Genomic DNA, 72,089 nt, shown 5'->3' with positions numbered 1-72,089 from the left:
AGCTCATATAAAAGTCAACTAAACCTAAAATTCACTTATTCTCTCATTTGTGCCATTGAAGAGTGCTCTTGCTCCATCTCCATCTTCTTCTTCTTCATCTCCTTGTGTGTGTGTGTGTGTATGCGTGAGAGAGAATAGATAGATAGATAGAGAGAGAGAGAGAGAGAGAGAGAGAGAGAGAGAGAGAGAGAGAGAGAGAGAGAGAGAGAGAGAGTGCGATCAAGCATTGCAGCGGCACAATGGCAGTGAGGCGGTTGAGCGTGGCGTAGTGGCATCTCCCTCTTCTTCGTGGCGAGGAATCCTCCACGACAGCAAGCGTAGAGCAGTGAGTGACACACCATCGCCGTCTTTGAGCTTACTAGTTTAGGGTTGTTGTGTGCTTGGAGCCATTTGTGACTCGCACAGAGTGTATCGGCAAGTTCCTTGCATTGACACATGCGACATACGCGCACATCGTTTGCCAAGTGAAGAATCCCGTGTAGAACACTTCCTCAAGCGCCAGCATATTGTGTGAAGTTAGAAACATGCATCTGGTGTAGAATCCATATAGGACTTCTTTGGAAGGTTGGCCACTGAGATCATAGCACAAACCTTTATGACCCTCTAGAAATGACATGCAAGGGGCGCCTGCTTACTCTGGCTCATTGAACACTTCGATGCATGTGAGCAGTATTCGATAGATCTTATATAGCATAGCACATGACAAATCAGGTAGACTTCTAAAGAATGACATGGTGCCCTTTAGGGTTTTCACCATGTATTCTTCAGCCGCTTGTCCCTTTTTTGGAGCAGGCAATCTAGGATAGTTTAGCCAAGTTGGCCGCTTCTTGAGTAGTGCCTCATGTGTTATCCAGGTCCTTACTCTTGGTACATAACAAAAAATCGGATCTTTTTGCAGGGTCGCAGGTGCTCTCATGAACAAAATCAAATATCATGGGTTTTTGTTCAGCCAGTTCAACCTCCACTTCGGGTGGTCTTTATCTGCTCCCTCAACTTGCATGTCTGCGTAAAGCCTTTCTTTCACCTGTAGTAACTCAACTTTTATCAGAGGGTAGGGTAGGGACTGTTGGTGCCATTGCGCATTGATTTGATTGGGAGTGAATTGTGTAACGTTGACCGAGTGAAGAAATCTCAACTCCCAATCCATCGCTGCCTTCCACTGCTCATCTACTTCTTGTGTAATATTTTCTTTCAGTGCATCTTCTTCAGCCTTTGAGAGTTGGACCATGGGCACCGTGTCTTCTTCTGTAATGGCTACCTAAAAATCTTCCTCACCACTCAGCTCTACTGTGGACTGTGTCTCCAGTTCAGCAAATGACACTGAGGGTATTTCTATTTGAGGCTGCTCCAAAGTGCCTGCCTCTTCTTGCGTTTCTGGCTTTCCATCTCTCAACAGCTGGTTAGATCTTTTAAGCTTGGCTATGTCTTTCAATAGCTCTTCTTCTCGTGTCACCCGCATCAAAGCCAGGTCTCTGCGTTGAGATAGCTCCAGCTCAAGGTCTTTCTTCTTTTTCTCTAGTGCTTTGTACATTTCATCTGTCCCTTTGATCAAGGCTACTGCGGGATTTTCTCGTATTTGCCGCAAGAAAATTGCGTGATCATTTATTCTATGCTCTGAGTATTATAGAGAAGTGTTGGCGACATCCAACTGTGGTTGGATTTTTTTAGCTGAAAGGGTGGTAGTTAAACACTCATTTGTACCTTCGATCAACTGATCATCCTTGGCTTTACATGCATCTGACAGTTTGGTAAGTGGGTCACCTAACTCCTCCATATCCTTCTGCTGTTTATCTCTTGCTAGTTGATGTTGTTGAGCTTCAGCTTTCATTTCCTGCACTTGCCTCTGAAGATCAGTGATGACATTTAATCTGTCTTCTAACTCTCCTTGGAAAGCGTCAATCACCATCTCTAACTCTTTGGCATTTGTGCTACAGCCAAGTGCTCCTGATCGGAGTCTTTCCGTCATATCCTGCATTTGCCTTGCATATTTGCTGACTTGCAGGATTACTTCGTCATTCAATTGCCAGTCTTCATGTTGTTCCAACTGGGTTGATGTTTTTGCAGCCTCTTGTGTGTCTTTTGGCTGTGTCAGGATGGCTGGTTGTTGTTGTTCTTGTAGCCGTGGCTGTTCTTTTTCAGCGGAGGTAGAGGGTTGTGCCTCGGCCTTCTCTTGCTATGCTGCAGTAGAGGGTGGTTCCTCTGTCTTTTGCTTCTTTGGCTGCTTAGACTCTGTGGTGTCCTCTTCTGCTATGCAGGACTTGCTGTCTTTTCAATCTGTGGCTCCTTCTCTATTGGCTGCTCTTGAGTACTTCTAGTTGCTTGTTGTGTAGATTCATCTGCCTTTTGCTGTTCAAGCTCTTGTGTAGCTTCGGCTACTTTCTTTTGTTCAGGCTCAGCTTCTTTCTCTTTTTGTTGATCTTGTGTAGTTGTAGCCTCTTGTGCATATTCTTCTGCTTCTTTTGATTCAGATTCTGTCTCTTTGGTGGGCTCAAGTTCTGTGGCTTTCGTTTTTTGTGATGGTGGTGGGCTTGGAATAGGGTTATCATATTGTTCCGTAGGCGGTGACGTGGGTCGGGGAGGCTCGTGATCTTGGTCGTGCTGTACCTCTTCCCTTGCCGTTTCCTCGGCTTGTCTCTGGTCCTCCACCTCTTTTGCTTTTCTTCCCTCTTCTCGGGCTTCTTTCAGCTTCAGGGCTTCTGCTTCTTGATACATTTTTTCCAAGAATTATGTTGGATCTTCAGCCTCTTTCCTGGTGTCATGCTTGGTCCTTGGTCCCTTAAGTCCACTAGGCACCCATTTTTCCGGGTCCTTTCCTTGTGCTTGTCGGTTGCATTGGTATGTATGTTTTTCTCTTTCAAATCGGGCTTGCTTTTGCACGGGCTCTTCTTGGTGTGCTGCCATGGCTTTTCTTTTCATTTCCTCTCTTCGCGCTCTCTTTTCCTCATTATCTGAGCTTTTACTGCTATGCCTTTCTGGCGAGCTTCAGCCGATTCTTCATCAGATTTGTAAGATCTCTTGGCTGATCTTGTAGCTCGAGGAGATGGTTGTGCTGACAGTATCCAAGTGTTTTGGTCTGGGGCAGGTGGTAGGTTGTCGGCCATGCCGATGGCATGGTATGCAATCCTTGTCAATACCTCTGGTACACCAAGGTAAGTAATCTTTCCTTCTTTCTTTGTGCCTTTTAGAGTGGTCAAGACATATTGTGCGTGGTCCACCGGTTGCCTGGTTGTTGACTTGAGGACTTGTGTGAAAGTGGTGGCAACCGCATGATTTGGCATGGTATACCTTGGTGGCCTTTTAGCCAGGAAGTGGAAGTGTTGGTGGTATAACCTGGCTGGCTCTTCCACCTGCTTGTGAATTAGGTCTGCAAAGGTGGCTGTGGTGGTTTCTTTGGTGAAAGTACCTGCCATTTTCCTGTCCCTTGCCCTCATCGTCATTCCTTCTGTGGGGCAGTTTGAGTGCTTCTGCCAGTATTTCCTTGGTTATTACCACTTCGACTTTATTCCCCTAAGGATAAAAAAATCTAGGCAATTCCATCTTCGTTAATTGTGGATAAAAGCTCGTAAGCTTTTTGGAAATCCACACGGCACGGCTCCTGTTCATAGAAATATCTGAGTCCTAGCCTGTGGTTGGCTTCTTTGGTCTCAGGCTTTGCGGCGACATCATACACTTATTTTGGTAGAAGTTGTAACTCTACCTGATGTCCCTCCTCACTCTTGAATCTGCTGGTGAATACTATGGTGTGATGCTCTTCTAGCTGTTCTTTTGAAAGGTAGGCTGCCTTGGAGGCTTGACTGAATCTAGATCTAGTTGGTATGCGAGCAGCTCTTGCAACTTTTCTTTCTGGTTGAGCTTCTTCTTGGCCCTCTCTGTTGCTTGCATGGCTCCTGTTCAGTGAATAAATTGTCAAAGTTAGCAGATTTGATGGATTTTTCTCTGAAATGTCTGTTTGATGACAGATCAAACGGGTGCCCAACTGGTCGAACACGAAGTCGGACACTACATTTGTACTCTATTAGTTTTCCAAGCTAGTGTAGTAATACTCTGTGTAAATCCCAATTCCAGAGTAACAGTCAATCCGTGAGTTGTAATTTTGTCATGTTATTTGTAAAGGTCCGTGTGAGCCAGCCACTGGCCATTTAGAATGCCCTAGGTATAAATGTCAATAACCTTAATGTGAAAGGAGGCTTATCTTTAGAAGAAGAGGGTGGAGCTCAAAAAACGTACGCTCAAGCTACGAGTTTCTCCGAACTTGTAATCATTGCAGCTAATGATTTGGTAGTCCGTTTTCAAATCCAAAACTTGCATTGTGTTCCTCTCTCTTTGCTCTTTAATTTAAGTGTAAGCATTGTCAGTTTTGCTGTGGTTCACGACTACGTGTCTGTGAGCTATAACTGTAGATTTGAGTTCTTAAATCATTGTTTATAGTCGTTTTGACCATAGGAGAGTGTTCTTAGACCATAGGGCAACCTTTCTGGACTGATCTCTTGCAGTTTTCAAGACCTTTTTCATGATGGATCGTGATGTTGGTACCTTGTTGGATTGCGACCATACTTGCTAGGATAGTGCCCCTAGGTGTCATAGACATCCTCCTAAAGTTTCGTTGCATTTCGAGTCTGTTGGAGTGCCGAAATGGCGTGATGACCTAGAGCTGTGAGAAAGGACATAGGTAGATTTCCCTGATCATTGAGTGTTGGTTTGCTTGTAGAGTTGTTGTGTTTGCTTATTAAGGTTCACTTTGTGAGATTGACGATCTCATAGAGTCTCCGTGCCCCATCCAAGTCACTTTCCCTGAGTATTGACATTATGTTAGTGCCAGAAAGCTATGCTGCAGACGTCCGTCGCGGTGACCCGCTAATATTGGCGCCGTTGCCGGGGATATGATCCTTAGATGGTGAGTGAACTAGTGTGTATTTAGAGCGTTCTTTTTCTAAAGATTTGTCCTTCCATTCCATTTACACTTTAGCAGTGAAACATCTAGACATGGGGTTTAGTGCTTGGTAGAGTCTAGAAGTCGAGGACTTGCTAGATCTATTCTTGAGAAGTAAAGAGGGTTGTGAGTGAGATAGCCAAAAGCATTTCATTCTCGATTTTCTCTATGCTTTCAGAATGTTGTACCGTTTTTCGTTTCGACTTTATTTTGTACCATTTTATTTGTTTTTGTTTCATGTTTCATTTCAGTACTTAGGAGTAGGGAAAATAGAAACTACCACTATCAATTTGGGCTAAAAGATTGAGGAAAAAAAGGGTGAAAACCATATTTTGGCAAAAATGACCATAACTCGAAAAATTTGAAGATTTGATGGTAGAGACCTCAAAAGTGATCCAAATTCAAAAATTTGTGGATCAAGGGCATCAACATACTCTCTAGAATCAATCTGGAAAGTCTGACAAGATTCTGTGGAGGAACATGGATCGCGATCCATGTACCCCAAAAAACCAATTTTGGTGAAAAGTAACCAGTTATAGTGAGCATCAGTGGGAAACTACTCTGATCAAGTTTGCTTGAAAGAAAAATTCAAAAATCACTTCAGAATTGGCTGTTAGGGTAAGACATTGCAAACACAAAATTGAGCAAATCTTGAGATTTTGGGATCCAAATTCAAAAAGGGGTGAGATTTGGCTTCTATAGGGCATAAAGAACCAACAGAACAAATTTCATGAAAATATGCTGCCAAACATGGATTGCGATCCATGTACCTTTTTGACATTTGGGGCTAATATTTAACAAGTACATTCATGATATCATTTGTTACAACTTTGCCTAAAAGGACCATGTCAAAAAATTGAAAAAAGTTGGTTAAAATAGCCAAATACAGAAACTATTCAAAAACCGCAGGGCAGACAAAAAAACTCACTTTTGATTAGAAAAAAGTTGTCCAAATTCAAAAAGATTTGGGGAAGAGTAGCACCATAACATGGACTACAAGCTGACCAAGTTTCATGTCAAAATGTGGTCAAACATGGATTGCGATCCATGTACCTCAATTAAAAAATTTTGACATTTTTTTGGCTGAGATTTGAGCAGTGGATAGCTGACACATAGACAAACAACTTTCCCAAAAGAACCGTATGCAAAAAAGTTGCAGACATTAGGAGAAATATGAACCTTGCATGGGCCTTGTAAGGAATCCTAATTTTTAGGGATTAAGGCTAATGGTGTGTAGGGTTAAGGGGACAAGGGCATTCAAGAAGCTAGTTTTGAGTAGGGTTTTCTAGCCTTTTTTTTAGACACATGTAGGATGTGGACCTAAGAGGTCACCTTCTTTCTCTAGCTTTTTGAAAGTGAAGGGAGTAAAGAGGTGTGGCCACATCATCAAAAACGTGGATCACTAAGAGCCAAAATTTGACTTTTAAAAAAAAAAGTTATTTTTACTTATTTTTGACTTAAAACTCCCTCCCAACATATATCCATATCAAAAAAGTATTTTTTGACATTTTTTTAAACTTACAAGCACTAAAAGTCCAATTTTTCAAAAAAAAAACTCCCCCCAAAAAAAAAAACCTTTCTTCTCTCTTCCTCCTCCCTCTCCTCTCCCTCCCTGCCCCTTCTCTCCTCCTCCTCCCCTCTCTCCCTCTCTCCCTCTCTCCCACTGTCCCCTTCTCTCCTCCCATGTTCCTCCCTCTCCCTCCCTGCCCCCTTCTCTCCTCCTTCTCCACTCTCTCTCCCCCACTACCCCCTTGTCTTCTCCCATGTTCCTCTCTCTCCCTCCCCCCTCTCTCTTTTCATCCTTTGCTTCCTCATGCAACAACTACCATGGTGCTCAAGGACATCACAAATCGTATGCATACATATTTGCTTGTTCGCAACGTTTGCATCGAAGGCCGCACGTGAGGGTGAGTAGAGGTCATCCCAAGAACGTCATAGCATCGGTGAGATGAATGTTGATGATTCTTCAATATCTTGCCAATACCATCACATATTTGAATAAAACACCCCTTTATGCAAGGTAACAATATACTTCTTACTTTTGATTGTGTTCTTCTTATCATAAACTTTGAAGTCTAAGGTGTTGCCTCTACTTGTTTTGTAGTGCTTGGCACAAAGGTTTCTTTTATGCACAAATAGTGAAAGGCTGCAGGTTAGAGAGGCCAAGTGTCACCACTTTTGTTACATCTTGCAGGTAGGTGCTTCAAATACATGCTTATTAGGGGTGGTAGTCTCATCCTAATGTATATTTTTATATTGTTTATTCCCAGCTAGATAGAAATACTTGCAAATTTGTACAACATATACTTAACAAGTGTCTTCATTATATAGCTTTCAAATGTTGAATTCATACATGTTTTTGTTACAAGGTGACCTCTTGCTATGCTAGTTGAGTGGCGTTGTTTGCAAGAACGGCTCAAGGAACTGGCATAACATGAAGCTTTTACGGTGGCACAAAGCTCTCCTCAGCGGCAATGTGGCTCCCACTACACCAAAAATCATTATGCTAACATGAAGAGATCCCTAGTAGGACAATGCAAAAACTTTTCATCAGCAGCAACACACTCTTTCCTAACATGAGGGCACTCCTACCAAAGATATTTTTATGTGATAGGTCACCCCAAGAGCATACCATGTCATGGAATGGATATAAGAACTATGACCACACTACTCCTTGTAAAGTGTTCACATATGTATGTTTATCAAAGTTAATGAGAAGAAATTTGGACTTTTTTGTTTGTTGATGTGTAAGAGCACTCTAGGTCTACCATATTTTAGATTGTTTGATAAGTTAAATAATTTTTTTTTTGTCATTTAAAGTGTAAGTTTGTTTTTGTTTGGTAAGATTGTACATGAGAAGACATAATAAAGTATAAGAGATCTTGACGGAATAAGCCTCGATTAGATTCCTACCATGCACTTGTGACACCAGACCTCTCCTTGAACCTTTTGATTTCTATCATTGTGGGACGTCTAAGGGTGGTCTATTTTCAAATTTTTAGCAATAACTTTTTTTAAAAGGAAATTTTGGTTATTTTAAAGTTTGTACACAGTCTAGGAGTTCATTCTGATTGTTTTCCTTCAGGAGTTCATTCTGATTGTTTTCCTTCAGTTTCAATTTTTGATCGAGGGCACTCCTTGGAAGCCACTTTTGAAGGTGTTAGGGTGAGATTTTGAGAAAGTTTTGTATGTAGGAAATGCAGTCCTTAACACAATAAAAAACATTGGTTCTCTGAGTATTTTCAGATTCCATGGTTTTAATGCCCGTCCGAGCCCGTAGATTAAGGAAAAAGTAAGAAATGTTTGTTTTACATCATTTTTAAAGAAATTGCCAACTTGCACGTTGATTTTTGGAAAATCCGAGTAGGATATGATTTTTTTGCATCACACGATAGTCGAAGAGCGCGACGAGATGAACAAATTTATGTGAGACAAGCCCAGACAGATTCAGAGCCAATTGAACACTAGAAGCTCTTGAAAACAGCCTAAAAGTCCAACACTTAAAAAAAAAAAAAAAAACTTACCACTTGAATTATGACCATGCATAAAAATAAATCCTGTACTTGTCATTTTAGGGCCCCAGGGACCCTCAACATGAGGGGCCACAAGGGCGCGCAAATTTTGGATGGCTGATTTGCGCGCCCTTGTGGCCCCTCATGTTGAGGGTCCCTGGGGCCCTAAAATGACAAGTACAGGCTTTTTTTGATGCATAGCCATGAGATAGAATTGGGCAAATTGATGTATTCATAGCAAACTCCCCCACCGCCCCCCCCCCCCCCCCCACAATGGCAAATAGCTAAACATTGTATCATGCCATGCATAAAAATAAATCTTGTACTTGTCATTTTAGGGCCCCAGGGACCCTCAACATGAGGGGCCACAAGGGCGCACAAATCAGCCATCCAAAATTTGGCCACAAGGGCGCGCAAATCAGCCATCCAAAAATTTTGATGCATAGCCATGAGATAGAGTTGGGCAAATTGATGTATTCATAGCAAACTCCCCCTCCCCCCCCCCCCCCCGCCCCCCCCCACAATGGCAAATAGCTAAACATTGTATCATGCCATGCATTAAAAAAAGCTTGTACTTGTCATTTTAGGGGCCCAGGGACCCTCAACAAGAGGGGCCACAAGGGCGCGCAAACTGGCCATCCAAAATTTTGGATGGCCAGTTTGCGCGCCCTTGTGGCCCCTCTTGTTGAGGGTCCCTGGGCCCCTAAAATGACAAGTACAAGCTTTTTTTAATGCATGGCCATGAGATAGAACTGGGCAGTTTAATGTGTTCATAGCAACCCCTCCCCCCCCCCCCCCCAAATGGCAGATACCTAAACCTTGTATCATGCTTATCAACCATTTTTTACTTCCTTGTGTCCATCCCCTGTTCTTGGAAATATCTTGGTCCCTATTTGTGCCTGGATGGGCATTCTACGCGCCGTTGTGGTCCCTCTTGTTGAGGGTCTCTGGGGCTTCAAAATGACAAATAGGGGCTTTGTTTTAATGTATGGCCATGAGATAGAGTTGTAGTGTTTGATGTCCGGAGTATTCACTATGTCAAATTTTCCTATATCATGTCCGTTCACCACAATGGATTGAAAGTAGCCCTTATAGGCCTTACCTACACATGTTTTTGTAACTTTACAAGAATATAAATTCCCTTCTGTTGAACACATGTGCTATGTTACATATACTTTAGTGAACTCGCAAGGTCAAAGGCCTCACAAATTTTGTGCACTCATAACATTTAGCACTAGAAATCAACCAAACAAGGAGCCAATTTTTACTTCCTTGTGTTCACCTCGTGTTCTTGGAAATGTTTTGGTTAAGCCATTTCTTTGGTATTTAAAACCACATGTGACCCCTATTGTTATAGTATCCGACCAAAGGTTTCTTGATTAGCAGTTATATAGGTTCGAGTGATACATATCTTCTATGTTAACAATGCATGTATCTATAATTTATGTTTACACTTTCTCTATCCAAATGAGCTACATAGTAAAAATCAAATCCGCAATTCAACAATTAAGTTCACAAGGTGATAGCTATTGGTATGATCTTTAACAATACCAAATAAATAGCTACCAATAGCGAATGAATAGGGATATTTAAGAAGGTTTGATACCAAAAACTTGTCAACACTACTCAAAAAGGTGGAAACTCAAAGGCTTTATAATATATATGATGAAACAAGAATCAATAATAATTCACCCCTATATATCTACACCTCCATCTCAAGTTGTCATTTCTCTAAGTCAAGCTTGGCATAGGAATAGTATGGAAACAATAACATTTTGGAAAGCAAGAATTTAGCTTTCTCAACTTTTGAAATGTTGCTATTGATATATATTCAACATCCCCAAATGAGGACATCTTGACAAAGGTTATGATCCACTTAATAAGAATAACCATTAGTGATTAAACTGAAATCAAAATATTGCATGAATTTCTTCATGGTGGAATGATTAAGACTTGAAACTTCAAACATCTTACAGACAAATCAGAATATCCAAAAAAATCAACAATATTTCTCAAATCTGTATGAAACTCCAGTAATCTAAATAAAATACTCTCACTCAGTGCGACACCATTTAACAAAAAGAAATATTTATATTGCATTTATAGAGGAATCCAGCCTCATAAAAATAATTACAAATGGAGACAATGTTGTTGATGTTAGGCTTCTCTTACAAGTATTTGTTTTTCTCATCTAGAGATTCATATATACGAGTATTTGTGTGTCTATGACACTAGGGAAGATAGTAGTACTATAGGGATGGCTTTTCTAAGAGCTCCTAGAGAGTACCTATTGGTTCAAGATTCTACAAAAATCCTACTATTCTTATCAAAATCTTTTAACACAGTAGTGAAAGGTTTCTCACGGAACAAAAATAGGGTGATTTCCATCTCTGCACATGGTTGCTTGCTCATGTCCTCTCAAAACAAGTTGACTCTGTAAGTAAACAACAGATTATGTGAGCACAAAGTTATAAAGTACAAAATGATATCATTCTAATAATCTAATGACAACTACACAAAGAATAAATTATAAGAAAAATCTTTGATGACTCTCCATAGATAACACAACTTACTTACATTGTGAGACTCAATCACATGCTACAAAACTATAGATGGCGCACCAAAGCCATCAACAAAATAGCACCACCCAATGTTATGAGGTGTGAAGCCTAAACATTGAAAGCCATAAAGAGGTTAATTCCCTCCAGCATGATAAACTTAAAGATGGAGATGATCTTAAGCTCTGAATGTAAGCTACAAGGGTAGTTTTCTCACCATTCTATCTTTATGTTGGAGATGAATCCTTGCAATGCCCATGCACTATTCACACCTCCTGTTCTTGTGGTATGCAAGTCATGTGAGTTGATGCTTTTTCCACCTTCGGGAGTAGAGGTTTCCATGTAGTGCGAGTGAATGAAAGTAGAAGGAGGAGAATCTTGTTTCATGCTGTAATGGAGGTGAGAGAAGGGAGAGGAGCTAGCTTGGTGTGGAACTATGTGGTGGGCAAGGGGAAGAGATGGGGAAGAAGCTTGCTTGGTGCTACAATGGAGATGGGAGAAAGCTAGTAGAGAGATAATGTTGGACTATAGGGGGTGCATGTGGTTGTTGCAGCCATGGAGAGCTTGGAAAAGGGTTTGTAGAGAGAGAAAATCACTTTTAGCTATAGAATAGGTTTGGAAAGACTTTGGAGGGTGGAAAATGATGTTTTGAAGTTTTTTGAAAAAATTTAATTTTTAAAAATTTTTTAGTGCACGTTTTTGACTTTTGGAGGTCAAAAATACTTTTTTGACCATGAAATAGGTTAGGGGACCTTTTAAGGAGGGAAAACTTGAAATTTGAAATTTTTTGAAATTTTGAAATTTTTAGTGTATTTTTAAATCCGGGCCAAAAAGTGGGGGAAAAAAGGTCAAAGTGGTCTCCCCCCCCCCCCCCCCCCCCCCCTCCCTTTCCCCTAGCCACCTCCCTTACCTTCTCACTAGGTAAGAGGCCATTAAGAGGTGTAAGGCTACCTTGTCCCCCTACTTTTTTGAGGGTATAGAGTGTGTCCACCACCCTCTTCCTATTGGCTGGCCTCTAATTAACCTTAATCCCAAAGGGCCCCTAGAGGGTTCATATTTTTCCTAATGGTAGAAGTTTGATTTGTTAGGGCAAAACTAATCCAAATCTAGAAATTTTTGTGGGGCAGTCTATAAACATCATAAGCTATCAGCACACCAAAACTTCAGATCCAAAAGTGGTGGAACATGGATCGCGATCCATGTACCCTTGAGAAATTTTTGGACATAAACTTTTCCAGCGTATAGCAGAGACCATTGTGAACACTTTTCCCCAAGGAAATTTTGTCAAAAAAGTTCTAAAAGTGGGTGAAAAGAGCCAAAAACTGTTCAAGGTGAACCCCTAAAACAGACCTATGAATTGACTTTTGCCTGACCTAAACAAGTCCAAATCACACAAAAACCATATAGCAGGGTTCAGGAGACCAAGGACAAGCTGTTGCCAAGTTTCAGTGCAATCTGACACATAGGTACATGGATCGCGATCCATGTTCCTTTGTCACAGACTAATACCAATCTTGCACCATAGCTAGAGGACATAACAAGGAGTCTAGTGGTCTTTTCAAAAGTGAATTTGGAAAAAACCTATCCAAAAGCCCAGAACTGCCAAGTACTCTGACAAAGTGCCAGAACTGACCTAACTTTCAATCCACAGGTCCATTTTCAAAAATTTTGATACCATAGGATCTCCTAATCATGTTGATTCTGATGGTACCAAAAAAAGTCAATTTGGGCTCCAAACATGGATCGCGATCCATGTACCCATAGTGACAGCTTGAATTGAAAGTTTCCAAATCAGTAGTGCATACAGAAGGAGACATATCCCCAAGTCTAATTTTGGAAAAAATTGAGCAAATTTGGGTCAAAAGGGAGAAAACAGGTGAAAGACTGAAAATCGCTGTGCAGACCTAGTATTGGCCATTTGACCTATCAAACCAAGTCCAAATCCAAAAATATTTGAGATTTAGCTTGTGGACATAGTCAGGAACAAACCCCTACGAGGACAAGTCCAAATGTGGTTGAACATGGATCGCAATCCATGTACCTCAACCTCAGAATTTGCTGAAAATTGGTATATAGCCTGGTTATGACCTTGTCTACACACAATAAAAATTTGGATTTTTTTTTTTTTGATAGGGAACATGGATCGCGATCCATGTACCTCTCAACATAGTGGGGGTATCTGACTTGGTGATCTTGTAGACACCCTTGAGAACATCCCAAATCTCAAGTTTGACCTAAAAATACCTTCTAGAGACCTAGATACAAACCAAAGTTTCTGTGTTTTGGTCCTGAGATTGTTTTGGGTGCTGTTTCAAGTGCAGTTCACTAAAAGTGCTCTAACTTTTGATAGACAACTCCAAATTGAGTCAGGTATAGCTAGGAAGAAAGCTTGTGGGCAATAGAGCTGAATATTTACTAGGTTTCCTAAATCCAAACTTTTAGGGTATCCAAGACTAGTTTCCAAAGACCAAACTGTCAAAAATTCCTAACTTTTGAGAGACCTGACCAGGGGCAAAAAGGGATAAGTTGCACTAAGCTAAGTTGGGCTTTTCAAGTACTATCTTGAGACTTTTGAGTGATCCTTAATCATGACAAATCATTCACCACCAGGGTTTTCTACTCCACTCAGAGACATGAAAAACACTGCAATGCCAACAACAGAGGGATCGGGAGAATACATAGAGGAGAGGCATCCTCTAATCAACAAACTGAATGTGAGATTCATCAAAGCCAATGAATCCATGAGAGTTCTTACAGATTATGCTTGTGATGGCTTATACAGATTCACAAACGGGGATCAATGCATCTTTTACAGGTGTGTAGAACCCTACGATGGAGAGTTGACATTCCATAAGAACCTCTATGCATTCACATATACAGATGCCCATGGAGTGCAAGTTTTGATGGTAGATAAGTATGGACGCGAGTACAAACTTGCTGATTCCATTGACCTCAAGACATATACATACAAGGGTACTCCAATCTCTACTTACTTTCAACCAAACACCATACCAGAGTACACATCAGAGAGGCTTCCACCACGATTCTCTCCAAGACAAGAGGATGGGACCAGACACATCTTTCCACGAGACCACAAATTGGTTAAATTGGTGACTAAACCACAACGATTAAGACCATATCAAGTGGCTCAATGTGTCAAGACAAAATACAATGGGTCAGGGGATCCATATGCTCATGTCTCACTCTTCAAACAAGTTTTGAGAGCTGAACAGATTGCAGATTTCCATACTCAATATGAGGGATTTGGGTTAACATTGAAAGGAACGGCTTTGACGTGGTTCCAACCACCAAACAGAGATGATTTTTCCAACATAGCACAACTCTTACAAGAGTTTGTAGAGGAGTTCTCAAAAAAGAGGATCAAACATAACACGGTGTCACAGATCTATGCTTTCAAACAAAAAGCGAACGAAAGAGTGAAGGAAGCTTTGCTTTGCTTCAAACAATACATTGATAGATGTCCTATGAGAGAGTTGCCGCAAGACGAGAGATTATCAGTTCTCTTCATAGAGGGCTTGAGGAATGAAACTCTCAAAAAGGACCTACATTTAAAAGGATGCACAATGTTTGATCAAGTCACTAGAGAAGCTCTATATTTAGTTGACAATTGCAAGGCCAACCAACCATCGCGGAAAAAGGTAAAGCAAAGGTAAACACTGAAGTATATCAACCTCGCAAGACGACTTTACCTTCAACGAGTTTCCATCAAACTTCCCATGAAGCCTCTACATCAAGAGCTACATCACCAACAATGCAATAGAAACCAAAGCAGAAAGTCTATCAACCAAAGTATCCATCACAAAAAAGCATTCAAAAGAAGCCAAAGAATGTCAACCAAGTGTTGGTATCCAAAGAGCACATCAAAGTCAAAAACCCACTTTGGATACATGAAGCACAAGTTCAGCCTCAACAACAAAAGGTGATAGGGTGGGTAGCATCAAATGAGTCAATCACTGCTCAAGGCTACTTTGAGGGAAACATTAATGTTTGGGCCACAAAGCCTAAAGTAACAGCCTGGATCTACTCGCCTCAACCAAAGAGTTCTACAAAGAGCAAGATGAGCTATAAACGCAACACAAACAACTCAATCAGGAGAAAGAACTACCACAAAAGGCAAAAGCAAAAATCAAAGCAGCAAGGAATGCGACAAGTTTGGGTACCAAAGTCAGACTTCAATGAAGTTACCCAACACAAACAGGAGAATCAGAAAATGATTCCAGTCAAGCTACTCGAAGCACAAGGATTTTATGAAGGTAACATTCAAATATGGTTACCAAAAATTGTAGCTCAATCTGGAACAACCAAGAAAAATCATGCAACACAAGCTTCTACCCCAAAGCAAGAAAAGAAAACCAACAGTCAACAAAAGCCAATTGCAACGAAGGCTTCTACAATCTCTAGATGGATACCTCGTCATCAACTCCAAAATCAAGGCTTCTACAAAGGAAATCATCAAATTTGGATACCGAAGCCTAGTGTCCATCAAATTATAGAACAAGATAAAATGACAAAGACGGTCACACAAGGACAAAAAACAAGATGGGTTCCAAAATTGCTAGTGGAACCCACACATCTTGACAATCACTTCTCATGGAAATTAACGCAAAGGCTACATCAAGTCCTATCAGAGCTAAAGGACTTGTTTTACAAAGAAGTATCAACATACAACAAGCAAGTCAAGAGGAGCCAAAATATGCCAACCTATTGGAAAAAATGGTGGCAGCCAAAGACCAAAACAATGGAAGAGGCCTAAATTTCTAGAACTTATGGAATTGGGTTTCTGGCCTTGAACAGGTAAGTCCAAGTCGCCATTAAAAATACATGGCATAAAAGTCAGAGTCGGGCAGCTAAGCCACTAAATGAGCGAGGCGTTAGTCCCAAACCTTTATGTAATATTCTCTGTGGTCTAAGCATCTTAGTTATTTTAGGTACTGCTCCAGCTGGAATAGTTGAGTATAATTATGTTGTGTCACTCATGCTGGTACATGTGAGCATAAGAGTCAAAGTCATTGTAGTATAGTGGTAAGTGAAGGAGGAAGTCCAAAAGACACTCACACACTCAGCACAATGAGGAATGAGTGGAGAAGCTTCTACATCGAAAACCCTTCTTGGAAAGGTGGAATCTATTGAGACGACTTTTGATGTCACATGTGCTATATTTGTTCCTTGAAGCACCCATCAACTCCATCTCTTACACTACATGCTTTTGTTTGACAAGTTTTCATATGCATATAGAGTGTCCCATAATTGACACTTGCATTAGACACTCTTCCTATATTTTTCCAATGCACTCACTTTGCATGACAGGTACTTCAATTCCAAATGCTCAACTCCAATAAGAGCGTATGCCAAAGGCACTTTTTTCCCCACTGGGTTTTTCCACTTTGGTCATCCAGGTTTTTAAGACCCTAATCTAGAAACGCTCATCATCGACTTCTTGTATATATTCCTTCTATATCAGAAATAAAGAAATGGCTACCCAAATCAATTGACAACAACATGGAGCAAACACTGCAGGTCTCCATATGATTATCAAGAGCATCTTTTATCTTCAAGGGCGACAACAAAGCTCCATCAAACAACGGCAAGTCAAAGAATGGCCCACAACAACACGCAATGAAAAATTCAGCAAGCAAGCTATCCACAACAATCAAAAGTAGCTCACACAGTGCTTCAACATTGGTGACCTATTGCAGAAAACTCAAATTGCAGTGGACCTTGAAAGAATACCCATCATAAAGTCCACGCCACAAAGAGGATCAGTTCTACATGATCAAACACTTCAACATCCATCTTTACGATGGCTAAGATTGGCAACCAAGAGGCGAATTCACAACAAGAAGAAACATTGCCTCGATAATCAAAGCTCAAATCACGTATCAACAACATGAAAACTATGCATCACTCAAGGAAGGGGGGGCATCATCAACGACAACGCACTTCCCAAGGTGAAGACCAACCTTGAAGACAAAGTTGAAGACAACCCTATGACAAAATTGCACAAGGTCGTGTCAAGGGAGGACACGAATTAGGAAGGGGGGAATGTTTGATGACGGATCAAACCAGTGCCCAACTGGTCGGACACAAAGCCGGACACTACATTTGTACTCTATTAGTTTTCCAAGCTAGTGTAGTAATACTCTGTGTAAATCCCAATTCTAGAGTAACAGTCAATCCGTGAGTTGTAATTTTGTCATGTTATTTGTAAAGGTCCGTGTGAGCCGGCCACTGGCCATTTAGAATGCCCTAGGTATAAATGTCAATAACCTTAATGTGAAAGGAGACTTATCTTTAGAAGAAGAGGTGGGAGCTCAAAAAATGTACGCTCAAGCTACAAGCTGCTCCGAACTTGTAATCATTGCAGCTAATGATTTGGTAATCCGTTTTCAAATCCGAAACTTGCATTGTGTTCCTCTCTCTTTGCTCTTTAATTTAAGTGTAAGCATTGTCAGTTTTGATGTGGTTCACAACTACATGTCTGTGAGCTATAATTGTAGATTTGAGTGCTTAAATCATTGTTTATAGTCGTTTTGACCATAGGAGAGTGTTCTTAGACCATAGGGAGACCTTTCTAGACTGACCTATTGCAGTTTTCAGGATCTTTTTCATGATGGATCGTGATTTTGGTACCATGTTGGATTGCGACCAACCTTGCTAGGATAGTGTCCCTAGGTGTCATAGACCTCCTCCTAAAGTTTCGTTGCATTTTGAGTCCGTTCAAGTGCCAAAATGGCGTGATGACATAGAGCTGTGAGAAAGTACATAGGCAGATTTCCCTGATCATTGAGTGTTGGTTTGCTTGTAGAGTTGTTGTGTTTGCTTGTTAAGGTGCACTTTGTGAGATTGACGATCTCATAGAGTCTCCGTGCCCCATCTGAGTCACTTTCCCTGAGTATTGACATTATGTTAGTGCCATAAAGCTATGCTGCAGACGTCCATCACGGCGACCCGCTAACAATGTCTTTTAGTTTGAAATGCTGCAATTTTGGTCCAATATGCTTCAAATCAGTTTTTGAGCAAGCATAGATGCATAACAATTTCCAAGCAAAAATAGTGCAAAAGTAAATAATCACTATTATTTACAGCAGTCATAAATTTTTTGCAAAAATTACAAATTTTGACCTAAACACATTCTATACACCTAAAACAAGTCCTAAATTGAATTTGGTCAAGTTTGGTCTTGTCGGCATCACTTTGTGCTTTGTTGACTTTGAAATCACCGATGTCTGTGACTATACTGCCTGTTGAGTTGATCAGTCAATTTTGAGACCTTGGACTTGTTTGCAACATAGTCGTGAAGCAACTCATCCAATTCTGGCTCTTTTGGAGTGAGTTTGACCCCGTTTGTCGAGTTCGACGCTTTGAAGCCTTAGAGCCATTTTCTGCTTTTCGAGGGCTTTGCTTAATTGATTGCACTAAACCAATCATATACATTGTATATGAACCTCGTAGGCAACCTGTCTGTGGAGTCAGATCGGAATTCTGACATCTGTCAAAAACCTAGCTTTTTAACTGGGGACCCCCTTCACCCCTGCCGAATGGTCAAGTGATGATATAGAAAGGTTCTATTATGTTAGGACATGCTGCAGTTCAAATCCCATCTAACTTGGTCGAGCTGACAGGCCGGTATAGTAAGTTTTTGGTCGTAGGTCTTCGTGCACTGCTCGGTTTAGGGTTTTTTCTAGGGGTTTAGAGTAGCTACCGGCCGTACAAAATGGATTAATGCATAAGAGCAATATTCCATCTTGATTTCTTTTGTTTAGCCTACCAGCTAGTAATTGATACATAGCCAATTGCTCGATTAATCCGATCGTAATAGGAAGTGGTATTTGTGAATCCACTTGAGCTATTGTCATCAATGAGTCCATGTTTTTCAACCATCGAGGTATCATTTCCACAGAGAACAAATAGGCATCTGGTAGATCATTGTCTATCCCTTTAGGTGATTCTCCTAAAACAATCATTGACAAATAATCTGCTCGTTGATGTGTAGTGCCCTTTTTTACAACCACAGTGAAATCAAATTCCAGAAGAATGATGAACCATCTCATTATTCTTCCTGTGCTGCATGGCTTGTTGACCAAATACAGCAAAGCTCGGTGGTCTACAAAGAACACAAACTTGTTGGCTAATAGGTAATGTCTATACTTTTTAACGTCATAGATCATTCTTAATCCTTCCCTTTCGGTAGTGGTTTAATTCTTTTCCGCCATGTTCAACTTTCGGCTAGCATAAGAAATAGGAAAGTCAATTTTTCCTTTTTCTGGTTGAGCTAGTATACAATTGATAGCAAAATTGGAAGCATCTACATGTATGTGGAATACCGTATTCCAATCTGGTGCCTTCAATATTGGAGCTGAGGTGAAAGCTTGCTTAAGCTTCATGAAGGATTCTTCGCATGCCTCGGTCCACTCAAAGTGTGTAATCAAGCTATACATATGTTTTGCAATTATAGCGTACATGTAGATGAACCGTCTGTAATATCCACAATGCACCATGAAGGCTTGTACCCCCTTGACTATTGTTGGTATGAGAAAATCAGCAATGACATGAAGTTTTTCAATATCAGTAGCTATGCCATTTTTAGGCACTATATGTATAGGAATATTTCCTTGTCTACCCATGAATGTGCATTTTTCAGGATTTAAGAAAATCCTATAAAGTCTACATTTTTTGAATACCTTTTTGAGGTGTTCAAAATGACCAGCCCGGATTGATGAATGTACGCATAGATCATCCATATATACTTATAAGAATTTCCTAAGATATTATTTAAAAGAATGGCTCATCAACCTTTGAAATGTGGCTAGAGCATTAGTTAACCCAAATGGCATAACCCGATAGGAAAAAATACCCCATTCTGTTGCAAGAGTAGTTTTATGCTCATCTTTTGGGTCAACCAAAAGTTGATTGTATCCCAAAAAGCCATCTAAGAAGCTGTAAGCTTCTTTTCCTACAACTCGTTCTAAAACATGCTCAGTGATTGGAAGAGAAAAGTTGTCTCTAATGGTAGCTGCATTCACCTCTTTGAGATTCACACACACTCGTCATTTTCCATTCTTCTTGGGTATTACCACAATTGGAGACTCCCAATCTGTGTGTTCAATTTCTTAAATGAATTCGACTTCCTTTAGTTTTTTCAATCTCTTCTTTTATGTTCCTGGCAAATGTTTCATTATATGTGTATGGCCTTTGTCTACTTGGTTTCGCATCATCTCTCATGGCTATGGTATGTTGACAGATTTTTGGATCAACACCCTTGAGATCCTTGTAAGACCAAGGGAAGATATCTTGGTATTCTTTTAACAAGCTTAGCAAAAGCTCTTCTTCTTCTTCTGTTAGGTCATTAGCAATGTAAGCAGGTCTAGGATCTTCTCTTGATTCAGCCAGGTCTATCTTTTCAGCGTTTTCAGGCCCTTCGTAGGACTTGACCTGTTTTCGTAGTTCCCTAACAGGTTGTTTGACTATGATTTTTCAATCTTGGAGAGTATACTTTTTGTAATGGGATTGAACACTCATTACATCCTTACCATCTTCTTCCGTGGTTTCCATTTCGGTCGTATATATCTCCTTTAGAGCTTTTTTTAACTCTTGATATTTCTTTTTCCGCTCAACTCGGGTCATGAGTGGTTTCTTATCCTGTAAGTTTGCTTGAGTATGTCTCCTTGTTTTTCTCAATGTTTTAGACATTTCTGAATTTTTGTTTGAAGGATATCTGCCAACGATTTTGTCCTTGACACAACCATTTGCATCTATCTACATCAGGAATTGTGTTTTACTGGAGACTGATGGCATAGGTCATGTTTTTATGTTTCTGGTGTCTCTTTTTCATCTATACCATTTTTGTCTTCTTGATCTCTGGTTGGGAAAGTCAAAAAACTTTTCCTCCCCTCCTTTCAAGAGTAACTTAGCTCTCACATCTTCTTTTTCTGACTCCAAACCTTCTGAGGTAGCTAAGTGTTTATCTAACTCATCTGTTGCATCGTAGTAGAGGTCTGAAAAGACTTGTTGAGCTTTCATCAAGTCCTTGGGTTCCTCATCTTCGTCTTCAATGTTGAGGGTTGAAATCATTTGGATGGGAATTATGTCGTAGCCATCCTCATTGCAAAATTAAGTAGGCATAGACGTATTCACACATACATCCATTGTCGCTAAAATTTGAGTCCACTCAAATGGCTCAAACAAATGCTCTCGAAAGGGTTCATGTACATAGGCTTCGTCTGTGCAGTCCCTTTCTAGAATACATTCTTCTCGTTTTAAGCTTCCGTTTTATGAAGCTCCACACATCCAAATAGGAGTGTCTTTGTTTAACCAGGATGGAAGCTTAGTTTCAACCGAAGAGACTGAATCAAACTCTTGTATGTGTGTTTTCAAGACATCTCTATAAGTGTGATCTTTTAGATTTGATCTTGTTATAGATCCCACTTGCTTCAAGTACAGATAATTGTTTCCTCAATCTTGGATAAGCTGTACCTGTCGCATGAAAGGTCTTCCCAATATGATTTCATAATTGAGTTTTTTCCCAAAGTCTACTATGGCAAAAGTGTGTCGATATTCAATTCCACAAGATTGAGTATCACCTTTTCAAGCGGCCCTAATGGTCTCTCAATGTGTCCATCAGCCAATTGCAATTTCATTCGAGTTTGTCTAATGGCTGGTTGTCCCAGGATTCCCATACTGCTTTCGTGGCTATGGCTATGTTTGCTCCACTATCCAGTATTGCCATGGTTTCAATGTCATTCTATTTCACTGGAAGGGTGGTGTTTCCTTCTTCCCCTTCGTAATACTCTCCGACTTTGTTCATTGGAACAGATTGAATCTCTTTGTCGTCCATTTTCCAAATTTGTTGAGATTAGCCCCGTTATCTCCACCTTCTCTAGGGTTTTCTGTAGATCATTCCATATGTATGGTCTGAGTTTTAACAATTCTCCCAAGGTAAGAGTGCATTGGATGGGTGTAGACATGATTGAATGAATGTTGTCTACTTCTACGATCTGTTCAGCTTTTTTTACTTGAGTGGTCTTACACACTATGGATTCATCTCCGTTATCTCCCAAGTAAGAAGGTAATGTTTTCAAGGTCAATGGTTTCGACATTACTGAAGCTTCAGATCCGCAATCCCCATACAAAGATTGTACATCCATGTTCATATCAGTAGGTAGATTATCCAACCAAACTTTCTCTATAAGAGTTGACTTTAAAGTTAGGCTCCCATCATTGATTTCTATAACCTTTTCTCATAATTGTCCTGGCCAGTCTTCCTCTACGAATGAAATTCTGTCTATGGTATCTTCGCTGTCCACCACTATAAGTTCTGGTTCTTTTGTTTCAAGGTGGGGTTCTATCACCACCTTGGATTTTTCTTTAGTGTCTCTTACCACAAGCTCCTCAGGTTTCGCGACACTTTCAATCTTGGGTTTTTGTTTTTTCAACATTTCTTGCATGATTCTTACCAAGTTTTGATAAGAGTTCCAACTTAGCTGCTTCCATGTTTGGAGAAGGATAGTTTTTCCATTTGCTTTCTTAAGTCTTGCTTGGTAGGCTTCCAAGGCGGCATTAATAGGCTCAAATATTTTATCAACCAGAATGGATCCTCCAGATTCACAGTTGCTTCCTTGATTTCACTTCCAGTTTCTTTCACCTTTTCCTGGAATAACTTTTTTACTTTCTCCTCGATTTCAGCCCGTTGGTTTTGTTTTATCATCTCATATCTTTTGCTTCTGCTTCTTTTGATCCTTTGAGAGGAAATTTTCATATTTTTCGAATCATCAGAGGAGTTGTGTTTCTTTTTCTTGGCTTGGGCTCTAGTGATTACCTTGATTGGAACAATCGGTTCACTCTATGATGAGCTACAAGGTATCACTTGGACTACGTTTACTATTGTTTTACCCTTGTTTAATGGAATTTTAGGACAATATTCCGGAAAGTTTCCTCCCTTTTTGCAACATTGTATGCAATATGCTTCAACTAGTTTGAGGTTTTTTTCAGACTCTGGACATTCATTTTTTCAATGATCATCTGCACCACAATTGTGACAGTTTTCCGTTCTTGGCTTAATCATGGGTCTTACCATGGGAGGTCTGACACCTTGATTAGCTACATAATACATTGGTGAGAGCTCTGGTGGAGCATAAGTCACGATTTCTTCCATTGGTGGTGGATTTGAATTATACCAATCTCCTTCTACCATTACTTTAGACGGACTAGGCTCCACATAGGGTGTAACAGGCACTAACGCTTGTTCATCTTTGAGTCCTTCGGAGTGCATGTACTTTACATGCATTGCATTATGTCCTGGATACGGAGGTTGTTGACCCAACACATGTTGAGGTCTTTCCATACCCATTGGTGGTCTTTGAACTTGGGCTATATTAGGCTAATATCTGGACATGGGTTGTCCTTGTGGCATCATAGGCACGTACTGAACATTCCCATCATACTTTGGTCTAAAGTAGCACTCGTGGGTCTCATGGTTGGTCCATTTACCCTCAATTGCACACCATTTTTGTGGCCTAATTGGTTGTCCTGTTGAGGTATCCCTTGTCCTGGTCCCCTTGTTGGTGCTTTTTGCATGTTGTTCATCATGTCGTTCATCCTTTTTTTAGCATATCTTCTATGGCTGAAAGTGGTGTTGCAACAACCGTTTCCACTTGTGCTAATTTAGTGGATGCTTTTTCCTCGCTTTGGTTCTTCTTCGTTAAAAATATCACAATTGTCTCATAAGTCAATAGCATCTGACACACACTCTTCTAGGGTTGCGTGCTTTTTACTATAGAGTATAGCATGAAGTTCTTTGTTTAGGAGTCCCTCTAGAAACAAAGATACGAGTCGTTCTTCTGTAAGTATCTCTAGCCCTGGGCATCTGGCAATGTATTGTTTCATTCGAGTTGCACAATCCCTAATAGACTCACCATGTTTGTGTTTAAAGCTGTAGATTTGAGCTACCGTATTATGTTTGATCCCCATTTTGGAACACGCAACTACAAATCCTTGAGCTAATGTGTTCAAGTCCGTGATATTTAACCGTGGTGGAATGTTTTGGAACCATGTCAATGCTTTTCCTTCTAATGTCATTCCAAACCCCTCGAATTGAGTATGGAAATTGTATATACATTCTGCTCTTAGCACTTGCTTAAAGCTTGCTAAGTGTTTGTAGGGATTGTTTCTGGTCCTTGTCTTAATATCCAATCCCTTATGGAATACCCTTGGTATTTGGTTTGTTCTACATCCTCAGGAGTCATCATAACAAAGCTGTTGTTATAACAATCCCTAAACAGGTAGGTTGGTAGGTATGTTGATCCCTTATCTTTGATCTTGAAGATATATATGATCTTCATGGCTGTTAGTTGTCCTGATTTGGCATGTTAAGTCCACATAAGATCTTTTATGTTTCTATCCTCCCAACAATAGACTCCGATCCTAGGATTATCCGTACTAAGCCGTTTCAAAAGCTTCAAATCTACTTGATTGTATCCCTCGAATTATAAAGTTGGTGGTCCTTCTTTTGCTGACATATCTAGAATTATAGTATTTACTTCTAACCCCCATTTGTCTACCACATCAGGGTTTTTGACTACATACTAAGTCCTCTTTCTGTCCATGTACATTTTTCCTTGTTTGTTTGCCCTAATCTCTTCTTCAAACTCAATACCATGGTCATCAATGCGGATAGCATACTCCTCGTTAGGGTCCAAGTAAACTTGGGTTCCATGGCGGTTAGTCTTATAAAAAGAGAGTATATGCTTATAGCACATTGTCGTTCCGGTTTCCGAGTGAGTCAAGTAAGAAGACATTTCAGATGTTGAATCTGAAAAAGTGTCTGACACTTTTTCAAGGATTGTGTGCAAGGAGTTGCCTTGATTCATGCTTTCTTCGGTGGATACTCTACTGGAGGTTTCTCCGAGTATGCCTTGATTTTCTAGTACATGACCAAATCTAAGGTTTATATAGACTTATGAAGCCCTAGATAGAGTACTTACCTTTGGATTGACCTTCCACTTGATTCGGTTGCAACTTTCTGTCAAGCTACTAATTCCTCGTCTGCAACCTGATTCCTGTACAAATTTGATCAAGTTAGCTATTCTTCTATAAAGACAGTAGAGTTTTTGCTAACTCTTGTGATTGGTCTATGTGTATCACTTCAAATCGAGCTGTGGGAGTCAAACTGACTTTCAGATTCGAATTCAGCAAAAATCAAAGGATTAGTCTGCAACCTGGAAACTGAGTGAACATGTACCAATTTGGATCCGATTGAACCCAAAATTGCCCAGTGGCTTTGTATTATGTTGGTCTAACACTTTGCAAGTTCAAGAGTCAAAACTGAGTCAAAACTTTGTGATTCTTTACTTTTGCTAGTTTTTTGTACTTTTTGGATTGGTTTGGCAAGTATACAACCTGTTAAAGTCCTTGGACAAGTTTCAACAAGTTTGGACAAAATATGATCAAGTTTATCAACTGTTTTGTGTCCGCATACTCTGATTTCAAGAATCTGGCTTAAGTCTCACTTTTGTGATCCAAATTTCACCAAAATTGATTTGTGGGGTCTTCTTGATATGCTTGACCTTGTGTGTGGTATACCCACATTTGCAAAATTTTCAAGTTTTGAAGCAGATATAAATAGTCATGATTATTTACTCCAGCTATATTGTTGCAACTTTTTATCCCAATTTTGACACACATTTGTTAAGCACCTCAAGTTAAGGTCACTAGCTAAGTTTCATCAAGTTTGGACAATTTTTGGTCAAATGGTCATCAATTTTTTGTCCGCAGACTAACTTTGTAAATTTGGTCACAATTTTCAATTCAGTGATCCAAATCTTACCAAATCTGGTTTGTGGTCTTATTACAACATAGTAAAACTAGTGGTATGCTAACTTGGTAAAAAAAGTTAATATATGGGACATATTTAAAATATCGCGATTATTCAACTGACAATGTTTTGCATCTTTTTGGTCAACTGAGCATGTACACATGTTTATCGCATCAATATAAGCCTATGAATCAAGTTTCAATAATTTTTTTTCCAAATTTACACTCAAGATTCAAAAAGTCAGTACAAACTTTAGTTTTTACCCAGTTTTTTGCCAGTTTGGTGATCCAAATCTTTTGGGCCTTTACAAAAGTTGTTTGTACACATGCAATGAGTCAATGGTATGAATCTTGGTCAAATTTGAGCTAAAAGTTAATAATCGTGATTATTAACTTTAGGCTTGAAATGAACGCTTTTTTGCAATTTTTTCAAAGACACTCTTTACATGAGCTATTTTAAGCCTATGAATCCAGTCAAAACTTAATTTGGCTTAAAATATCAAGAAAAAGTAAATAATATGAGTTTTGGTCAACTCTTGAAATTTTTACCTCGAAGTGTCCTTGAGCTTACGAACTGATTCAGACAACTTTTAAGCTTACTCTCCAGTCGGATTGAGTGGTTTCGAGTCTTTTCGTGCTATTTCTAGCCGTAGACCTGAAATACTGCAACTTCCAATAACAACTCACACTTGATTCTTTGAGAGAGAGCAATGTTCTGAAATCCACCTCGGATCCTGCTTACCCGACTCCTACATTCTCATGCAATGGAGTTGTAGAAAGTGTCCACAAACACTCGTTTTCTTGTCTTTTATGGTTTTCTGAGCATTGATCTTAAGACTTGTCTCGTCTACCAATCATCCTCAAAATCCTAATCTATTCTAAAATCCTACAATCCTAAAGGCACTCAGCAAGTACAATTACTTCCAAGGTACCTCTACACAGCAAAAGACGACATTCTTAAGCTATGCGGTTTCTAAAAGAAAGTTTTGAACTCTAGGCGATCCTAAAGGAAGTTAAAGGATAACTTCACAAGACGCTCGTGTTTTTTCCTAGTTTAGATCTAGCAGGGAATCGACACTAAATTGAAGTTGAAGACAACGACAGACAAGCTTTTGGGAAAGATTTGTTGCAAGCAAATCAATAGCAAGGGAAGCAACATTCCAATCAACGAGGAGCTTGCAAAATCAAGCAGTGAATCTCAGGCAGCAGGTACCGGGCCGTGAGAAGAACCAAGCACAAAACAAACTAGCACAGCGGGGCCGTCAGCAAGAAATTTTGAGCAGGGCCGACCACACACATACCCCAGCTCGTTAGAGGCTCGTCAAACTCGTTAGATTGCGACAGGTCGAATACAGCAAAGTAAAAGTTTTTTTTTACAATTTTAATCACACACGTAGTGTAAGGCCCTGATCCCACCAAATGCTCTCGACAAATCTGCCTCGATATTTGATCCCCGCTCCTAAACCCGAGCATGAGAGAGCTTGAGAGATAGAGAGTGTGAGAGATAGAGTAAGAGAGCTTGAAAGAGAGAGAGAGAGAGAGAGTGAGAGAGTGAGAGAGGAGAGAGAGCAGGATTTTGTCTCAGCATTGGAGACTCCCGTTCGACGATGGAAAGCAGCCTCCAGATCGGCGATTAGCCTTTCCGACACGGACTTCATAGGTAGTCTCAACCATAGTCTGTCAACCTCAACACCAGACATCGATGACTCGCATGTCCGCACTGACATTGCCGTCAGCATACAGAGTGACAAAGAGAGCACACTTACATTCTTAGCGCTTCTCATTAGCTCGACACCTTTGGTTATGGGCAGATTTTTGACATCTGACCCGGCGCCGGTTTTTTCACGGACGAGTGTTGTCCCGTGGATAGCTATGCACGGGTGAGGTGCCTCTATCATAGAGGAGTGACACTCGGCATCGGCACCAAGCGCACCGATCACACTTTACAACATGGTTTTTGGCTACGATTCTCTTGGCGATGGTGATGTCCACTTTCTGAAATTATGCTCTAAATTACAGCAGGCGCAACAACAACAAGTTTATGCTGCGCTTTTGGGTCAAAACGGAGGTTTTTGGCATGTCTCACACCTGGACTCGGATAATGTGATCCAAGAGTCTACCTGTAGTTTTGGCACATTCCGGACGTGCTGATCATATCAAAATTTTGAAATTCTGAGCACTGAATTTTTGCAACTGATTGTCAACAATCTTGACATATCGAGGTTTTGCAGTTTGATTCCTACAGTGTAGAGAGTGATGCGGTTTGCATTTTTGGCTATGAATGGCACACTATGGTGCTATTTGAGAAAGAATTCACCTTGTTTTTGCGTATGAAAGTGATAACTTGGGATGTGACTTTCGGATCGTTACACATCCAGATGCAGTTTCATGCGCATTGTTTGACTGTGTGGGGCATTTTAGAGATCTTTTTTAGCACGGTATTGTGTAGTTTCATGCTATGTATGCATTATGCGGATACAATTTGAGCTATCCATAGCTTGCAGGTAGCAGGTTTACACGGTTGCAGTGTTTTTGGGACAGGTACACGTCCATAGAGCTACTCGATCAGGAGTGAGCCACTTTGCCAGGCTTTTGGAATTACATGTAGACCATTTGTGGATTTTTCTACTGAGACATGTCTATTGTCATGCATATTTGGTGATATTTTTTGAGTTTTTGCTGACTTTCCAGGAGAAACTCTAGCGTATTTTCCCAGATTCTCGCCATGGTTTATGTGTATTCACAGTTGCTCTCTAGCGGTATAGTGGTGGATATTTTTTTCTCTTTGACAGTGATCGAGTGTTTACTCTCTCACTTTTGATAGGTTTTGTCAATTAGGACACGATTTGGTGTTCTTGTACCCACTCTTGCAGGAGTGAGGATTTACGTATGCTTGTGTGGCTACAATACAAGCTAGTCACATGTTTCATAGGTTTTTGCAATTTCTAAATGTAGTTTCTCTTGTGGGACATGTTTTGAACTAGTTTTCTCTCTACTTGCATATATGGTTATGCGCTTTAGGCTCGGTTGAGCAGTTTATCCCAGTTTATGCTTGTAGATCATGCTTTTGAGCATTCTGTAGTGGTAGAGTTACTTCCCACTTTGTTTGCCATAGTTTTGGCATGGATTTGGAGATGCTTCAGGTTAGAGGTGGTTCTTGCTCACGATTGTGACTCACATGTTGGCACTGCGCCACAATGGACATATTAGGCATCTTTGCTTCAGGCGTATGAGGCAGATGCGTGGTGCTACTATGAGAACAGATGCTAGAGAGTATGCATGTGACATGCATGTCACTTTTGAGTCTAGCTTGCCTTTAGAATACTTTGTGTCTTGGGATAGTGCATTGTCTACGCGTTTTCTACTAGACAAGCATGTAGTTTTTCATGTGATGCCATGTCGTGATTTGTTTTGCTCTTTCTCTATTGGGAGTCTTGGTTGTGTGCAGTTTGCTGATGGTTCAACATATGACATAGAGGGTGCTGGAGATGTATGCATGTATTTACCTAGCGGTGCATTGCTTAGGCTACGAGATGTATGTTATGTACCAGGACTCAGCCAGAGTCTCATTTCAATGTGTCAGTTGTAGAGTAGTGGACATTGTGTGTTACTTGAAGGGTGATCATTTTAGATGCATAGGGGATCACTAATGAAAGCCAAAGGTGCTAGGAGTGGTATGGTATACCCTTTGCATATTTCTGACACACGAGGTGGCGTAGTCTCTGTGTCTTTGCATCTATTTTTGGAGTGAAAGACGAGGCGTGTCTCTTTTGTGGACGTGCTGCATGGAGAGCAGGTTGTGCATTTGTCTTGTGGTGACGTTCACACAGACAATGGTATCTCTGGGGATGCACAACTTGGTCAGTCATTAGTTGAGGTGACATCAGTTGAGCCAGAGACCGATGCATTATTCTATGATGAGTCTGATACATTTGAGGGTAATAGTGTCCTTGAGACAGCTGTGTGTGATTACAGTGGTGTTGATTTTTTTGGGTTTGTAGTGATTCTCAGTAGATATGCCTTTGCCAGATGATGCTAACATGTTGATGCATAGTCAGGTGGTTCCTGATGAGGATGCATATGGCACTGAGGTTGCTGACATGGATAGGTTGGCACACATAGTGCATGTTTTGTCGGCTTTTGGATATTTCATGTCTGACCTTTTGGTCTCGAGACCTAATCTTTCTTATGCGGTTGGTGCATTTGTAGTGGGAGTTGTCAGTCGTGTGATAACTGACACTGGCATTGTGCATTGTGGAGCCATGTAGGTCGTCACTCGATATCTGCATTAGGAGTGTGATTGTAGCTCTAGCCCTAGGGGTATGCATGTTGCATCTACACTAGAGCGGTTATAGAGTGAGCTAGCGGACATAGGTTGAGAGTCGTCTTCTCTCACCTCTTGTATATACGAGTTGTAGGCTAGTCTTCTCGCCACTTATCATCAGCACACAACCTTTAGTGGGAGAATATGAGGTAAAGGCGGTGTGCCTCACCGTGCTTTGTCGTGTTCATTGGAAAGTGTCCGGCCGTCCACATTTATCTCCTTATTCTTTATACATACAAAGAATAAGGAGCTCTCACTCATTCTCACATGTGCTCATACAATGAGATTTGGGAGATCCACCCCACATACATGTGTTCTCTCTCTCTCTCTCTCTCTCTCTCTCTCTCTCTCTCTCCACACATGCACCGCATTCGCCCACTCACAAGGTAGATATTGTTGTTCTCCAAGAGCATAATCAACACCATTTTTCTAGTCAAACTTCTTACTTTGCAGGCTATCTATAGGTTTTCTTGGAGTGCTTATGCTTGCTAGACATGATCTACTCCCAACTTTTGGTTTTTAATGACCCAAATGGGAGATGGATGGTTGTTCAATGTATTGTTATTGGAGAAGTCTTTGAATTTGGCGGTCTATATGCTTTTGCTGATAGGACCGTTGTGGAGTGTTCTTTCCTCATATTGTTGGTGCTCCAATGTATTTCTTTGTGGGGATTTTAAGAATGCGCCAAATCTTGCGGACAACACTACATGCCACTCTCACATGCTTCATGTGGAACGACAATCATGGGACCATTTTATGCTTGATTGTCAAGCATTGGATTTATGGACTCTTTTGCATGTAGACGATCTAGGCTTCACATTTTAGCATAATGCTTGGTCTATATATCGTGCTCGACTAGACCGCTGGTATCTTTTCAATATGCAGCAGTATGATGACTTTGATTTTTCTTTCGAATCATGCTCTTGTATGCTTAAAGTTACACTTTGGCTCTGTTGTTGCCAATAACTCCCTTTCCAAGAATCGACTTTTGCATGTGAATAATACTTAACTTAAGCATGATCAATTTTGCATTATGATTGAGGAAGTCATTCCCCCTTTGTCATCTTTGAGCTCCTTGATATGGACACGTCTTGGTTTCAATATGTTATGTGGGTTCAATGTGTCATCCAAGATTATGGCAAGTCTTACTTGTCAAAAATGAGAGGAAAAGTTATGCAGGCAAAGGATACCTATCATAGATTGATGTAACTTGCCAACACATCCTATCTTGATGAGACTCAAGTGGTTGAGTTGGTATCTACTTGCACCTTGTTACGGCATAATGATGAGAGGAAGCTGGCTATATGGCAGACTTGAGGTCGCCAACAAGCTCTTACAAAAAAAGGCTGTGCTTCAAAGCAGTTATTCCACCATTTGCATCATTCTAGGAAATCTCTAGCTATTAAGAGAATCAAAATTTCATCGGGGGAGTGGACCTCCTCCTTACCGAAGCTGGCTCGGGTTTTGCAGTCTCATTATGGCAACATCTTTGAGGCTCCTTTACCTCCCACACAGGAAGCTTGCGAAGCGTGTTGCTTGTTTCTTTCACATGTTACTCCCATTCTTTCTTCAACAAGATCAAGACTTGGAGGTTGCTTTTACCAGTTCAGATTTTTATGCCAGCCTGCTTGATTTGGGCCGTTGGAAAGCGCATGGTTGGGATGGTCTTATGGTGGAATTTTTCTTGTCTTTCATGGATGAATTGAAGTTTTCACTGTTGATGATGATGAATACATCTTGGGAACAGTAGCAATTGCCCTCCTCTTGGAAAGAAAGCCTCCTCAAGTTGATACATAAGCAAGCACTATGTGAAAAGTTCTCTCATCGAAGACCAGTTATGCTCATGCCTGTGGTATCTAAATTGATGGCTAAAATGATTTTTAATTGTCTCAAGGGTTTTTTGCATGAAGGCCTACATCAATCTCAATATGGATTCATTCCATGCCGTCAAATTACTTATAATCTGGCCAATATCATCATAGACATGGAATATGCAAAATATACGCAACAAGATGTATTGCTCATGCATGTTAACATTGAAAAGGCTTTTGATACTATTCTTTGGGACTACATTGCAAATGTTATCAAACAATTAGGCTTTGGGACCAAGATTTCTTGTGTGGTTTTTTCCCTATATGCACATAGTTCTTCCACGGGCTTGTTGAATGGTTTTCTTACAGACCCTTGGCCTCTGGGACAATCAGTAAGACAATGTTTTCCTCTTAGTGCTTTGCTCTATGCAATCAGTACCCACCCCGTGCTTGTGTATCTAGGTTTCTTGACTTCTTTCGGTCAATTGCATGGTCTCACACTTCCATCTGAGAAGCATTTTGTTGGTCAAGCCTATGCAGATGACTCTTTGTTTATGCCTCGCAATCATTTTGATGTCGAACTGATTATGCATACTTTTCACTTGTTTGGATTGGCGGCGAGCCTCAAAGTCATTTTTTGCAAATCCAAGTTATCGCTTTTAAATGAGTACGATTGGCATAAGCTATTATGGATGGGGGAGATTGTTCCTTTGCATGTCATAGTTTGACATCTGGGTTATCCGTTGGCCTAGAATGTATCGACTATGCATCAATTGGATTGGGTACTTTAGTGTCTGCATACAAAGTTGCATTATTGGAAATTGTCGACTTGGCCATTACATGTACGTCTCAGAATTCTCCATTGCATTCTCATGGCTTATGTGAATTTTTTCTTACCCCTGTTACCTTGGTCTTGGTTGCGCTTGCAGTCCCTCATGTCTACTTTTTTGGAGCACTTATGGCATACCTCATTTCACAAAAAGGGCCTTTGACTTTTGTCCTTGGATAAGTTGTCTTCTCCCAAGCACCTTGATAGGTTAAAAATCTATGTTGTTACCAATATTGGTGTAACAACAGTAGCCCTGGACACTTATGGTGTCACATATGTGTGAGCATATTGTTATGCCATCATTTGGTCATTTGCAACGAGAATATTGGGAAGTTTTTTTTGGGCGGCTTCAAGGACACATTCTAGGATTCCCCCTTTACTTCTTCTCTCATTGTGGACTGAAAGGTTGTCACCTCGCATATGCAATGGCATGGTCGCCAACAACATGGTCGCCAACACCTCTTGGCAGTTCCCTTCAATTGGAGAGTTTGCATTGGAGCAAGGCTTTCTCCTTGACTTTGGTTTAATAGTCTCCTTGCCAAGCCTCTTTTCTTTTGCAAAAAGGAATTTGCCATGTGCACCATGTGGTGGATGATACTAGACACGTTCTTTCATTTTTGGATGCGGCATCCCACTTTTGCTTGGGGTACCATTACTCTTTTCTTTGGTGGGAGAGTCAAAGGATGCTTACTGACTTTTCCCCTATTCCTCGTTTGAATGTGGGCTCACATTTTTTTGATTGGAAGCTTGCTCACTTGAGGTTGGACTGCATTTCTACTACCAATGTTTATGCTCTATTAAAATCTGATGTATGGATTATGCGGCATGGTAATCATCTGTGGTCTCTCTCCATATCAACCTTGTGGTGGAAGCAAACCTTGGCTGGTATCTGGCACAATCATCTACCTTTTAAGGAACATATTTTCTTGTGGTGCTGTTTGGTGGGAGTTATACCTATTAACAACCAGTTACGTGCTCGACATATTGCGTCTTCTCATTGTCTCAGATGTCGTGATATTGAGGAGACTATGCCGCACTGATTATGGGGCTGTCATTGCTCTTGATCCTTCATTTGACAGGTGTCTTCTACTCTTCAGCTACTTTTTCATCCGCCACTTTTAATAGATGGTTTTGGTTGTTTGGGACCTTTAGTCTCTACAGTCACAATTCATACTTTTCTTTGGTTGGGTCAGATTTTGGGTTATGTGGACCATTTGGCACCATCACAACTCTTTGATGTTTCAAGGCTTTGTTGTTGACGTGTTGCCCTATTTCCAATTTTTCCTCGTCAGGCATTTATGATGCGGGTGACATTTCTCTTGATGCATACATGATCTATTTTGACTGTTTGTAGCCCTTGGAGCTTTATGCTGCTCCACTTTTTGTACCTTTTTTGCTAGGGGGTTTTTCCTTGCTTTGAGGTTTCCCACTTGTAATTTGAATCAACAAGATTTACAAATAAAATATGGTGTGCTTGTGTGTGTGTGTGTAACGCAACTAAGGTGTGTTTGCGTGCCAAAATGCTTGAAAACGTAGAGCTACAGATGCTATTTTGAGGCCAATTTTGACCATTGATAGCCACAAGTTCAACCTCTGTTAGCCCAACAGAGATGAAGTTGAGTGTGAGTGGTTGCCCAAGGGAGAAACGCTACGCATGCGCAGCAAGGGCAGACAGGGGGCAAAGTAGTATGTGGTAGGTTGCCTGCATGGCTATGTGGGATTCTCTCTGCATGTGTGCTTGGTGAACACATAGACTTAAACATGACCGTCATGTTAAAAAGAAATGTGTATCTGGCATCTCCATGTGTGGGTTATTAAGTGTTCATAACATGCATGTAAATTTATTCTAAGATCTCCATGTGTGGGTTATTAAGTGTTCATAACATGCATGTAAATTTATTCTAAGATCTCGCATCTCCAATGCAAACATTATGATTTTGTGTGTGTGTGTGTGTGTGTGTGAGAGAGAGAGAGAGAGAGAGAGATTGCAAACTACTCGAGCCCACTAGTAAGCACACCTACATAAGGTACTCATTGTAGGGGGCCAACTTGTTGGCCAATTGCTTGTTGGTCTAGTTAGGACTAACTAGATAAACCTCATGAGTCTAATAGGTCGATCAAGATCCATGAAAGGCTGACTCTTTCCAATGGACACTCGTAATTTGATCAAGGCCTACAAACTGTCCAAGCCAATCTAAATTGAGTCGAGTTGTCCTAAGACTACAAAAGTCCACTTGGTTGTTTAATAAGGCTACTCATGTATGGCCTCTATAAGGGAAATAAGGGACATCCAAGTAAGTACCACATGATAATAGAATACGCTAAGCTAGGTATCCACAAGCACTTCTCACAAAAGCATTCCATCTATCATATAATAGAATACGATAAGCTGGCTATCCACAAGTTCTTCTCACAAAAAATCATATAATAGAATACGATAAGCTGGCTAATCCACAAGTTCTTCTCACAAAAATCCATCAAGTTGTTTAATAAGGCTACTCATGTATGACCTCTACAAGGGAAATCAGGGACACCCAAGTAAGTACCACAAGATAATAGAATACATAAGCTAGTTATCCACAAGTACTTCATCCTAGCCCTCTTAGTTGCTTGAGATTCTTTGACCACATCAATGAATATACATTATAATCCTCCAATGTGCATCATGCTCCCAAGTTTCAACAAGAAGTAGGACATCCAATTTGCTGGTCAGTTCATCTATGCCAAGCTCCGCATTCCATTTGTATCCATTGCAATTCCAAAAGCATATGGTTACTACTTTGTATGCAACAAGAGTTTGTGTGTATGATGCAAAGTTGCGCGCGCGCGCGTGTGTGTGTGTGTGTGTGTGTGTGAGAGAGAGAGAGAGAGAGAGAGAGAGAGAGAGAGAGAGAGAGAGAGAGATTTATTGTCCACGGAGGTCAGATATGACCCATCACAAAAACATTACATCGGATTAAGAAGCCATTAGATACATATCAATTAAGGACTGAGGGTCCAATTGACAAGGTAAAAAGGGGAAGAGAAAAATGAAACAAGGCCTAAGAAGGGTGAGGTAAAGCCTTTTTTGGGGGCTCAGAACTCTTATGGCTTTACCACCCCGATATACTGCCCATTTGCCTTGCTTGTAGGCTTCATGCATCTTCTTGAGCTCATTCTTTTTTATCTTCAGTTGATTTTTTCTCCTCGCTAATCCAAATCTTTGTCCCTTTTAGGAGTCGAGATTGTCGTAGCAATTGCGTTTTATCCTCTTTGTCCTTGAAAGTGAGAAGACGATGCTCGAATGGCATTTGCCTATGTGTGTCATTGATCCAAGAAACTATTTCAGGTTTGATGTTTATTGGTTGAAGGATGTCAATTGAGCTTGGTGATTGCTTCTTCAAGAGTGTGCTTGGTGGCACACCATGGCAAGGGAAGCCCACCAATGCGAACCTTGCGGGCATTTTCTTCTTGGAGTTTTGCTCACGAAACTCCATTGTCACACAAGTTTGTACTTTGGCAAAGGCGACTGATTGGGCTTGGGTGACCTTTGTATCGATCTCTTTTACTTTGTCGGCGACGAGATGGGCCATGGCATCAAAGCGTGCCAAAATGCTTGAAAACGTAGAGCTGCAGATGCTATTTTGAGGCCTATTTTGACAATTGGTAACCAGTTGAACCTGTGTTAGCTCCGTTGAGATGAAGTTGAGTGTGAGTGGTTGTGCAAGGGAGAGACGCTACGCATGCGCAACAAGGGTAGACAAGGGGGCGAGGTAGGTTGCGTGCATGGCTATGTGGGATTCTCTCTGCATGTGTGCCTTATGAAACGAATACAAAGTCAAGCACGACCATCATATTAAAAAGAAATCTATAGTTTAAAAGAAGAAACGCATACTTGGCATCTCCATGTGTGGGTTATTAAGTGTTCATAACATGCGAGTAAAATTTAACTAAGATCTCAAATCTCCAATATAGCACATTATAATTTTGAGTGAGAGAGAGAGAGAGAGAAAGAGAGCATGTTGAACATGTCGAGTCAAAAAAACTTTCTCCAAGCGTCAATAAAATGACAATATTTAGGACTTGTTATGAAACAACCTATTGTCTATATTCATTACTTTGTCATGACCGTTCTCACATCATCGATCAAACGGGTAACCTACAAAAGACATAATTGTGAGTAAGATTGTTAAGATACTTTAGGATTGGTTAGAGATTCTTAAATTATAATGCCAGTGATTTTACTGTCAATAATTTCAATGGCTCTGTGTGCTTTTGTTTCTATGTCAAGATGTGTGTGTATGTTAATGCTTGTGCGCTCCTTGTCGCACTATCGAAGCAAGGGACTTGCCTAACACTGTGTGCGACCCACAGACGGCTCCAAGCACACAACTAGCTTAACTAGTAAGCTCAAAAGAGGGCAATGGTGTGTCACTCACCGCTCTATGCTCCTACCGTGGAGGATTCCTCGCCACGAAGAAGAAGGAGACGCCGCTACGTCGCACTCAACCGCTTCACCGCCGTCGTGCCGCCGCAATGCTCGATCGCACTCTCTCTCTCTCTCACACACACACACACATACACACACACACAAGGAGGTGAAGAAGAAGAATATGAAGATGGAGATGGAGCAAGAGCACTCTTCTATTGCACAAATGAGAGAATGAGTGAATTTTAGGTTTAGTTGACTTTTATATGAGCTCACCCCATTCACACTTGGGCACCCATGCTTAGCTAATTAACCCCTTGAATGTTCCAGTTAGAGTGCACCTCTCATCGGCGATCACTCTTACCCTTTTCCTATTGGACCGACAAGCCCGATACCTGCCTCTACAAGTAAATAATACAACGTCCACCGTAGGTTACAACGTCCGTCGTAGGTGATAGGGTGTCCGTGAGCCGTGAGGGTTAACATGCCCCCCTTCCTGATGTAGATTCCGTCCTCGGAAGCTATTGAGTTGAAGTTCGTTGGTCGAGGTGGAAGAGCATTTGAGATGAATGTCCTTATCCTTCTTCAGTCACTGCAAAATCAAACAACATTGGCACAGTAATTGCATTCTCATAAGCGATTAAAAAGCATATGCAGTTTTAGGCAAACAAATTGATTGGTAACAGAATTTTAAACAATTTGTCAGCAATAAACATTAAATTGCAATATAATCAAATGCATAAACAGATGTAAAGGTAAAAAATTAAACAAGTCTGGGGTCGCTAATTTAACGATCGAAAGGCACTAGAGATCGACTATTAATACCATGGGTAAGCTTCTTAATTTTCTCTGGTCAATTAAGTTGTTTAATCGCAAGAGCCAAGTATTTCATGTCCGAGGGCTGACTAGAGGCTATACCTAGAAGACCTTGTAGTTAAGCTACGATAAAAGGAGTTTGTCATGAAATCATCGCCTGAGTGATTACCTTTTCTTTGACCCCCCAAAGTCTTTTCACAGTGATTCAATTTTGATGTGTGTGCTTATTTTGTATGTCTTGGGTTTTTTGCTTTTCAAGGAAAAGCGCCCACACTGGGAACCTCTAGGGCTCTAGTACCATAGGCAATACATGTGAGTGAAGTACCAAATCAAGCTGAGATTTCTCTTCCAGCTTAAGATTTTACATTGTGGCACTTTGATTTTTTGTTTGTTCATTTTCAGCATTTTAATTTTGTAACTTTGGGGGGTCATATAACACTGATACACCTCCCCAGGCTCATCACACTAGTAAACTCCCTTTATAATACTTAAGATAAAGGTCAATAGGGTCAAGCCCACTAGAAAGCCCTAGTACATTTCACACAATGCTGCTTAAATCGGATTAAGAACCTAAGTAACCATTGATTATTAGGAAGGCATTCCCATGGTATTAAGAGAAGATCTCTAACACCTAACTTGGTCAAACTAGCTTAGTCGGACTGCTTGATTTTTAAACCTAGACAAGTGATTATGACAAAAAATTACATTGAATTAAACGTTTGATACTAAGCAAATGCGGTGAATATTAGGCTACCAATCACAATTAAAGCAGACAATCATAGATGCAAAAAAGATAAGGGGCAATGCTAATGGACAAGAAACACCTGTTTGTGTCGATGGTCGCGCTTGATTTGAAGAGTGAGTCGAGATAAAGATTCCATGAAGGTCCAAATCCTATCAATAGCAACACACTCCTGTACACACTAGGAAACAAAAGGAATACCTCCAGGAGGCACATTAGTGGGAAAAGGTACCAACACTTATTGAACACAACAAAAAACATCCCTAACCTAATTATTTGCACTCCCCCTAGAGAGTCAAGGGAATAGGATATTGTAGAGGTTGGGGGGAAACCCTAAGGCTAAACCCCTATCCTCGTCGTCAAGATAAACAAATTCATCATCCATGAGACCATATGTGCCATCCGTGTAGTCCTGTAAATTTTCTTCTTCATCATAGGTGCCCATGTTTACTAAGAAGGTCACTAGACGCCTATAGTCATCTTGGCCAAAAGGGTAGGCTTGTGCAATGGAAGAAACGCTCTCTACTAAGTATGGATCAGACGTGGTCAAGAGACGTATCAGCCATTCTAATTCCTCAAAATTCCTCTCACATGCTAGCGTACCTATCAAATCCCATTCACATGCAAGCACTAGAAAGACCATGTGAAATATTTGTGAAAAGTAACGAGGGTACCTCTCACCCAAGGCAGGAGTGGATGACTCTAGCGTACTAGCCATATCTGTACACGCAAATAGATGATGGTTAGAGTGCAAATATTAGAAGGGTCGTGTTCTTGTGCATAATTTATTTTTATGATTTTGTGTTATGGCTCTTGCTCTTTTACTTTTTTATCTTGTTTTTGTGAGTATAAGGCTTTATATATACATTCCCTAAGATTGGAGATTAAGAGGTCAGGGAGAAAGGTTGAGAGGGAAGCAAGTGAATAATGGATGTCCACAAACACTCCCCCCTTCCTTGGGTAGATCATACTGTTTGAAATGATGTCGTCACCCTTTGAAACCAGTTGTTCCAAGTTGTTATAGGTGAAGATTTTTGCCAGTAGTATTCTATTACCTTAGGTGCCTCGTCGAGTTGCAAGGATGGTAAGGTACTCTCTCAGGATCGAACTTGAAGTGGTTCATCAGGTGATTCTTGAACACTGGAAGGTGTGGATTCCTTTGTAGCTTCATGGAGGTCCACTATTGTAGGTGGAGGCTGTGTAGAAGCTTTTACCTCTATGGATGTATTACATGAGGAGCTAGAAGCTTCATGGAACTCCCCCCTTCCTGAGCTAGGTGGAATAAATTGGTTTTGCCTTGGAGCCCAAACTAGCTCTGGACTAGGTGTGTAGCATTCTGTGATCTTTCCCTTCCCACGGTCTGCCATTGGCTTTAGCGTTACACTGTTTGAATCATATGGGTTTGTTGTCGATAGGGAAGGACACATTTTACATTTAGGTACCCAAATTTGCTCATTTCCATCATAGTAGCCTTGGGCTTCTAATAGTCGTTTTGGAATTCGTCGTGATTTGGTCTTGACTCTCCTAGAGCGCGCTCTTGGTTTTCCAGGGAAATTTTTTCATGAAATGGATGGGAGGGTTGAGGTAGTTGGAAGTAAGGCCTTGGGGACCCATTGATATGTACTCTTAGGTCGTGCAGGTTGAGTACTTGCAATATTATTGCTTGCTGCAACTACAAGTGTTGAAGTGCTAGGTTCATGGGTAGCCGACAAAGACGAGTTAACCACCTTGGCTTGTGAATGTTGGCTATCCTTCAACTTTGCTAGAGTTTGCAGCGTAGGTGACTTTGCTTGAATGATAGGGGTAAGAGTCGGTGGTCGCGTCGTGACACTACCAGTATCCCAATCAATAGTGCATTTGGTTGCCATCATGCACGTGCATCCCAGGTTTACGTTGCCTTCCATAGCTCCCGTGGGCATGACTAGAAACCTTTGCACTATGCTTCCATTGTCATAGACAACAGGGGTTTGAAGGACTCCAAGAATAGCAGTTTTCTTTTTATTAATGCCCTTGACTTGCATCGTACTCGGGGATAGGGTCGGTTTCCCTAATTGATACCAAAATCCATAGGATAACAAATTGTGTTTAGCTCCCGTATCTAATAAGGCATTGTATAGTACTTTCCCATAGGGGCTATTTAGCTCAATTGGGTATCGTAGGGGTGGCTCAGATTCTAATGAGTCATCATCTGTGTCCTCGAAAAACGCTTGCGTGATTCCCAGATTAGCCTCTCGTTGGCGTGTAAGACGTTGTTGTCGTTCTCAAGCCTCAACTCTTGTTTGGATTTTTCTAAGCTCTGCTTGTTCCTTGGCAGCCTTCTTTTGATGGATGGCTTGCAACTCTTCCTGGCTTAGAGGATCATAATATCTTTTGAATTTACTCCCATTAAGGAATCCAATTGTTTCAACTCCATCTAGAGTCTCCACACGAATGGTACCTTGCGGGGTAATTTCACACACTCGATATGGTCCCTTACCAGAGTATTTCAATTTCTTCTTTTCATTACGTACCCCGTACATAAGAACTTTATCACCAACCTTGATGTCTTTATCCTTTAAATGGCTATCAAACCAATTCTTTCTCCTATCCTTCTCCACTAGAGCATTTCGCACAGCTAATTGCCTCTCTTCATCTAGCCTTTCCAGGATATATATTCGCTCCACTAAGGGGTTACCATCCCAACCTTCTTGAGAAGCTACTCGAAGACTAGGAATGACAAACTCCCATGGCATAACTGCTTCTTGGCCATACACCATCTCAAACGGTGTGCAATTAATAACAACTTTATACGCAATACGATAAGCCCATAAAGCTGATGTAAGCTTTAGGTCCCAATCAGTGCGATGAGCCTCAACTGTCTTTGTCAAAATGGAGATGAGAGTTTTGTTGGTACTCTCAGCTTGGCCATTTGATTGGGGATAATAGGGTGTAGACTTGTGGTGAGATATCATGAAGTTTGATGTGAGTTCTTTTATTACTTCATTTATAAAATGAGTTCCATTGTCACTCACAAGTTCAAAGGGGCATCCAAAACGTGTGATAATGTTCTCAAAGAGGAACTTAGCTGTTGTTTTTGCATCCGCCTTTCGTGTTGCTTTTGCTTCAGCCCATTTGGTTACATAGTCGGTAGCCACAATGATATATCGTGATTGCGTGTTATGTGCAGCCGGACTAATCGGTCCTACAAAGTCTAAGCCCCACTTTTCAAATGGTTGGGTTACCTTGATGGGATGTAGAGGCATCCTATCCCTTCTTTGTGGCTTCTTGAAGCGTTGGCATTCATCACATCCCTTTGCAAAAAGTGATGCATCCTTAAACAGAGTGGGCCACCAATAGCCTGACTGTAAGATCTTTCGGGTAGTCAACTTTCCTGAAAAGTGACCACCAGCTACGCCCATGTGTGCCTCTTGTAGAATATATAAATACTCATCCTCGCAGGCACAACGTCTAAGAACATCATCTTTTCCTCTCTTATAGAGAGTTCCAGCCAGTAAGCAATAGGGTTCGGATTCCTTGATTAATTTTCGAGCTATATCTTTTCGCAGCTCTTTGGGTGGAAAACCATTAACTAAGAAGTTAACAATCTTTTCACTCCATTCAGGCATTGTCTCAACAATGAACAAAGGAGTATCAGACAATTCATCATCAACCCCCGTAGGAGCTTCGCCATTAGGGATACGAGATAAATGATCCGCCATGACATGTTTCCTCCCAGGCCTCACAACAACGGTGAAGTCAAACTCAAGAAGAATTAACAACCATCGTGTAATTCGACCTGTGGAACATGTCTTGTTTACCAAATATAGAAATGCTTGATGATCAACATAAAACACAAACTTGGTAGCAAGAAGGTAATAGCGAAATTTCTTTACTGCGTAAATCATAGCTAGACCTTCGCGCTCTGTAGTAGTGTAGTTCATCTCGGCATCATTTAATTGGCGACTTGCAAAGCTAATATGGTAGTCCAATTTATGTTCTCCTGGTTGAGTTAGAACACACCCGATAGCAAATTTTGATACATCAATATGCACATGAAAAGGTACATTCCAATCAGGTGTTCGCAGGATTGGAGCACTTGTTAGGGTCTTCTTTAATAACTCATAAGATTGATGACATTCTTCTGTCCAGTGAAACTCGATAAGAAGCTTGTACAATGGACGCGATATCTCGGCAAAGTTTAAAATAAACCTTCAATAATAACCAACATGGCCCATAAATCTTTGAACTCCTTTATAGTTCGTAGGTGGTGGCAAATCGGCAATGGCTTTAATCTTACTCTCATCTGTGGATATCCCGTTCTTGGACACTATATGCCCTAGAATGACTCCATGCTTAACCCAAAATTGGCATTTGAAAGGGTTCAATGAGATGCGATAAAATCTGCACCTTTCAAATATTTTTCGTAGATGTAACAAATGCTTCTCCCAAGAAGAATAAACACAAAGGTCGTCTAGGAAAGCTTCACAAAACTCCCTTAGAAATTCTTTAAACGCAGTGTTTATTAATCGTTGGAATGTAGCAGGGGCATTTGTTAAGCCAAAAGCCATAACACGAAATGCAAACACTCCAAACTCTGTGATAAAAGTAGTTTTAGCTTGGTCCTCTAATGCAATTGTGATTTGATTGTAACCAGAGTACCCATCTAAAAAGCTATAAGCTTCCTTGCCCGCAACTCTTTCAAGCACATGTTCTGAATATGGCAAGGGATAATGATCTCTCCTAGTAGCTGCATTAACTTTCTTGAGGTCCACGCACACTCTTAGTTTCCCATTCTTTTTTGGCACAATGACTATTGGAGAAACCCATTCTGAGTGCTCAATAGGGTATATGAATCCACATTGGATAAGTTTTTCAATCTCCTCTTGTACAATTTTGGCGTACCTAGGAGTCATTGGATAGGGTCGTTGCTGGACGGGTTTAGCAATGTTGATCATGAGAATTGTATGTTGCACCACAGAAGGTGGAACGCCCTTCATGTCATGATATGTCCAAGCAAATATATCCTTGTATTCCTTGAGGAGCTCCTTAAGTACAGCCTCTTCAGTTTCGGTAAGGTCTTGAGCAATAAAGACTGGTTTAGACTCCTCACCTGGTTCTGCTAATTCTATCTCTTTAACTACCGCTGGACCATCATAGACTCCACTGCTTCCATTGGTAGGTATTCGTTGGGCTTTGGCATACACAACCTTTCTCTCCCCCGTGGTATAAGATTTAAAATGTTCAGGAGCCGTATGTAAGTCAGCAGGCTCTTGTCCTGACAGAGAACTTCCTTTTAGTTCTGCCTCCTTTTGTTGTTGTGCTAACTCTCGGTTTTGACGTCTTCTTATAGTTCGACTCAATTTCGGTTCTGTAACCTCCAATTGAGCGAGGTCAATGGGTCGCGGGCTGCACCACATGACACTCTGGAGATGTTCACCCCAATTGTCTACTAGCTTTAGATGAGCATCACATGCCCCTAGATAGCTAAGCCATTCTGCAGTAGATCTTTCCTTGTTTATCCTAGCTCTCACATTTGCTCGATATAGTCGTCTCTTATATGACCGTTGTTTCTTGTTAAGGTTTTGATTTTGTTAAATGTTTGAACTCGACTCGCTTGATAGGTCTTCGCTTGTATCTTCTTCACTCTCATATAAATTACCATAGATGGTCATACTAGGCCTTGAGTGTTTAGTTTCTATACTTGGTTCACTCGATGTTTCCTCAGGTTCTGAATCCATTTCTCCCTGAGATTCCGTTTCTGATGTGTATTGGCCTGAAGCCTTTGAGGAATCATCAGTTTCACTCTCAGGTAGGTGTGCCTCTTTCTTATCATCGGATGTTAAATGCGCTACACCTAACATGTTTACCGGTGCAATGTGTGGTATCTCTTCCCCATCTGATGTTACCCAGGTTGTTCCTCTAGCTCCCCATGTATCTATAGTTGCTGCTAGGTGTACCCAATCGACATTGTCTGACTCAGCCATTCCAGGTAGGATATCCATATAAGGAGAGTTCTCCCCAATATCCGTGTCTTCGTTACACGTGTAACAATACTGTAATGGAGCTGAGTGAATTGTTGTGTCTGATCGATTATCAATGATGAATTTATTTCCTAGAGGATGTGTTCGACCACTTAAAAGATCAACTCGAATGACAGAGTCTTGGAACTGTAAGTAGACGTGGTTTTTGGACCAGTCGTGCACCATTTTTGCTTCCCTCATGAATGGACGCCCTAAGATCATCTCAAATGACATAGGATGCTTGGAAAAATCCATAACAATGAAAGTCTGCCTTACCTTATGTCCCAAGACCTTGATCCTGAGATCCTTTAGCATTCCAATAGGCGTAACAATAGATCCATTAGCCATTTTTACCACTACGCTTGTGGCTTCAAGGTGAGTTCTCCCCATAGACTCCCAACAACTCTTTGTCACCATGCTGACTTCCTTTAGTAGTGATTGGTAGAGTAGCATTAGATTCATCACCTTCAAAGTATTGCCCCAACTTGTTAACGGGTATTTCAATTACAGATTCATGTCCCGCTAGGTCAGATGGTGGTGCTAAATGTTCCTCATCATTCATTACCGAGTCAGGTTTGTTCATATGTGCAAACTGTGGTAATCCGGCCTGTAATTCTCCATTGAGGAAGGCTCAAAGAGCTGAGACTAGCTCGGGGTCTTTATATAGTTTGGACATGATGGTGGTTCTAACTTCTGAAGACATGAAATCCATCAATTTGGCAATGTTTAACGGCACCTTTTGGCCTTGAGTCCCTTGACGTGGGGAAGATGGGATCTCTATTTCTTCGATAGGATCAGGTAGTCCCTCTGTAAACATTCTTTCCATCAAGAAGTGAGTACGCCCACTTTCCCATGACTTTAAGTCACTTTCTTCTTGGATGACACTAGGTATGTCCAAGGGTCTATGGACTTGGTGAGGTTGTTGTTGTGTAGGGAACACGGTGTCTGTAATCTGGATCTTCCTAGGTGCTGGTTCTAGATCCCTTTGGGTATCTTCTACCAAACTCCTTAAATGCTTGACTCGCTCAATCTCCTCTGTAGGGTTTGGGTAAGTTCCTATCTTCTTTTTGGATCCTGGCCATTGTGGCTCATGAAGATCTTCCTTGTTGGTTTCTATGTTAGTGGTCATTTTGGTCTCCATGGTTTCACTTGAATCAAAATCTTCTTCAACTTCATTCATATATACGGGGTCATCACCAGTCCCTATGTTGGTCTTTGAGCTGGGGTCTGACTTCGCTGCTTTTTGCGATCTCTTTCTTCGTGTTTTCTTCTTTTTCTGAGATTGGGCAATTGATGCAGTGTCTCTTTCCTCAAGAATATAATTTTGTTTTTGGAGCATCGATCGTGTGAGTGCGTTTATTGGTACTATTTTTATAGTTGGTGGTGTCCCATCAACAATCTTTATTAAGTTCAATGGTGTGATTTTCGGTGCGTTTGGATTGTTAGGACACTGTGCGATCAAATGATCTATGCCACAATGATTACAAGTGAGTATTGGCATTGCCAATGCACTCCCTTGACTTGTTTGCATTAGTGCAACATTCTTTTGCATTCTAATGGGGCACTCAGCTACTCGATGTGGTCCACCACATTCGTAGCACTAAAGAGGTGGTCTCCTGGCAAAACTATTAATGTTTTGGCCTCTTGCTGCTAGCGCAGTAGCTTTATATACCGGTTTGATTTGTCCCCAATGGTCTTCCATATAGTACATGGGACACTCCTCAAGCATGTCGACTCCATAGGTGATACTAGAGTCTATGTCCTCTTCGCAATCTACATAAGTACTAGATGACTCGCAACCTATTTGGTTCATAGGTGTAACTCTTGGATGAGGGGGTTGCGGTCCTAGCATTGGAGGTGGCAACGGTGTGGTTTGGACCACATTTTGGGTTCTAGGGACCATGTGCTGTAATGGCAACTGTTGCTCCATGGGTCGGGTAGGCATCAATGCAGGAACTCGAGGTGAGTCTGACCAAGCTATAGGCGGTCTATTTTCCATGATGCGTTTAAGCATTAGGCAATCCTTCGCTTGATGGCCATACCTACCACACGCGTTACAAGTCCCGTTAAACTTTACTCTGAAAGTAGGGCATTCACTCGTAGTATGTGGGCCCAAGCAAATTGAGCACCATTGTTGCTCCCTTCTTGGATACATATGAGTGTTTTGTGGAGCACGATTACCCCTAAGGATTTCTTGGATGGCCTTGGTGAGATCTTCCAAAGTCATCTCAGATATCGTTTGCTCTTTCACGATTGGCTTTATCTTCATTGGCTCATGCCCCGACGCTTGCGAGCTACTAGACTTCGGCTCGGCAGACACTCTTTCTCCCGCAATCATTAAATTATCCTCCAATTGGATTGCATTCATGGTGACTGCTTCCCAAGTAGTGATACCTCTAATGACTAGGCCATTATAGATACTTTCATGTCGTAGTCCCCTAATGAATCTATCGAGAAATTGGTTGTTGTTGAATCGCTCGTTTGGATTGCATCGAGAATTCAAATTTTTTAGGCGACTAATGAAGTCTCTCACAGATTCACCTTCTTCTCGTTGGGCTTTCTGGAGCTGAGAGGCTACACCCCAAAGTACTCCCTCTCGTATGTGCTCTTGCAAGAACAATCTCTTAAGAGTAGAGTAGATCGTTTTCTCTTCTACTCTTAAGGTTCTATACCAATCTCCAGCCTTTTTGCTTAGGGTCAAACTCAAAGCCTTACACTTATGTAGCTCATTATGCTCTTCCAAGGAATTGCACACATGTTCAAAGACTTCCATATGCTTTCTAGCATCTCCGTCTCCATTGAATTTCTGTGTGAGATTAGCTACTTGAACTGCCTTGCTCCTAGGCTCTCTATCAGGTGCACTACGCATGTTTTCCGCAATAGAGCGACCGATAGTTTGAGCAAATGCTGCCAAATCTCCTATTTGAGCAGGTATAATGGGTGTATGTGCTCCTGGAACCACATGTGAGATGGGAGTTGGCCTTGGCCTTGGCATACGCGCGGCTCTTGGGTCCCATATTTCGTATGGTGGTGTACCACACGGTGGTCCAAAGTTTACAGGCGTGGCCCTAGGCATAGGGGGTGCCTGATATGGCATGTTACTATTAAATGGCATGGCTCCACTTGTATAAGAGCTTGGATAATGCGATTGGGGATTGTAAGCTCTTGGAATAATTGGGGGTGTAGGAGCTACATGAGGCTGAGGTACGACAGGTGCACATGATTGATACATACATGTAGGTATAGTTGGGGGCACTGTGCTATTAGGCATCGGCGCAGTATTAACAAATGAACTCCATGGTGTACTTCTTGTCATGCTCACCACTGGGATATGCATGGTAGCCGTAGTGTCATTAAGAGAAAGATGAGCTAGATCTGGGAAGGTAAAGCAGCCACTTGTGGGCTCAGATTGTACTGAGGCTCCTGGAGAAACAACATATGGAGGATCAATGGGGCTCACTGAGGGAGTCTCCATTTGTGATAGGGTTGGTTGGTTGGACTTTCCCGTATCCAAGAATCTCATTAGGCCTGTTGAAGGCATGTTGATACCTATGTTCTGTCTTTCTAACTCGACAATCCTATGGAGGACATCATAGACTTTCTGTTGTTGCTCATCTATGCTAGTAGCACCCGATGTGGATTGTAGAACATCTAACTAACCCACATGATAGGTGTGTCCTGTGTACCGATCAGTCAAAGCGTCTGCTTGTAAGTCATACTCCCAATTTTCGTTTAGGAATATACCATCTAGGCCTGGCGTGTTGGAGGTTTCCCTCGAAGTGGAAGCATTATTGCTCCTCATCGCTTGCCCCTCCGTGACTGCTACCTTGGGAGCACTCGGTTGCTCGGCTTGCATGACTGTTGTCATAGGAGCCTTTGCTTTCAGGGCTCGACTTTGTTCTAGCCTTCGTAGGTTCTCAATTTCCCTCTCCCTAGTTGCTTGCATATAGCGTTCGATCTCTTGTACTTCGGCAAGACTCCTACCATCGTGTAGTAGAACCTCAGAGGGAGATAGTCCTAAGGGATCAGGAGGTGCAATGGATGGAACATTCACATGCACACTCTCAAGAAGCATAGGGTCTATTTTAGGCATGAATGACGAATTTACTTCCCCACTCCCTTCATTTATTTCATTAACCGCATGTTCGGAGCGAGTAGCTCTACTAAGGGTCTCTTTTAAGCGGCTAAACACGCTGGACCCGGGCCGTGGGTCCATGGCATGCATGTCTTGACTTGAACTATCAGGGTTTGGTGTAGGATACCCCTCCATGACTTCGTAGTCAGAGGAAGAATCACTAGACGCGATATGAGGATCTTGGGTCACGCTACCTTGATTCCCGGCCGAAGGTCCAGAACCTAGGGTGGAGGAATAATGGGTGCCCGCGTAAATAAAGGCACTACCAATATGCTCGTGCTCTAACACTCGTCCAGAGCGTAGGTTCATATGACTTGGATTCCCTAGAAGTTTCAGTGAGTGCCCGTGAAGGCTGCTCACCTAGTATTTTTGGGTGTTTTGTAACCCAAGTCTTTTCTTAAAATTTTTATTTATTTTTTGATTTTTTGGTCCTTTTTTTTTGACCCAGCTATAGAATAGAACATATGATAACTCAAAACAAGCGTCTCGGTAAGAGGGACGTGCCGTGCTTTACAGCCCTCTGTTTGGTCACTTTATGCCCTCGGAATCCCTAAAACCGTCAATTTCTAGTAGGGAACTAGGCCCAAATTAGAAAGTCTAAGGGTGTAAGTGGGAAGAGAAGGGAGGAGAGTGGAGGACTTGCCCCACATGCTCTCATTCCCTCTTGAGGGGGTAGGGTATATATATAAGAGTGAGTCTAGTATATATCATAAGACTGAGGATTGAGGCCTGGGCTTGGGCTTGGGCTTGGGCATGGGGAAACGATCCCGATCAAAATTTTAGTGTAGCCCCCCAGTCACTCACGCTTAAATATTTTTGGTTTTTTTAAAATATTATATTATATTATATTATATTATATATATATATATATTTTTTTGGGCAACGTCCGCGCGTGGTTTAGGTGCCCTTTTCTTGGCCACACACACTGTCAACACCTGCCTAACCTCTCAGTCCACAGCTCACAGCTCACTATCTTATCTACTTACTAACAGTGCTGCTAACCACTAACTAATCTACTAACTAATCTGTTAACCACTCTGTTAACTGTTTACTGACAATGAGCTAACTGTCCACCTCCTACCTTACTGTGCAAAGACTGTGTGCAGGCAAACCTTAACAGAAAACTGTGTACAGACTGTGTGCAAACAGAAATTGCTAACTGTCTACCTGCTTACTCATTCACTGCGAACAAGCTAACGACTACTAATTGTGCAAAGACTGTGTGCAAACAGAAAACACAAGATTGTGCATAAATCACAGAACTTGCAGACAATACAGAAATTAACAACTTGCAGAAAAATAACTCATTCCTCTTCCTCTTCTTTCCTACTACAAACAACTCATAGAAGAAGCACAAAGTGCCTCTTGGGCTTAGTGCAGGGCGATTCCCCGGCAACGGCGCCAAAATGTGCGCTCCTTGCCGCACTGTCGAAGCAAGGGACTTGCCTAACACTGTGTGCGAGCCACAGACGGCTCCAAGCACACAACTAGCTTAACTAGTAAGCTCAAAAGAGGGCAATGGTGTGTCACTCACCGCTCTATGCTCCTGCCGTGGAGGATTCCTCGCCGCGAAGAAGAAGGAGACGCCGCTACGTCGCGCTCAACCGCTTCACCGCCGTCGTGCCGCCGCAATGCTCGATCGCACTCTCTCTCTCTCTCTCTCTCATACACACACACACACACAAGGAGGTGAAGAAGAAGAAGATGGAGATGGAGATGGAGCAAGAGCACTCTTCTATTGCACAAATGAGAGAATGAGTGAATTTTAGGTTTAGTTGACTTTTATATGAGCTCACCCCATTCACACTTGGGCGCCCATGCTTAGCCAACTAATCCCTTGAATGTTCCAGTTAGAGTGCGCCTCTCATCGGCGATCACTCTTACCCTTTTCCTATTGGACCGACAAGCCCGGTACCTGACTCTACAAGGAAATAATACAACGTCCGCCGTAGGTTACAACGTCCGTCATAGGTGATAGGGTGTCCGTGAGCCGTGAGGGTTAACAATGCTTTTTTGTCAGAAAGTGTACGTGTGAGAGAGAGAGAGCACAAACTACTTGGGCCCTCTAGAAGACATACCTACATGAGGTACTCATTGCAAGGGCCAACTTGTTGGCCAATTTCTAGTTGGTCTAGTTAAGCTGTGGTCATACAAGGCTTAGTTATCAGTTATTTGAACAAATAACTAAGCCTCATACTTGGTCAACGCAAAAAAGAGCATTAGATAAATAACTATGCCCACCCTCTGTAACTATGCTAATTTTGGCATAGTTTTGAAGTTCAAGGCTTAGTTGGGAGGTTGAATGAATAACTAAGCGTCGTGTGACCATACAAGAGGCTTAGTTATTCATTTAATGGTCTGCTCGGACATAGATGGATTGGTTATCTATAATTGATAACTAAGCCTCGCATGACCATAGCCTTAGAAAAGCCTCACGAGTCTAGCAGGTCGATCAAGATCCATGAAAGGTTTGACTCTTTCCAGTGGACAATCGTAACTTGATCAAGGCCTACAAAGAGCCCATACCAATCTAGATTGAGCCCAATTGTCCTAAGACTATGAAAGTCTACCTGGTTGTTTAATAAGGCTACAATAACTCATGTATGACCTCTACAAGGGAAATAAGGGACACCCAAGTAAGTCCCTCCAGTCCACTAAAGCTATTCTATTACCTTCTCTTGGCAACCACCAATACATCGCGACTCCAACTCAACACCTTCACCACCTCGATTGTCACGTTGCCTCACTCCACCTCAGTGGCCCATTTCCCTTAAAATTAGTGGAGCCAAAAAAAAAGGACCTCACCAAAATTCCGGTGAGATTCAATATGAAGATTCAATATATGAAATTCTTGAAATGTCACAAAGATCTAAATAAGCCAACTATTGAGCACATGCCACAAAACCATAATACTTTGACAACTAACACAAGAAACCTTCCATTGCTATGAAGAAAGTCCGTTGTATTGAATATTATACATCAACATCCCCTATCATATCAAGATGCCACAACAGAACAGAGGCCTTAATCCCTTGGATATTGAAAGGCAATCCCGTCACAAACTTAAAAAACCCTAACATGAAATACACATCAAACGATGGCATGTACAAAGCCTATGCATTCCATCCACATCTTGTCCATGTGTGATGGTTTAACAAAACAACCTTGTCTCGCAACCACATCACAATGCATTTCAAAAAGATTTTCATGACATATGTATGTATGTTAAAGGAGCTAGTGCATTACCATTAGTATCAAAGACACCTTGCTAAGGATATCCTTCAATGGAGAACATCCATGCAGCCAACAAAACTCGGTGTCATCATCAATGTTCCTGTCCCAATCTAAATTCTTGACAACAAAGAAGTCTATGCTGAACAATTATATGTTGCATGGTGAAAATGCCTTGTCTCACATCGAAGGGAGTGGGAGCTAAGCCGAATGGTTGCGATAATGCGTATCACTGTGACAAGGGGATCTGCTCAAGCATATAAGGGTGAGTACGGTTTTCTCTTTTAGCGAAAAACATGGTTTGTAGTTGGGGACAATATGGGTGGTGTAATGTATGAAGTGTGACCCACCATATTCCTCCCAATGTGTAGTACATTGACGTTGTAGAAAAGCTTCATTGACTTGGGAGTCAATTGAGGCATCGTGTAACAAGTGTAATGCATCCCATCTCCCAAACCACTTCTTTATGTCTTGCATCCATCCTGTGCTCAAATCTTTCTTTTGACATTATAATACAACAACCACTCACAATTGTGAGTTTTGCAAAAGTATGCTCTAATTGTTTAATACTTCAATGAAAAAAATTGGGGAAGGTATTTACACTCAACTACTCTAAATTCTACACTAAACAAATTGGCGAAGTTATTTACACTAAATTGCTCTAAATTCCATGGGTTTTTTTCCTTGCAAATTTAGAATTAGGTATATCTCAAATTTTTGCTATGGCTCCAAAACATTGCACCCCACTAGGGCACTCAAAAAAGTATTTTTTCTAGCCTAAACTTTTTTTGGTATAATACAATGAAAGGTGTATAATTTAAAAAAACTCTTTAAAGCAGGCTCACAATATGGCCAAAAATTTGTTATTTTTGTAAAAAAAGAATACTTCATCTCCACTTTGTTTAAAAACCAATTCCAAAAGAAGTGTTTGAGTATACTGAAGTGGGAGGGCATGGACTAGTAGGATATAGTGAAAGCGGTATTTCACAGAGCTGGGGAGAGAGATCGAGAGTGCTATAGACACGATAAGGACAACAACTATGTCAATTTGATAGTTGAAAGTCCAAAAGTTCATTTGGGAGCCTTTTGTAATTTATACAGACAAATTCTAGGTCTGAAAGCGCAACTATGTCATCACGGACATTGCTAAAAGTAGTGTTTGAAGATGGTTAATACTAATTTCTTTTGGCAATGGGAATCAAGTGGGACAAGATATCGGTAAACGTTTTTACAACATGGCATATGGATGAAGGCTATATCTCAGAAGGAGGCTGCACTCCTTCAATCCAACAAAGACTAGATTGTTAAGAAAATCCATCGAAAGATGAGAACATGATTACGTAATAGATAGAGGACTTCTACTAAGGAAAGACCATATCAACCATTTTTAGAATGGAAAAACTAAAGTTTTAGCTCTATTTGCAAAATATTCAAATCTGAGAGGTATATAAGGAATCTCAATGTTCCCCCTTTCTTGTGTCCCCCCCCCTCCCCTCTTCTTTCCTTCTTTACACCCCCTGTTATGTTAAGTATGGAGTCTGATTTACCCCTTGTAAATTAATTAGTGACTGTGATTCCTAGAGAATCTTCAAATTCTAAATGAAAACCTAGGTAGGTTGTTGCCATCAACACCCCCCCTCGCCCGCTTTCTCGCCTGTTGCCATCGCTATAGAGGCCTTGCCAGAGATGGTGGGCGCTTTGTCTTTCCATCAACGTTCTGTCTCATAGAGACCACCTCCCCCCTCGCACAAACCATTGCTTGGTTTGCAATGGCACAAACCCATGACTCGACCTGCAGAAAGCCCCCCGCCTCCTTTCCCGATGAAGGATGTCACAATCGCTCCCCAACTCTCCATTGCATCTCTTTGCCTCCCTGTCCATTGTCATTCAATTTCTGCATCCATGCAGAGACAACCTTTCTCATCCTTCTTGATTTCTCTTTCTCTCTCAATAGAGTAGGAGGATTGTTGGACTCTAATCGCTTTCCAGGCTCAAGAATCCTTTTGATTACATGCATTGAGTGAGACGAGGAGCCAAATATCTCTTTGCCTTCCCCTCACACCCCTCCCTCTTGCCTTGTTGTGCATCCAATGCCATCTTGGTACACCAGGGCTCCCCACATTCTCACCTATGCACAGGCTGTGTCCCCTTCCGTTGGTGCCTGCACACTTCGTTGTTGCCTGCATATCGATGGTCCTGTTCTGAGCATTATCTACCATGCGAAAGAAACCACTTCGGACATACCCTTGGGCCTCTTGCTCTCAATGCGGAGCTGCGTACACACATACACCGCTATGCAAGAACACCAAAAAATATGTCTCTTTTCTCTCTCTAGCAGCTCGTCCTGACACAACCCTGACAACAAGAAAGTCCCTACATGCCTTTCCACTCGTCGACTCTCTCTCTCTCTCTCTCTCTCTCTCTCTCTCTCTCTCTCCACGTGCCATCTCTCCTCTTTTTCCTCCTCAAACCCATCATAGCATCTCACTAGATTCCCTCTAATAAAGCACCTCAAAAAAGATCGTAGGGAAATACTGGAGTCTCATTTACCCCTTGTAATTTTTTGTATTGAAAACGCATATTTGTAAGGCCCCCATTATGAGGAGAAGCCATCATGCGTGAAGAAAAATCACTCTTCGAAAACAGGCTTTGTCAAAATATTCCTTTTCGTTGGAATGTTATGGCCGGACGGAGGGTGAAGAGTGGTCGGAAAACGACCGTTCGGTTGGCCGCCGGTGGCCAATTTCAAGATGGATTTGTCTTCTCAAGGGCGGCCACACCAAGTCGGACTTGTCAACACAAGGGCGGCTACACACGATTGCCTCTCATGAGAGTGGACAGTCCTTTTGGCCTATAAAATGGATTGTGAAGCATTGTGGTGCATTGTGAAGTTGATGGGAGGTGGTGAGAGTGAAGCAAGGCGGGAGCTCGAAAAGGGTATAATCCCTTGTTATCTACTTCTTGTTTTGAAGTACTAAAGCCATTGAGTGGCTGCTTTCCCGTGGACGTAGTTCACATTGGGTGAACCATGTATATTGTATGCTCTCTCTCTCTCTCTCTACTCTATAATCTCTCGTGTGTGAAAATTATCTCTCTCCATTAAGTAATCTACTCAATTATCTATTTAGCTACGTCCTATTTCCTAACACACATACACCCCCCCCCCCCTCCCCCCCCTCTTCTTTACACTTGGGTGATACCATATGGACCTACATAGTGAATCTCTTGGGGTAGACACAAATGTAAAAAATATATATATATATATATATATATATATATATATATACATATATATATATATATACATATATATATATATATACATATATATATATATATAAAATAGATAGATCCATATACAAAAAAATAGATATCTAATAAGGTACACATATAGTAAGATGTCAATAATAAATAAATAAATATATACATATATGATAGGTAGATCCATATACAAAATAAGGTGAAGACTTTTTGAGGCCATCGTGAAGACTTCACGATGGCCTCAAGAAGGTAATTTCTTTTGCTGTAATAAATTGAGTGATTATTAGAACACATTTGTAAAAAAATGAGCATGAAACCTTTTCTAATGGTTGTGCATGATATTTATCGAGCCCCACATCCATTTAATGACATTGAAAGTGTGAAGCGATTAGACGTTGCCTCGGCAAGTACAATGACACCAGTAGCAAGACCTTCCCTCATGGATTATGAGAAGCCCAAAGTTGTTCTATATCCCACTCTCATGAGGCTAACGGGTAAACTTAAACACAAGGTTTGGTTGTAAACCAAAAACCCCTTATGCTGGTAGCTCAACAGTAGCACCAAGTTGTGAGAAAAACTTGTTGTGTCATGAGAGTGAAGAACTTAGCTCAAGGGGCATATGGTGATGATGATGACGTCAAAAGTTTGGCCCTGTGTTGCACGGGCTATGCTCACCGAGGGACACGCAGAAGAAGGATAGCAGCAACTACCTGGACTACCGACAACTCATTGGTCAAGGATATCAGCTCCCCAATGCTCATATCTCTGCATACTATCACTCATATCTTAGCTCACCATCTCGGCTCTTAACTCACAATGAAAGGTTTTTAATCTTTCGAGATGTCTACTCTGGTGTTTTGGGAAATTTGGAAAATTTGAAGGGCATTTTGGGAATTTTTGACAAAATATGAGAGATATTTTGGGAATTTTTGAAATGTGAGGGCTATTTTTGGAATCTCCAATCTTTATTCCTTTTTGAAAATTGAGATCCGTTTTTGCACGCTTAGCATGTAATTTGTTGCAAATTACCTCGCAAAAAAGGCTAAGCCTAGATTTAGCATCTTGTATCGATAGACAATCAGTCTTCTTATGAAAAGCTATTTTTTCTGTGGAGAAATTTAATCTCGTATAACAAGGGGGCATTTTGGAAATTTATGTTGGAAATCTGAGCATGGGAAGGGAGAGAGATATTTTTTAGAGGGGGCACATGGAGGAGAGAGAGAAAGAGAGAAGGGGGAGAGAGAGAGATATGCCAGATGTATTAGTGAAGGAACTGAAAGTAGATGCGGATGTGGAGAGAGAGAGAGAGAGAGAGAGAGAGAGAGAGAGAAAGAGAGAGAGAGAGAGAGTGTCTCACAAAAACCACTTCCACTAATGTCCAAAAGGGCTTGCTTCGATTCTTCAGGGTCTTTATGCTTTCCAATAAAGAGAATCCACTCTCAGTTTTCTTACATGATCTCTTCAAGCTTATCTATTGCAAGGTTTCCTTCAAATACTCAAAGGTTTTCTGATTCCCATGTTTTTTTGAGATAACAAAAGCGGGCAGTCTGTGTGCAAATCAAATGGCGTGGTTTTTGAACACCTTCCCCTTAAATCAAGTCATTCTTGTAGAAGCAGATCTTTTAAGTTTTCTGTACCGTTTGCATATTTTGCCCACAAGACCTCTTGTGACCGAGCAATCTTTGAAGGAGGCGTCCTTTGATTGCCACTTTGCATCCTGATTACAAACCTATGCTTATCTCCTTGGCTTTTTCTTTGATCCCTATTGATATTGTAATAGGGATTATTTTGTTCTATATTTTCTCACATTTTCACATATAGAAAGGTGTTGAAAAAATGATCTTGAAAAAAAATTCACAAGCTGAAATTGTGGAAAAATTCACACTTGAATGCATGCGATACATAGGTTTTATTTATAGTGACCCCCCCCCCCCCCGAGGGCCATTTCCATGCTTTCCAATCAAATTCTGTCTCACACAAAAGTACTGAAACATTTCTTATACCTTCAACCCCTCTGTTGACCAGTAGGCTTTCATTCCCATTTAGGCTGAATCGGGAAACTAGTTGGACTGCTTCTTTCTAGTTTAGGTTGCTTTTATCCTAGAATTGAGTTTGACTGCTTGTCATTTATTGTTGATTTTTCTTGCTATTTCTCTATAGAAGGGTCTAAGAAAATCAACTCTAATCCTAGTTAGCCAAGGGGACGAGTAGGTGATGGAGTTCTTGAAGTCTCTACCTGTCTCCCCACATTAAGGCGCTATTGATGTTTTGGTGTACTCACTTGTGTTGCTGCCTGCCTGTAATCTAGCCTAGAGTGATGCCATTAGCTTGTTATGAACTTCTAGCTCTTTCCATGGGCCCCCTAGCCCAAGGGAGAGGAGCTTTGCCTTGTCTATCATGTCCCATGTCATAATTGCCGAGGCATGCTCCTGGTTTGCTATAGCCACCATACAGTTGGCACATTGGGCTTCCACATGAGATGTCGAGTTGAGAATCCCAAAACCACCTTGATCCTTGGGTCTAGCAACCCACTACCACTTTCCCCACTTCCACGATGAAGTATGTTTGGAGTTTTTGCTCTAGAAGAAACGCTTCACATGCTTCAAGAACTGTTGAATTTGGTCATTTTTAGGATTGAGGAGAAGAAGGGCAAGTATAAGATCATGAAGGATTGACTACCTTTTCTCTAATATGGAAGGGAAGAAGGACATACTCCCATCTATTCATCTTTCTCTTAATTTTTTCCATGACCCATTGTGTTAGGGTTTAGGCCAATTGTCTGCCAGACACTCATCACACTGACTGTACGAACCTTATCTTTTCTTTTGATAATATAGACCAATAAGGAGTAGTGAGGAAATTCTCAATCCTCATTGAGAGCTCCACCCACATCATGCTCATGTTCTCTCTCCCTGTCCTTTCCCCTCTGAGCACATGCATTGCATTCGTGCACTCTTCAAGTGGTGTCGGAGCGCATGTGGATCGTAGAGAGCAGGGCAATGCCAATAGCTTTGTTGTGACAACTTACTGGCTCTCGATGGTTGAGAGATCAAGAAATCTTGGAAGCTTTGTGAGAATGCAATGGGAGCTTGTGAGCTCAATTGAGAATGATGTATGCTCTTGCGGAAGCTCCACCAGAGAGAGTGTGAAAGATTGTGTGTAGGTGAAGGTGCTGCCCTAGTAAAAATTGTGTGCACAATAGCATTGTTTTCAAATTTGTTTTTCTCCTTGTAGAATGTAGATCTGATAATTTTACTCTTTGCTGACTCTTTGTTTTGACGTGCTCTACAACTTGGCAAAATATTTTTTTTGCAAATTCCTCATTGTTTTGCTGATATTAAGCTTAGATTCACTATATGCAAAAGAAATCAAGTTTTTTGTTTTTGCGCAATGTGCGAGTTTGATGCACTTTTGGAAGCATGACATGTGCTCAAAGTTGAGTGCATAAATTTTGCTCCAGTGGTGAATTGTGATAGTGAGAGTGAAATTGCATTAGTGAAGAACCCTGAGTTTCACTTGTTATCATGTGATATGTGACACATTGGCTAGCAAGAACATTGAGCTAGTCAAGGTTCATACAAATGAAAACCCTGCAGATGCTCTCACGAAGGGCCTACCCTTTGAGTGATTTGCACATTGTTCATGTCAAACTAGCTATGCAGCTTTCACTTTAGTTTGCAATGTCTTTTTTAGAATGACCAACAATTAGACATGGATCCTTACTACAATGCGTAAATCCTTGGGACGTCATAAAAGTATCAAACTTATGATACCACTTCCTAGGTGCTTGTTGTAGACCATAAAGACTCTTTTTTAGTTTACACAAAAAATTTTGCTTGCCTTCCTGCACAAACCCTTTATGTTGTTGCATATATATCTCCTCATTGAGATCAATGTGCAAGCAACAAAGCTATTATTATATCCATTTGAACTAGCTCCAGGTCCTTTGTAGCAATCAACAATCTCAGTGTCACCATCTTGACCACTAAAGAAAAGATTTCCTCAAACTCTATACCATACTCTTTCTTGAATCCCTTAGCTACTAACCTGGATTTGTATGTCCCAATGTTGGATGCAGACTTCCATTTGTAGACCCATTTTCAATGCCATGCTTTCTTACATTTTGGCAATGGAACCAAATCCCAATTTTGGTTCTTTTTGATACTAGATAAACCACTTTCCATTGCAAGTTCCCACAAAGTCTTATCCTTGGCTAGCATATGGCCTCCTTGTAATAGAAAGGCTCGCCACTATTTGTAAGTAAAACAAAATCCACGCCACGAATGAACTGCTCTGGTGGATCCATGGCTCTTTGAGATCTCCCCAGTTGACTAGTACTAACCTACTCAGTAGCTCTATCATTTGAATCATTCACTTGTGGAACAACAAGCTCTTGAGCTTTCTGCATAGGAGGTGATACATCGGAGAATGTGACCTTCTAAAATTTAACCTCTTTTACTGATTGTCTATGCATCTTAGTTTCATTGAAGACAATATCACTGCTACAAATAACATATCGACTCTTTGAATCCAGAAAAAAATAGCCAAATTGACCATCCAGCTAATGAAGATGAATTATTGAGATTTTGGATAGAGCTTAGCACAAAGCTTCTTAGGTACATGTGTATAAGCTTCACAACCAAATGTCTTGAGTTTGTCATATGACAACTTATGTCCTTACCATAACTTTTCAGGCACACAAAATTACAATGATGCATGTGGTGAGCTAGTGATCAAATAAACTAGTGTGTAAAGCCCTTTCGCCCAAGAACCTTGTGCTAGGCTTGCATGTGATAGCATACACATGATTCTCTCTTGAATTTTTGTTTTCATTCTCTCAACAACACCAATGTGAGCAGAGGTATAAGGATTAGTGAACTCACACTCTATTCCCCTTGCTATAGAAGTCAACAAACTCTCTAGGAATGTATTCTCCACCATTGTTTGAACAAGGATTAGTGAACTCACACTCTATTCCCCTTGCTATAGAAGTCAACAAACTCTCTAGGAATGTATTCTCCACCATTGTTTGAACATAAAGCCTTTAGCTTCTTATTACCTTTAGTTTCAATACTTGAGAAGAATCTCTTAAAGCAAGACAATGTCTCATCCATTGACTTTAATGCATAAGCCCAAATTTTGTGTGTTGTGTCATCTATGAACGTCACAAGATAAGAGATTGAGTCACCCCATGCCCCATACTGAGAGTGCTCACAAAAGGAAAATCCAAAAAAGGTAAAGCACGCAATTAGACCAATCAAAAAAGAGTTTCTATTCCTTTCTTGGACATATATCCCTATCGGCTATGGTGTAAAGGAACATTTGGCAGCTCCGTTTATCAAAATAACACTATTATATTAGACACATATAGATGATACAAAGAGTCAACTTTAGAAACACTAGCAAGTAACAAGTTTCCTTTGGATATATGCCAAGCTTACTAATAGAAAGTGATTTTATAAGCCAAGTCATCAAGTCTATCGATTGAAATCAAATTGCAAGTCAAACATGGCACATGTCAAAAACCTTGTGAATGACATATCTTATGAATTTCAACAAAACCATAGTAATGTCACCATGCCATGAGCATAAGTGTCCGCAATGTGATGGAACCACTCCGCGTGTGTGGGGTCACATGAAGAGATAGCCCTGAATCCAAGATCCATATATGTGACACTTCACAACTAATGACTAGCAATTTGGCTAGTAATGAACTCTATAAACATAGAGTCTGTTGTGCTTCATAGAACACATATGCACACTCTGTCAGCAAATCAATGTCATGCACATCATCATAATTAGGGAACAGATTGATATCTTGGATATTCACTAAAATTTTACTCTTTTCCTCTTTTGCATCATTGTCCACCCCTTGTGCTTTTGCTTTTCTCATGTTTCCATGCATGATAACCATTGTTATATGGTTATACTTCTCATAGAAATGACAATGAATGCTCTTTCTAGTGGGAGGCTTTTATCTATCATGAAATATATTCTCTTTCCATCTTTTCTAGATTCACATTGCAAAGAATTACCTTTCCTTTGCTTGCTCTCTTTTTGCACATAGTGAGCTTTGCCCCATGATATGAGCTACCCATAGTCTTATGATGCACTTCTTTGAAAGAAGAAAATTGGTGATATCATTGTACACTAGCTTACCATTTGGTGCAAAATTACTATCAACAATACAAAATGTATCCCATGATGGTGGCAATGAGAAAAGCATGTGAATAGCTTTCATCTCATCATCCATCTTTATCTACTGAGTGCAAATTTGGGCAAACAAAGAATAAAACTCATTGCTGCTTTCACCTTTAAGAACACCTTGTTGCTCATAGCAAAGTTTCCCTCAATGCATGTTGCATAACTTTAGCAGTACTTGATGTGCCGTAGCACACTTGAAAACAATAAAATAAACTGACTCAGAAGGATGAAATCTAGTCGTAGATTTGCAAAGCTCATCTAACTCTTCCCATTGAGACAAGGTCATGTTCATCTCCTCAGTCCTTGCAGCATATGAAATGGGAAGTTTCTTCTTCTTTTGCACTAAGTTGTCTTGAATTTGCTCTTTCCAAAGCACACATTTTGTCCCATCAAACTTCTTGATGTCATAAAAATCCTTTCCTTAGAATATGCCCATAAGAGCAAGATTTCTAACATCAAAATCTCAAAATTTTTTGGTGAAGTCTTATTTGAATTTGGGAGAAAATCTCAACCAAAATGATTGTCAAAGTGCTGGACAAAAAACACATACACTCTAAGCAATAGGCATAAACTAGAGAGTAGCAAATTGTCCATGCACACTGTCATTGACAAATGACTATCAACACGATGTCAAACTGGGGTGAATTACTATGTATAAATCGTGTATATCATGTGCGTTCAAGGGCTGCCTTATCTGTGAATTTTTGACAAATAAAGCACACACTTTTCCTATTCAATCTATAATTTTTGTTCCCAATCCCAATTTACCATACCCTTTTGTATGTGAAAATGTGAGAAAAAATGAAATTTAATAATGCCTTCTGCTGCACTCACGTGATAGTCACGTAATTATTAAGTGAACCCCCCCCCCAAGATGTCAAAGCACCTAGTCCTCTCTATACGTAGCCTATGATGAGGATCCATTAGTGGGGATATCCTGCAACCTAATCAACCTTGTACTAGTAACTTGGCCCCCAGTGTTTGGCTTAAAAAGCCCTTATGAACAACCCCGTTCAAATTGGTAAGCAATGACATGACTATAGTTAAACAATGATAGTCAAGTCTTAGAAATGACTATCTTCTGGACAATCTTCAAAATGGCCGAGGCTATCATACTAGCCAAGTTGGCTCCACAAGTGCATACAAAGATAGTATCCACAACAAACATCCATAGGATAATCTCTACAATAAGCAAGATATGTGCTCAGAAAAGTGCCAATCAAAGTGCAAGCAATAACTGCAACTCCCATTAAAAATGCAATTTAGGAGTAGACCAAAAGCTAATTGACACTTGCTATCTTCTCTCTTTAATAGAGCTAAACATAGTGTCATAAATAGATGCCAAACACATATGGAATTTCACAAATAGATCTCAAGAAAAATGCTTTCTAGGACTGTACCTATATCCAACTAATTGTAGTGGGCAAGTAGCACCTATACATGTAACCTATTGTGTTGTAGTCAACAACCACACTGCTCTTACATAAAGCATGTATAACCTCACAATGCTCAAAACACTCGTGTTGTGTCTTGATCATGTGCACAAAACCTATGCTTGTGTGTCCAAATTTCAATGCTGTGTATATTGCTACAATTTTTTTAAAATCCGAATTAGGTCAAATGGGACACCACCATTGCATCCAAAACGTGCCAAAATCCTAAAAAAGGTCTCCTAGTATGCTGCACATATATGAGTTTATATGAGGAAAATATGGCAAAAATGCACCTACAAAAATCTATTTTTGCTAATCTACAACACTGTGGGCTACATAACCATAGAAAAATAGTCCCAAATCTCACCAAAATTAGCTTTTAAATGAGGTAAATAAAATTGCAGATCTCAACTCCACAATCCCATACATGATTGTAAATTTTCTTGCTCTAAGTTTTATTGTAAGGACACCCCAATGAACTATAATGTGTGTTCAATCAAAAGATAACACTTCGGCTAAATACTCTCCGTGATAAGCATTCAAGAACATTTGCAAATCAGCTGCCTTGTCGTAAACCAATTGGCTCTCTTGTCAACAACCAATTGGCTGTGTGTGTGTGTGTGTCTTGTAGGTATCCAACTCGAAACCAAAAGAGCAGAGTAAGATACTTACAAGCCAGAGAGAGAGAGAGAGAGAGAGAGAGAGAGAGAGAGAGAGAGAGAGAGAGAGAGAGAGAGAGAGAGAGAGAGAGAGAGAGCATGACACACAAAAATGGTAAAGGAGAGCTAGTCCTCTTGTTCTCAGTAGCACACAATAACACATTAGCTTGTGTGTGGCTCATAAATTGCATATCTATACTATAAAGGTCAGCGGACATAAGTTAGTGATGGATAAAAATTGTGTCATTGATGACAATAGCTCAAGTGGATTCACAAATACCACTTCCTATCATGATCAAATTAATTGAGCAATCGGCTATGTATCAATTACTAGCTGGTAGGCTATACAAAAGAAATCGGGACGGGATATTGCTTTTATGCATTAATCCTGAAGAAAAAGAACAGTACCTAAGTCAAGCACATGTTACCATAGTAGGACTTCACTTTGCGAAAGACCAAACTATGCAACGAATCTTGAGACTTGAAGTATTTTGACCGACTATGAGGAAAGATGTTCGATATTTTGTAAAGGATTTCCCTCAATGTCAAAAACAAACACCCATACCTCATGTAACATTGTTTCAAATGTCACCTATTCCTAAGTGGAGTAATTATCTAGTTACTTACTTATCAAGCTGAACATTCCCTGAGGATATGAGTAAACGCCGTCAAAGAGCAATTGAAACTGAAGCAAGAGACTATGCTCTTATTGGGAACCAATTGTATTGGAGAGGTAAAGATAAACATTTGCGTCTTTGTGCAAATGAAAACGAGTATATTTCGATTATAGAACAAGCACATGATGGATTAGCTGGAGGTCACTTTTCTAGTGAGATCACCGCAAGAGAAATCTTGATGGCAGGCATATGGTGACCAACACTTTTTGGAGATGCCAAAGAATACGTTCGAAGGTGTGATGCTTGTCAACGAGCAAAAATGCCAACACGAGTAGATAGCATGCCCTTAAGAACAATGATGGGGGCTAGAGCTTTCGCAAAATGGGGTATAGATTTTGTTGAACCAATACATCCACCTGCTTATAGAACCCAAGCTCAATATATCATTGTAGCTACGGACTATTTGACCAAGTGGGCCGTGGCTAAAGCAACTCAAAAGAATGACGCCAGAACCACTGCTGCATTCTTATATGAGTATGTATTCACAAGATATCGACTATCAATAGAAATTGACAGTGATTGGGGAACTCATTTCCTCAATGAGGTAATCGAGTATTTGCTTAATGAGTTTATGGTCATCCATAACAAATCAGCTCCCTATCACCCACAAGCAAACGGACAAGCTGAGCATACGAGTAAAATTCTTAGCTTGGTGCTGACTAAAGTGGTTAGTTCAGTAAGGAAAAATTGGGAAATGAATCTCCATGCTGCTCTATGGGCTTACCAAGTTTCATTCAAAACAACTTTAAATGCTATACCCTTTAACCTTGTTTATGATCTTGATGCCATACTGCCAATAGAATTTCTATTGCCGACATTAAGGGTAGCACAGAATCTGAGTGGACTGGACATGAATTGTCAGAAAGACTTTAAGATTTGGAAAAGCTAGATGAGCAAAGGCTAACTACTGTAGCTCATATCTATGCACAAAAGCGGAAACAAAAACAGTTTTTTGATTCCCACTTAATCACAAAAATCTTCAAAAATGGGGACTTAGTTTTAGTCTACTCCCTTAAGCAACACATTCCCAAGTTTAAGAAAAAGGGAAATGGACCGTTTATGATTGAAAATGTATCTCCCACTAGGGTAGTAAAATTGTCCACCCTAGATGGTGAACCAATGGCTAATTGGATTAGTGGATGTCGTTTAAAGAAATACAATCTGCCGCTAACCAATGAATTGCTAGAAAGAATTCATGCATCCAAACAAAGGATGATCAAACGACAACAGGTTATTGATGAAGCCCAAGAGGAAGCTTGGCTTTGGGTACTCAAGATGAAAGCTGCTCTCAAGAATCAATAGATACCGGTTTCCATTGACACTCTGGAAATAGATGACCGACAATGGGAATTACCTTAAGATGTAGTTTCAACAGATGATGAGTGGTTAGACGGAATGGACCTGCGCATCAAAGTACAACTCAACAATCATAGCACCAATGCTTTGGTCGACACAAGAGCTAGAGTAAATGCAGTAAGTTATTCCACGTATAAAAAGGCAACAAGGCAAGCATTGACACCCGGAATAGCAACAATCAAAGGATGCAACAAGAACCCAACTCCAACATTGGGAGTAGTCAACTTGAACGTGATAGTACATGGATGTTCATGTCCGCATCAGTTTGTATGTTTACCAGATGAACACACGAATGAGACGATGATTCTTGGAATTCCTTGGATGCGAGCATACAAAGTAGTACCAGATTGGGATACAAAGCAGCTAAAGCTATCACCTAAAGGCGGGCAACTCATTGTTCCAATTGCACCAAGCAAGGAGGAATGGAAAAGAAGTAATCAGGATACCAAACCATGAAGTAGTCAATCTTCTCCATCCCCTCGACAATCAAATGCTACAAGTAGCATGCAAGGAGTTAGGAAAATTTGGGTACCAAAAGCACAGCTTAAGGATAAACCGATTCAAATCTTGGTGCCTAAAACTTCACCGATAAAACAAAAGAAGGTTCCAAGGGTTAAAACACAAAGACGAGCATCTCCGAGCAAGGAACCTAACATGAAAATGGTTTGGAAGAAAAAGGAGCACTTATCTTCTTCACAAACCATAGAACCAATCAAGCAATGGTGAGTTAAGTCTCAAAAGCATCCACCACACCATACAACACCAAGTAGACCAAGCTACCAATGGCAAGAAAAAGCTCGACAACAGTCAAAAGTGCTACCAACAGCTCAACCAATCAGTGTGTTGAAGCATCCTGATGGTACAATCAAACAGAGAGCACACAAGCTACAAGATTTTCTCTTTAGAAGACATCAGTAGCAAACCTCGACATCGGAAACCCTTGAGTTAATTACTCAAGACCCAGCTCTTGCACAACATATTGGTTTGAATTGCATTGATCTTCATAGCATGGTAGATCCAACCACAGCTATGCATAGACACAATTGTTCAACCCATGCACCCAGTAATCCTGGAGTACGCCATTTAGGAGGGGTGGAAGGGCACTAAGTACTAAGTAATTAAGGGCAATGTTTGAATAGGGAAGAAAAAGTTCGATATTAACGTGTGATTTTTTGCAAAATTACCCAATAATGCCCTTATAATTCATCATCAAGGAAAAATCCACTGATCTTTCTGATGATTGTAAATAGTGTATATACTATCTGGAAATCATAAAAAATAGTTCTTTTTGGGTATTTTTTATCATTTTTATTGATAATGAGGCTTAAAAATAGAAAAAACCAACAAAAAATAATAAAGATGTGTTTTTCAATGGATTCTCTTAATTATTGTATTTTCACTTTACTTTTTTAGAGCATTTTGCTATTTTCTTTGATTTTTTCAAATAAACAGGCCAAAAATTAATAATAAATAGCCAGCAAGCTCAGATGGAAAAACGAAAGACACAATGGTGATCAGAAAGACAACGTAGACAAGCACAAAAATTTTCAATGAAATCACAAGATGGAAGCGGGAAGCCTAAATTAGGCGACTAGGCCTACTTTTGCAAAATTCTTGCAGAATGAGCTACAGAAATCCGATCAGGGAAATTTTTGAGTGTAACATAGATTTCACGGCTTAGTAGGACTAGCGGGGGAATCTGAGAATAATTGGTTTGGGAAGTTCGTGTATAGATATCCAAGGTAGGCTAAAACCACCTCATTTCCACTTGCAGCCTTTGTAGAGAGAGATTTCGACCTCTTTCGCGCGACTTTTTTGAAGCCCACAGTTGACCATTTTCAGCACCGTCTCACATGAGACATGAGGGGTAAGTTCTTTACTCGTCAATGATCCATTTTGTACGGTCGGTAGCTAGTCTAAAGCTGAAGACCTACGACCAAAAACTGACCATAGGCGGTCTGCCAGCTCGACCAAATCAGATGGGATTTGAACCATATCATGCCCTAACATAATAGAACCTTTCTATATTATCAGTTGACCATTCGGCAGGGGTCGAGGGGGTCCCCAGTAGAAAAGCTATGTGTTTGGCAAATTCCAGAATTCCGATTTGACTCCATAGATGGCTTGCTTATGAGGTCCATATACAATGTATATGATTGATTTGGTGAAATCAATCAAGCAAAGCCCTCGAAAAGCAGAAAATGGCTCAAAGGCTACAAAGTGTCATATTCGACATATGGGGTCAAACTGACTCCAAATGAGCCAGAATTGGACAGGTTGCTTCACGACTATGTTGCGGACAAGTTCAAAGCCTCAAAGTTGACTGACCAACCCAACAGGTAGTGTAGTCACAAAAAACGGTGATTTCAGAGTCGACAAAACACAAAGTGATGCTGGCATGACCAAACTTGACCAAATTCAAGTTAGGACTTGTTTTAGGTGTATATAATATGTCTAGGTCAAAAGCTGTAAGTTTTGCAAAGAATTTTTCACTGTTGTAAATAATCACGATTATTTACTTTTGCATCATTTTTGCTTGGAAATTGTCATATCTCCTCATCTATTACATGCCAAAAACCAAGTATGAGCCAAAATGAGCACCCATTACTTGGAAAATTATCAAAAAATGCAAAGAAGTCTTTGCAAGCCAATTTTTGGGTTATGGACAACATTTCTTGGTCCAGATTACCTTATGTCTCATATACAGGGTCTATACAATGCCTAGAACGAGTTTGTACATAAAAATATTAATTTTGGAATAAAAGTTAATAATCGCAATTATTTATTTTCTAGCCAAAATTGGGGAGTTTTGATATTTTGCCATCATACATCCAAAGTACATGATGTGTTAAGCCCACTAGCCAAGTTTGAACCAATTTGGAGCTCAAAATCTCAAATTTCCTTTATATCTATTGTTTCAAAGACCTAAAGCCAAAATCAGGTACCATTTTCACTCTATGCATCCAAATAAGCCCATATTCCACTCAGAGTATGTATTGGGTATATACTTCAAGCCTATGAAGCCAAGTTTGCCAAAAGTTGAAAAATTTGCTCAGCTATAAATAATCGCGATTATTTACTTTGGTTGTAAATATTTGTTTTGACTTCACAGTTTTGTTCCTTGCATGTTTTAATGCATCTATGCTTGTTCAAAAATTGATTTGAAGAAAAGTGGACAAAAATTGTCAGCATTTCAGACTAAAGGACATTTTAGAGAAAATTCCGACAAATTTGCTAACTTTGCACTCTATTCACTGAAAAGGAGCCATGCAAGCAGCAGAGAGGGCCAAGAAAATGCTCAACCAGAAGGAGAAGTTGCAGGAACTGTCTGCTTATCAACTAGACCCTGATTCAGTCAAAGCAGCCAAGGTAGCATACCTCTCCAGAAAACAGCTAGAGGAACATTATACCACAGTCTTCACCGACAGATTCAAGAGTGAAGAGGGGCATCAAGTGGAGTTGCAACTCCTACCTAAGGAAGTATATGATGTTGCTGCGAAGCCAGAGACCAAAGAAGCCAACCGCAGGCTAGGACTTAGAGACTTCTAGGAACAAGAACCTTGCGGAGTAGATTTTCAGAAAGCTTACGAGCTTTTATCTACAATCAAACAAGATGGAACGGCCCAAATATCTGACACTCAGGGAAACAAGGTCAAGGTAGCATGTTATATAAAATATGCCGAATGCTGCTTACTTGTATTGAAGTATTTCATGAGCCACAACAAGCATACACCCTGTGGATATCATTCCTTGAGGGAAATAAGCGGTTATGATATGATCTAAGTAGTCGGACTTCCGAAGAAGTACTCTATGGCTTCTACGCCCGATGTATGTTCTTGCCATCGCATAATATGTTGGCATTCAAAGAAGCTTTTTACACTGGATTCTTCACTTGGAGAACGAAGATCTTTGCGCCAGTGATCAACAATTTCATATCTAGATTTGTAGGCTACTTAGCGGTGGAGCTAAAGAACGGAGTGACCATGCAATTTCTGCAAGTGCTAGACAAAGAAAGAAAAATCAGATACCAGAAGGCACTGGATGCGCTTAAAGTGTTAAGTATGGAGCCTGATTTACCCTTGTAATTTTCTGTGGTAAAAGCGCACATTTGTAAGGCCCCCATTATGAGGAGAAGCCATCGTGCGTGAAGGAAAATCACTCACTGGAAACCAAAATTTTCACGGACAAGAATCAGGGGCAACTTTTTTTCCCGCCGGAATATTCTTTTTCGCCGGAATATTATGGCTGGCCGGCGGCCGAAAAGTGGTCGGAAAACAACCGGTCGGTTGGTCGGTGGCCGGTAGTCAATGGCCGATGGCCGGTGGCCGGTGGCCGAATTCAAAAGCGGACTTGTCTTCTCAAGGGCGGCCACACATGGGCGGATTGGAGGGTCCGATTTGGACTTATTCGCACAAGGGCGGCTACACATGGCTGTCTCTCATAAGAGAAGGCAGCCCTTTTGGCCTATAAAAGGAGGCCATTTCTACACACATTTCATAGTGTGAAGTTGATGCAACAAGGTGAGTGTGAGGTGGTGAGAGTGAAGCAAGGCGGGAGCTCCATTAAGGGTATAATCCCTTTTTAAACTACTTCTTGTTTTGAAGTACTAAAGCCATTGAGTGGCTGCTTTCCCGTGGACGTAACCCACATTGGGTGAACCATGTATATCGTGTGTACTCTCTCTCTCTCTCTCTCTCTACTCTATAATCTCGTGTATATAAATCTGTCTCTCTCCATTAAGTAATCTACTCAATTATCTATTTAGCTACGTCTTATTTCCTAACATAAAGACCGCCTTGCCAGTCGTCAACCCGAAGGTTATTTCAGCCCATAAAGCTGTGTCAAGGGACGACACAGGCGAGGAGGGGGGAAAGTTAGCAGCAAGCTAACACGGATACCATTTTTCGTAGTTCTCTTTGTAAAACATTTATTATTTTGATAAATCAAGAATATTGTAACTCCTATTTTCTCGGATAAACTCTGTAATTATTGACCGGGGCTACAAGCTTCCAGATTATATCAGTCAGTCATTTCCTAGCTTTGGTAGAACTCCCGATTATTAGTTTTGACCACCCAAAAACCTTGGCTAAGGTATAAAAGACAATTTTCGTAAGTTTTTTATAAGTTTTGGATAATGAAATACACAGCGTGAGCTAACGGCGCTCACTCCTCTCCTTCTCGCACTTCCTACTTCGTCCCCGGTTGTCACATTGCAATCGCGTTTGTTGCATTGCAACCGCAGGTAATAGCTCTACGCATTGACGTAAGCAGTTCACAGTATTTTGTAGCTTTTGGCGTCGCCGACCCGCGGCCTAATTTCATGATAACTAAAACTTTACACTTTCAAATAAAAAACTAAGCATAGGTGGGATATTGGGGCATCATTGCTAAGCATTTAGATGCATTCTGGGTCGAAAATGACTAGGTCAAAAATCCACTACTGGTAATAATCGCGATTTTGGAACTTGACCTGAAGTAGGGTTTGAGACCATAACCATGTGTTCTTAGGTCTTATAAATATGTCCTAGAAGTTTCGTTACGTTTGGATGTTATCTGATGCTATAACGGATGTGATTTGTTTGCCGATGAGCGATTGGCTTTTGGTGATTTCAGTCACTTGAGTGTAGCTTGAGTTAGATGCAAGTTGTTAATTGTTTTCCGGGAGATTGACACCCTCTCTTGTAGCCTCTATGCACTAGTGGAGTCACTTTCATCTCATGGATTGACAAATTATTCATGGCTCTCACTAATACTGAATTAAGATAGGATGGTGAGGTTAGACATGGGTCCCACAGGACTACTTGATCCTATTGAAGAAATAAAGATCCCATCTTCCCCACGTCAAGGGACTGCAGGCCAAAAGGTACCGTTAAATATTGCCAAATTGATGGACTTCATGGCTTGAGAAGTTAGAAACACCATCATGTCCAAACTATATGGAGACCCTGAGCTATTCTTAGCTCTTCGAGCTTTCCTCAATGGAGAACTGAAGGTTGGGCTACCACAATTTGCATAGATGGATGGAGTTAGGGAGATGCCAATAGAGGAGGAACACTTAGATCCACAACCCAACCTAGATGAGAACCCTATTGTAGAAATACATGTTAACAAGTTGGGACAATACTTTGAGGGAGATGAATCCAATGCAACCATACCAATCACTACCAAGGGTTTAACTATGAAGGGAAGCCTTGATGGTCGCACTAGGGTTAGCATTGTGACTAAAAATTGTTGGAAAACTATGGGAAGACCTCACATTGCGACCACAACCATAGTAGTAAACATGGCCAATGGGTCTATTGTTAAACCTATTGGGATGCTAGAAGATCTCAAGATCAAGGTCTTTGGACATAAAATAAGAATTACCTTCATTGT

Source organism: Adiantum capillus-veneris, chromosome 4, assembly GCF_014529385.1.
Source record: "Adiantum capillus-veneris isolate H3 chromosome 4, ASM1452938v2, whole genome shotgun sequence".
In the NCBI taxonomy this organism is placed as follows: domain Eukaryota; kingdom Viridiplantae; phylum Streptophyta; class Polypodiopsida; order Polypodiales; family Pteridaceae; genus Adiantum; species Adiantum capillus-veneris.
The sequence above is the reverse complement of the archived record's forward strand: the minus strand, read 5'-3'. Positions refer to the sequence as shown.